This window comes from Peromyscus leucopus, chromosome 3 (genome assembly GCF_004664715.2).
Source record: "Peromyscus leucopus breed LL Stock chromosome 3, UCI_PerLeu_2.1, whole genome shotgun sequence".
NCBI lineage: Eukaryota > Metazoa > Chordata > Mammalia > Rodentia > Cricetidae > Peromyscus > Peromyscus leucopus.
Window position 1 is genome coordinate 148,170,509 of NC_051065.1, and position 60,948 is coordinate 148,231,456.

The window sequence follows — 60,948 nt, forward strand, 5'->3', positions numbered from 1 at the left end:
CGCTTCCACTGTGGTCTGAAGTCCTGAAGTTCTGCTGTTCCCCAGTAGATGGCGATGCTGAACTCAAAGCTGCCATCAGCACTCTGGAGGGCCCACGCTATTTTGCGTCGCAAGTATTTTTTAAAAGTCATATAATTTCCCCCCTACACTACGAAAGTGAGTATTTAAGAAGAAAAACAGGTACTTGAAGGATCGTTTTGCTATCCACTGTCTTCAGTCGAGAAATTTCATCACATGTGACATTCCAGGAGGTTGCTATCAAAGTCCCAAAATACGAAATGCATCTCGTAAGTCATCGACTTCATACAAGGGCTGCAGAGAAAGAGATATAAAATGAGTGAATGGCTTCAAAATTGAGCTGGGGGAAGGGAAGGCGTCTAAACCAAGTGGGTGGCTTAAGAGGAAAGTAAATTGGGACCAGGACCAGGAAAAAGAAGGGGAAATTCTGGCCTGGAAGGAACCCCGTCTTAAGGGAGGTTAACAAAAGGAAGACTTGTGAAGAAGTCGGTGAAGAGAAGGCAAGAGGACGGAGTCTGAGTGGGGGCTCTGCCCTGGGGAAAGACAGAAAACTGGATTTAGGAGCCCTCAAGTAGTCACCATATGAAAAATGGGTGATACAAATGAATATCTAAGAGGCTCCTGCTGTGGATATCGCTCTATATAAATAAAAAACTGATGGCCAGTGACAAGACAGGAAATATAGGTGGGACAAGGAGAGAGGAGAATTGGGGAAACAGGAAGATGGAGGGAAAGACACTGCAGCCACTGCCAGGACAAGCAGCATGTAAAGACGCCGGTAAGCCACCAGCCACATGGCAAAGTATAGATTTATAAAAATGGGTTAATTTAAAATATAAGAACAGTTAGCAAGAAGCCTGCCACGGCCATGCAGTTTATAAGTGATATAAGCGTCTGAGTGATTATTTTATACGTGGATTGTGGGACTGCCGGGCTTGGTGGAACCTGGAGAGAAGCCCTCCAGCAACAGCTCCAGTCATGGGGCAGAGTGTGGGGTGTGGGTGGGAGGGGAGGTGAGAGCAGAGGAGAATACTCTTACCAAAAGGATGCGCCGGAGCTGTCTGGTTAGACGGACAGAATTTTCATGCAGTCCCTCCCAGGCTTTGAAAGATCTTTCATGATTTTCTACAAATGTATTCCAGCAGTAAAAATAGTCTTAGAAGAAGAAGAAAAAAAAAGTAAGTAAGAAGGAGGTGTGTTTGCACGCACGCGTGCACATAACCACAGTGCGTGGCTGAAGTCAGAAGGTCAGAAGGTCAGAGGACAGTGGTGTTTCAGGGATCGAACTTAAGTCATCAAGGCAAGTACCCCTCTGAGCTATCTATCTATCTGGCCCTCTTTATTATTACTGTTACTATTATTATCATTAATGTCATTATTATTTGTCTGAAAAGGGCGGGACGCAGGGATCTGTACATGCTGGACCAGAGTTCTGTCACCGAGCGCACCCGCAGCCCTCCCAACTTCTGTTCCTCAAGTTCTGATCCTTCTGAGACTGGTGCCTACTCGTAATTCTAGCTCTAAGAAGGCAGAGGCCAAGGAGTTGCAAGCGGAAGGCCAACCTGGGATAGTGAGGCCCTGCCTCAAAAAACAAAGTAGTGCTTTTGACATCGAAGAGGAATTGAGAGCCCTTACGGAGCCCCCCGGCCCTCCCCAGCCCCACCCCGCCGACAAGCCTCACTCCGAGCTTCAGTTCAGACCGCCTCCTCCGGTGCACAACGCTCACCTTTGAAGGTCATGATCCCGATCTGGACCCCGGCGCGGTGCAGTCTCCGCAGCCCCTCAGGTTCAGCCTTGCGGTCTTCGCAGAAGTAGAGGCGCGCGGTGAAAATCCTCAGGCTGAGGTTGGGGTTCCATCTCAGAAACTCAGCCACGTGCCGGGCACAGTCGTAGCAGGGGCTCCAGGAGGTGAACCAGGTGACGCGGTAACACCGGCCGGGGTCCAGGTCCCAGTCGGAGATGTAGCGTAGGAACAACAATTCCACGTGGCAGCCCAACTGGAGAGAGACAGAGAGCGCCGGTGACGTGACAGGCACGCCCTCCCACCCAGGGCCATTGGGGATGCTTGCGGGGGAATGTCGCAACTGGCTGGCCTGGAACTTGATTTGTAAACCAGGCTGGTTTTGAACTCAGAGATCCTCCTGCCTCTGCCTCCAGAGTGTTGTGCAAACTGTTAAGAGAGCTCTCACTGGAGCCAAATTTGTTTATAACTCTGGCCCTGCTGGGTAAAGGAAGGCTGAGGATGTATGGGACCAAGGACGATGAAATCAGTTGCGAGTGGGAGAAGAATCCTCATACACCTTGCGGGAATTGCATTTGTGTGTAAAACTGCACCTTGACCACTAGGTGGCGCCAGGACAATTTGTAAGGAGGGTTAGGACAGTGCCTGGAGGTAAAGTTATTTTGAGAGGTTAGAGTCTTACCTTGGCATACAAGTGGGGAGCAATTACATAATGTGTGCGTGTTATGTGGTCACCGTGACTGTGATCATTACAACCTTAGTAGGTCCACTTCCTGTTGCTGAAAATCGTTGGTCTAAGACTATGAAGAAAGCATTTTATTTTACCTAACTCTGTTGTTCTATTTCCTTAGCAGTAAATTGAGCTGGTGTCATAAGCACTGTATGTGAAATAAGAGAAAGGGCCCCTTGATAAAGCCGTCTATAAATAAGGTGTGTCATGGCTCCAAGTAGGGAAGAGATTGTGTGTAAAATGGTGGTGTTGAGGTAAGCTACCCCATGAAAAGGTAGGCAGAAGAAGCTGCATAATAAATCGCCAACCTCACGGGGCTCTTCCCTGGGAGTCCTGGAGATGCCCATGGGCATGTGGAAGCCAACCTGCAATTCAGCGAACTCTCGAGGAAACCCAGTTCTCTCAGGCAGCTGAAGGATTGACCCAATTACCCAACTGGCCGAGGCTTCTCTATGACTCATGAATGAAACTCACCAGGATAGATGTTTTCCTTGGCCTCTGGTCTTTGTGAATCGGAGGAAATGAGATTATTTGGAAAAACAAGAGTTGAGTTGATGTCATTTCTCCTATTTTTTTTCTCTTTGATTTTCAAAATAATTCTAAAGACATGGTGTATTTTTCTCACTCAAGAAAGTACTTGAGAAAGAACTCAGCACGGAGGGATTAAAGTGTTAAGGGGCTGGAGGTTGTTTTGTGTGGAGCTCAGGGTGGGGCGCTTGTCTGGCAAGGGCAGGTCCTTCATTTCATCCCTAGCACTGTGAAAATTAAAATTTTGAGCCGGGTAGTGGTGGCGCACGCCTTTAATCCCAGCACTCGGGAGGCAGAGCCAGGCACATCTCTGTGAGTTTGAGGCCAGCCTGGACTACCAAGTGAGTTCCAGGAAAAGGCACAAAGCTACACAGAGAAACCCTGTCTCGAAAAACCAATAAATAAATAAATAAATAAATAAATAAATAAATAAATAAATAAAATAAAAATAAAAAAATTTGTTTGTTTATTTTTTTTTCCAAGACAGGGTTTCTTTGTATAGCCCTGGCTGCCCTGGAACTCACTCTGTAGACCAGACTGGCCTTGAACTCAGAGATCTGCCTGCCTCTGCCTCCAGAGTGCTGGTATTAAAGGCATGAGCCACCACCACTGGGCTAAAAAATAAAGTAAAACATTCCCTAGTTCAAAATGCGCTTACTTTGTGTTTTTATTTATATACTTTGGATTTTGCTATTTTTCGACACAGGGTCTCACTATGTAGCCCAGGCTGGCTTGAATTTATGGTAGTTCTCCCGCCTCAGCCTCCCAAGGGCTGGAACTACAGGCATGAACCACCATGTCTGTCCTTTTAACCTTAATGTTTTTTAAAGGTTATTTTTATTTAACGTGTATGGGTGTTTTACCTGCATGTGCCTGGCACCCTCAGAGGCTAGGGGAGAGCATTGGGTCCCCTGGAACAGGAGTTAAAGTTGGTTGTGAGCTGCCATGTGGGTGCTGGGAATCAAGTCCAGGCCCTCCAGAGGAGCGGCAAGTGCTCTTAACCACCAAGCAGCCTTGCCAGCCCTTCTTCCTTCTCTAGACTTAAAGTAACTCAGAGGCTGGGGAAAGACAGAAGAGCGTGGAGACAATTCTTGTCATTCAAGGAAGGCGCGGCATCAGGGTGCCCCGCATGACTGGGGAGGGCACTAACACCCTTCAGACCATGTCTAATGTGGGTGAGTAGAATGTGAAAAGGGCCGGAGGAGGCGGCTGGAGACGTTAACCAAATAACCTGAAGAAGTTCAGTGGGGTGGCATACGCCTGTAATTACAGCGTGCAGAGGCAGGAGGATTGCCAGGGTGGGTCAGCTTGGGAGGATAGGTGTATAGGTGCTTGCTTTCTCTTCCCTCCCCCTCAAATGTTGATCGGCACCAGGGGCATCCACAGCTTGGTGTCGTGCCACACTTGGCCACCACCACCCCTGGTACCTTGTTGCGAAGGTAGCCAAAATCCAGCGAGAAGGAAGTGGCGCTGTCCCTCCTCTTCACCACGTAGCACAGGTAGGTCTCGTGCCGACCCTTAGCCCAGCGGACATTTTTGAAGTGGTAAAGAAACTTCTTTCGCTTCATCAGAAGGCTGTGTGAACGAGAGAAGAAATTCAGGGTACAGCTTCTCTGTCACTATGTTCTTCCTTCAGCTTTATTATTATTATTATTATTATTATTATTGCTGAAGATTGAACTAGAGCTGTGTGCGTGCTAGCTAGATAGCTCACCACTGAGCTGCACCCCCATACATACTACTGTCATTATTATTATTTTTTTAAATTAGGATTATTTGAGTTAAACCAGAAAAGACAGTCTTGCTTCCTTTCCAGATACCTGAGACATGCTCAGCTTAAAATTCATCCATCTTCCCAGCTTCAAATTGAGACCTATTGGGAGAGCCCTCACCCTATTTGGGTCCCCACGACAGCTGCCTTCTGCAACTGTCTTTAGCTGAGGATGACGTAAAATGATCTGGTCTTCGGTCTTATCATTGTATTTTCAGCTTTTCCTCCTGTCTCCACCTCCGTATTCCACGTGGATCTCAAACTCCATATGGTCAAGAAGCAGTCCTCACACACCCACGGCCTGCCCCCTCCCCTCCCCACAGTAGTCAAACTAGATAGTCGGTTGCCCATGATTAGTCTTTCCTCCGCTTCCATATTTAATTAATCGTGTAAATTTGTAATTTCTGCTGGGGGGGAGGGTAGTGGTGCATGCACTGGGAAGGCAGGGGCAGGTGGATCTCTCAGTTCCAGGCCAGGCTGGACTACACAGGGAGTTCCAAGATAGCCATGGCTACACAGAGAAGCACTGTCTCAAAAACTAACAACAAAATAAAAATGCACGTTCTATTGTGTCTCAGAAAAAAGTATGGGGCTTTGACATTCTGAAAACTTCTGCCCCGCTGTCTCCCAGCTACCCCAAGAGCATCACAGAACCAGAACCTTCCCAAAGCAAGTTATAAAGCCTGGCGAGGGCCAGGTAAGGTCGCTTCTGCCTGTAACCTCAGCACATGGGAGGATTGCTCGAAGTGTGAGCCCAGCCTGGGCTCTACAGCAAGAATACAGCACAGCAGTACAGCAGTTGCCTACCGTGTATGAGTCCCTGGATCCAATCCCCAGCACCACAAAACAAAAGGAAACCTAGAGAGGTCACTCTCAGCCAGGCATACGGGCAGACAAGTCCAATTCCAGAATTCGAGCGGGGAGGAAGGAAGAGCAGGAGTTCAAAGTCAGCCCGAGGAAAGAAGTCATTCTCTTCCTTGAAGACCCTCATTCTATGGGAGTCCTGTCCTCCATCCAGGGAAAGGAACGCTGTAGACAGGCCTTGCCTGATGGCCTCCGTCCCTCTCTAAGCACAGGGTCATATGAGGTCATGCCAACTTACAAGCGTATTTCTACACAGTAGCCATCCTTCATTGGACAGAAGCACAATAAAGCTCCCCTTGCGTCTTTAAAAAGTTACATCTAGTTACTATTGTTATGTGCATCTTATGTGCATATGGACACATGCATGCATGTGGAGGTCAGAGGGCAACTTGGAGAGGTCGGCTCTCTGCTTCCATCATGGGAGGTCCAGAGATCACACTGAAGTTGCCGGGTTTGGCAGCAAGCACCTTCACCTGGAAGCTGTCTGGACAGCCCTCCCTTGGTCTTTGGGTCTTCATTTCTGGATTTCCTTTGGTCAGCTTTGCTGGTTTTACTTTATTGATTTACTTTTGTTGTTTGTTTGGAGACTAGATCTCACACAGCTTCGGCTGATAGGGAGCTTGATGGGGATGACTCCCCTGCCTCCACTCCCCAGGGCTGGGATGGCAGGTGTGTCCCACCCACTTGTGTTGACGCGGTGCTGGGCACTTAACTCAGAGCTCTGTGCATGCTAGCAAGTTCTCTACTAACAGAGCTACGTCTCCGGCCCTGGAGGTTTCTCTCTTTCTTTAAAAATAAAATCTTTGTGAGGACTAGAGAGGGGGCTCAGCAGTGAAGAGCATGTACTGCTCTTCCAGAAGACCTGAGTTCTAGACCCAGCACCCACATCAGGTGGCTCACAAACACCTGTCGCTCCAGTTGCAAGGGACCCAACACCTCTGGCTTCTGAGGGCACCTGCACTAACACACACACACACACACACACACACACACACACACACACACAGAAGGAGAGAGACAAAAATAATTTAAAAAATCTCTCTCTATATATATACATACATACATATACATACACACACACACACACACACACACACACACACACACACACACACACACAAACACACATATGCCATAGCACGTGTGTGGGGATCAGAGTACAACCTGGGGTGTTGGTCCTTGACTTCCATCTTATCTGAGGCAGGGTCACTTGTTCACTGCTGTGCACCCCAGGCTAACTGGCTCACAAGCTTCTCCTCTCTCTACCTCCCATCTTGCCTTAGAAGCACTGGGATTACAGTCGTCTGCTTTGCGAGGGCTAAACCCCGCGTCATGCTTTCATGGCGAGTACTGCTCCCACAGAGCCGTCTTCCCAGCCCACAAGTTTCTTTAAAGAATTTAAAGTCCCTGTTAACGCTGTGGGCATAGTAACAGGAGCCAGGAGATAACATTGAATAGTAAAAACCAGTGTCCCTCACTTGTAGGGACAGCACTGCCACACAGTGGTGCCGGGTGGAAGTGCAGAGAATTTGTTAAAAAAAAAAAAAAAAAAAAAAAAAAAAAAAGAGCTCGTTAGGAATTTGAATACGGTTTTGATGCCAGAGAATTGAAACCTTTTTTCACTTTTTTTGGTTGTTGTTGAGATGTAATTTACATATTAAGCTCCTCTCACTTAAAATCTACAGCTCAATGAAGGCTCACACGTCCGCACCCCAGACTGCCAGCGTGATGAGCGTGGACGGCACTTCTAGGCTTCTTAAGTTTCTTCATTTCTATTTGCTGGTATTTCTCCTCCTACCCAGGCACCGCTGACCCGCTTTCTGTAAATGTAAATTATTCTACTTTTCTGTAATTTTGTATAAATCCCATCCCCTCCTTCCTGTGTGACTTCGCTCACTGAACCTAGTGAATTTGATATTCATCCAAGTATTAGTAGTTGCTTCCTTTTTCCTGTTGAGTAATATTCTATTGTGTGGTATAGCATGGTTTCTTTCTTCATTCACGTGCTGATTGACATTGGGTACGGACCGCTTTGGTGCTGTGGTGGAAAGAACTGCTATGAATATTCACGTACCATCATTGATTGCATGTACTTGACAGCTCACATTTCAATAATGCAATACAAGTCCCTGACTTTTGGGGAAAATTTTTCTTTTGAGATTTGGTCTTGCTGTGTGACCCATGCTGACCAGGAGATCTCTATGTAGCTGCAGCTGGCCTCCAATTCCCGATCCTCCTGTCTTAGCCTCTAACAGTAGTAGCTTTATTCTGAAATAATAATTTACTATGATAGCTCCATGTCTACTGTTTATCACCAGCTATAAAACCCCTTAGCAGCCGGGCATGGTGGTCCCACACCTTTAATCCCAGAATTTGGGGAGGCAGAGGCAAGTGGATTTTTGTATATTGGAGGCTAGCCTGGTTTACATGGAGAATTCTAAGCCAGCCAGGCTTTGTAGCGAGACCCCGCCTCACAACAACAATAACACCAATAAACACGAGCGAGGCTAAGCTCAGTATATGACAAGGAGCATATGACAGGGAGAAATGACCTATCTCTCATATCCAGCCAGTTTTCAACATCGTGAGCATCGTCTCTTAGCAATCAATCCCCTTTATATTTCACTAAACTTTCTGTGCTATCTAGATGGGAAAACCTTTTCAGTGGATCGAACCTGGAACCTTGTACATGCCGGCGAGTGCCGTACCACGGAGCCATACTCACAGTCCTGAATTTTTTCCACATACTGTGCGTAGCCTGTGTATGTACATGTGTGTGTGTGTGTGTGTGTGTGTGTGTGTGTGTGTGTGTGTGTGTGTGTGTGTGTTTTGGGGGCTGCTATAATGAAAAAGGAGAGGTATCCTGGGAGTTTAGGAAAGAAGGATGTCACCCAAGTGAAAAAATTATGTCCGAACCACAGGAAGATATACTAGGCCAGTTCTGTTTTCGGATTCCAGCCACGGTGAGTGGAACTGCACAGTCCTGGCCTGCTGATGGCGAGCGTCGATCCACCACTTCCCTCAACCCCAGCTACAGCCTGTTTCCAGCTCCCTCTTCTCAGGGTGTCCCTGCCAGGGAGGGAGGACTTTGCCTGTAGATTGACAGCTGCTGAGACAGCTGTGCTCTGTGAGGCGGAACGCTAGCTGCTTCCCCAGCCAATGCAGACCAAAGACAAAGGGTTAAAAATAATCCCAGCAGAGTCACGGGCAGCCATCGCTAATGGCTCTGCAGATGCGCTCAATGGAAGAGACGCACGCTGCCCTGGGCGCCGGTCGGTGCCGTCTCTCCATGTTCTCATTTGTTTTCCCTGACTTTTGGTCTTGCCTTGTCTTTGCATTTTGCTGCGCATGTACATTTATTTCTCTCAGCCCCTTCCCCATCAGGGCCTAGACTTCAGATTTGTTTTCAAAACCTTCCTATAAACTCACGAAGTAGTACTGTCTGCCCCCTGGAAACGTTTCTTTGAGGGCTGGGGATGCAGTCCAGTGACAGAGTACTCGATCTAGCATGTGCAAGCAAGGCCCTCAATGTGGTCCTAATAAAGACAAGGGGGAGTGGGAAGAGGAGGAGGAGGGAGGGGAGAAAAGAAATAAAAAAGAAGAAAAGAAAGGGGAAAAACTGGAATCTGAAGAGCATCCACACTATCACTAAATATATTAATTAGCTCTCTATTCTAAATATTATGATCAAAATGGAACTGAGCTCGAGTGTATGGGTGGAGCATGGGTCTCTCACCCTGGCAGTAAATGTAGAAAAACAAGAGAGAAGATACTGATAACAGCTCCTCAGGAACTGCATGTAAGAGCCCCGAAAAGCTTCCAAGAAGTTAAGACTTCTCTGCACAGATTAATTAAGCAGTAAAAATGCCACTAAGTGCCTAACAGTTGAGCCTATAACACTAAATTGCCTGTTTTAATGAAATTCTCTCCTTACAATAGACATCATCGTAATGAGTTTCAAGCAATCATCTCAAATGTTTGGTATTTTTAAGAGGCATGAATTTCCTTACTATAGCTAAGTAATTCCAGTGAAGACTCCCCGTGTGAGTCTTAAAATGTTGACTGTTCGCCAATAATTATGAAAATAACCACTCCTGTTTTTAGTAAGACATTGCTACGACCTCTTCATTCTGTGAGTCCCTAAGAGTTCGCTGTTATTGCCGTGAGCCAGCTCCAGCGCTGTCCAAATCTCAGGGTGAGCCAGGACTTCCTATCCCCTTTACAACATGGAGAAGAGAGAGCCGGAGGGAAGTGAGGAGAGGTAGGTCCAGAACGCGAAAGACCTGAGCAGAGTTTGATGAGACAGAGCCAGGATAGAAAAAGCTCATACTGACAGGCAAAGCCTGCCAGACAGACAGACAGCAGAACAGGAGCACACACACACACACACACACACACACACACACACACACACACACACGAGACTGCCTTGTTACCTGTCCATATCGGTCTCCAGCGTGACTTTCTTGGCTCCCTCAAAGTCTTCAGCCAAAGGAAGCTTGCTTCAAGCAAGGCTGCTTCAATGCCCTTGTGTGACAGAGCACTGGCCCCTGGCATTCAAATCTGAGCTCACCCCTGTGGGCTCCTCCCCCAACAGCATCACCACCACCAGGTATCCAACATCTGCCTCTTGGGTTGGGTCCAGAAAAGATGGGCGGGGCTCTGGTAGGCAGAACCACATGGAAAATGATTCAGGGCCATTCTGCTTACTCCTCCTTTGAGGCTGTTCCTTTAAAAAGCCAGCTCAGGCACCACAGGTAAGAAAGATCAAGAGACAACAGCAGTGGACACTTTTCAAAAATGTCATCATGTTAATAAGAAGTATCTGTGTGTGTGTGTGTGTGTGTGTGTGTGTGTGTGTGTGTGTGTGTGTGTGTGATCCTGAGTATCAAACCTAAGGCCTTGTGCATGCTTCCCAGTTCTAAAACCATGATAACAATAGTAATGACAATAGTCATATTTACTTAAAGCGGCGTTCAATGGCATTTCGGTAGCATCTTGTGCTCCATAAACAGCTAGCTCCATGCAGCTTTGGGCCTCAGTAGAGATGGGTGCTGACAGCTTCCCTCCTGGTTGAGCAAGTCAACTCAGCCACACAGCATCCAAAGAATGGGCTTTGGCCTCCCCGCCCACTACTGGTTTTCTTTTTTAAAGTCACACTACAAGAAAGCTGGAGAGACTAGTTGCTTGCACCAAAGAGGGATTCCCCCCGCCCTCCCGAGATCCGCCTGCCTCTGCCGTCCCAGTGTTGAGATTAAAGGCGTGCGCCGCCACCGCCGCCGCCACCGCCACCGCCACCGCCGCCACCGCCACTGCCCGGTCAAAGAGGGATTTTGAAATGAACCATTTTTTTTCTCATTAAAAATATATTCCTGGGGTCATGATTAAGAGCACTTGCTTCTACTGCAGAGGACCCAGGTTCAGTTCCCAACGGGGGCTTGTGAGCCACCATGTGGATGCTAGGAAGTGAACCCCGTCATCTGGAAGAGCAGCCAATGTTCTCCTCCTCTCCTCTCCTCTCCTCTCCTCTCCTCTCCTCTCCTCTCCTCTCCTCTCCTCTCCTCTCCTCTCCTCTCCTCTCCTCTCTCTCCTCTCCTCTCCTCTCTCCTCTCCTCTCCTCTCCCCTTCCCTCCTTTCCCCTTCCTTCCCCCTTCCTCTCCCCTTCTTCCCTCCCTCCCTCTCTCCCTTCCTTCCTTCCTTCCTTCCTTCCTTCCTTCCTTCCTTCCTTCCTTCCTTCCTTCCTTCCTTCCCTCCTGTCTTTCTCTCTCTCTCTTCTTCTCTCTCTCTCTTCTCTCTTTCTTCTCTCTCTCTTTCTTTCTTTCAAGACAAGTTCTTACCATGTAGCTCTGACGGGTCTGGAACTTTCTGTCAGACCAGGCCAGCCTCGATCTCACAGAGACTGGATCCCATCGAGTGCACACAGCACACACCCCTCCCCTACACCTCTGGCTGTTGCCTCGGAAACCTCTCCCTGCATAGTCTCACAGCACGGTCCCTCCTCTGTTCCAGGTCTTTATCCAGACACTCCCCAGCAGCTGAGACTCTCCCGAATATCACATTTAAGATGTTAACGAGCCCCATCCTGCTTCTTCTCCTCCTCTGGTTCAGTTTTTCTCCTTATCATCTGTCACTTTAAGAGACAGTCTTCCACTCACTGACGCATTAATGAATTCCTGAGCAGCGCATTCCAGGGCACCCGCAGCAGACAGCATCACCTGTGACACTGCAGACTTGAGGGGACCCTGTGACAGGCGGGCGTTTGAGATCCAGTTCCCCTAACTTGTCCCCTCAGACGAGGCGTGCCTGGGCCTTTGACCTGCTTTCAGTCAACCGTCCAGGGAACGACACCCCGAGAAACCACGATGCACCCCCACCCCTCAGAGGCCTCCTTAACTGTCCTTTCTGGTGTCATTTCTTTACATTAAAAATAATCAATTTGTGTATTTTTGTCGAGTTTGGTGCTGGAGGGGCGTGTGGGGCACAGGGGTCATAGATGTGTGGAGAAGCCAGAGGCAATTTACAAGAGTTCGCCCTCCCCTTCCACCAGGTGGGGCCTGGGGGTCCAACTCAAGTCGTCAGGCTTGGCAGCAAGTCCCTTCGTCCACTGAGCCAGCGTGTCTGTCCAGATGACATCATTTCTTAAAAAAAAAAAAAAAAAAAAAAAAAGGCATTCCAGGGCAGCCAAGGGCTGCAGGGTGAAACTCTGTCTCAAAACAGCAAATGGACAGGCGACCCCGCCCCCATGACAACATCAGAAGGTCAGGTAGTTCAAGCCCAGGACCCTAGCGCTCTGAAGGTTAAAGCAGGGGGATTCCTGAAAGTTTGAGACCAGCCTGGGCTACATGGCTAACTCTAGGCCAACCTTGGAATTCTGCTAAAAATAAAAACAAATAAAAAGAGGAAATGTTTTCTTGTCTCCAAGGAGAGGCTCCACACCACTGCAGCTTGCTCTGCTTGCAGCTGTGCAGGGTGTAGGCAGTCCTTGGTATATTCTCTCTAGCCAAACTGGGCCCTTTTGGACCTGGGAGAAATAAGGAAAACAATCCATTACCCAGCCACCTGCTTATCATTTGTTTGCCTTTTTTTTTAAAAAAAAAAAATGGAGCCACCATATATACACATATATAATTTATTTGTATTTTATGTGCATTGGTGTTTTGCCTGCATGTACGTCTGTGTGAGGGTGTCAGATCTTGGAATTACAGACAGTTGTTAACTTCCATGTGGGTGCTGGGAATTGAACCCGGGTCCTCTGGAGGAGCAGTCAATGCTCCTCACCACTGAGCCATCTCTCCAGCCCTTGCCTGTTTTTGTTTTGTTTTCCCTCAAGTATGTGATTCATAGGCAACGGTTATATTCTCAGTGGTCATCCATGTCCAAAACTTTCTTTTTCTTTTTGTAGAGGACAGACGTGACAGGAGGCTGACCTCCTGATCCTCCTGCCTCAGCCTCCGGAGTAATCAGATTTCTGGCTTGTGCAGCCACCCCTAGTTGTTTCTAAAAGGTGAAATAATTTTTTTGTTTGTTTTTTGAGACAGGGTTTCTCTGTGTAGTCCTGGCTGCCCTAGAACTCACTCTGTAGACCAGGCTGGCTTCAAACTCACAGAGATCCACCTGCCTCTGCCTCCCAAGTGCTGGGATTAAAGGTGAGCACCACCACCACCCGGCACACTTTTTAATTTATTTTTATTTAGTACGTATGTGTGTGCACCATAGTGCTCATGTGGAGGTCAGAGGACAACTTTCAGGACTCAGTTTCACCTTCCACTACGTGGATTCCAGGATGGTGGCATCCTTACTTACTGAACCGTCTTGCTCACCCTAAAACCTTTATTTTTTAAATTTTATTTGTAGAGCCAAATGGCACCTTTAATTCGAGTATTTGGGAGGCAGAGGCAGGTGGATCTCTGTGAGTTGGAGGCCAACCTGGTCTACAGAGTGAGTTCCAGAATGTAGCGAGACACAGTCTCAAAAACAAAACAACAAAAAGACAAAGCAAAGCAAAGCAAAGCAAAACAAAACAGACCAGAGTTATTATGTGTGTGTACATGTGTGTGTGTGTGTGTGTGCCTGAAGACAGAGGTGTTATGTTCTCTGTGGTATAGACAGTAACGAGCTGCCTGATGTGGGTGCTGGGAACTGAAACGGGTCTTCTGCAAGAGTAATACGTGCTTTTAGAGTAGAAACATATACACAGTGTGACAAAAATAACCTTAAATTTGTATCAATATACAAAAACAAGAGTAGAAACATATATAGAGTATGTTCTAACAAAAAAAACATTAAGTTTGTTTCAATATACAAAAATCCATACCAATGTAAAATATTTGAGATTACTAGTTGCTTTTTAGTTTAAAGTAGATTCAATAATCTATCCTTTATCCCACCCTTTCCATATCCCTCTTTTATTTTCAGAAAGAGATCCTTGAATCCAATCTCCTTGACTATGACCAGTAACAATTTGCAACCAACCCCCCTTCCAAATGATGACAAACATTCATAACTCACTGAATGATCAAAACTACCTACCCCACCTCTTGGGAATGTGAGTGTCATATTATCTAGATGGCTTCCTGTTGTCTGGGGGTGACAGCATCTTTGAGAGACCCTGAGAAAATTGGGATAATGGTGAAGTCCTGAGAGAGCTATCTGTATTAGTTTTTGTTTAGTATCTGTGTGATGGAGAAGGGTAGAGCTTATCTGAAGTCTTGGCTGGATAGTCTGTGAGGCTGGACCATCTCAACTAGCAGCTTTGAAGTTGTTGGGGATGCAGAATTTTGAGGAAATTACAACAGAGGCTGGATCATCTGGGCTACTTGTCTTTATTGGTGTCTGGTCCTTTTTTTTTTTCCCTGAAAACATATACTTTTAAAGGTAACATATATTTCTATTAATACAAATATGGAATGTGTGGTATGTATAAATCAGTTAAAGATGCTTTTTTGTTTTATGTTTCAGCAGGTAAAAGGCATCTGCTAACTTTATGTTTGTTTTGACTGTTTAACCAAACATCTATCCATGCCATTATGAAAGGATGATGTGTAATAATAAGTTATGAGGACTCTGTAGCCAACAAGATTTATCATGTTTCATCTAGTCTCAGAGCTGTTCCCATAGTAGAGGGATCAGCATGTACCTCACTTGTCCTATAGTCTTTCTTGGTTTCTTTTTTCATGTTTTTAGTCAAGATTTTCAGGAGGTTTTCCCCAGTCATATCTGATATTCATGTGGAAACAAAAACAAAACCTCTCCCCCAATGCAACATATTTTTTGACTTCCATTCTGAAGTGAAGACATTCTTAAAATATATAGGTTGGCTTAATTTAGCAGATTCCAAAATCCAATATCACTCAGCAGCTATTGTTTTTTGTACATTAGCATTTAAAAAATTCAAAGTCAACAAAACACCTTTCAGGATCCAGACACCCTATGTATTTCCCATCTTTATGTGGCTTATTCTTTTTATATTACTTTATTCTTTCTTTAAAGACTATTATTTTTAAACTATTTTTTCTATGACTATAACCAAGAAAGCCGAAGAAAGAAACATTTTAAAACATACTGTGCCTTTTTAGAGGTTTTCTGTGTCTGGACCTGGCTTTACTAAGCACCCAAAGCATTCTCTGACCGTGTGAGACAAATCTTAAACTGTTAGGCTAACGCTGTGGCTCCGCTTAGTGCATGGCATGCTGGCTCCATTCCCCTTGGTTCTGTGACAGCCTAGTCTCACATCAGTGGGTAACAACCCCTGAGCCACAGTTACCCGCCCTAGCCCTGGGAAGTCGCTGTATCTGCCTGAAGCAGGCGTTTGTACCCAGTGCCAGCTGCTCAAGCGCTTGGCTGTACAGCAGGGCCTGTCTTTGCCTATTGTGGTGAGTGCATAGAAGCATCTGTTGGTCCCCGCTGCCAGTTCTTTGGATTCATACCTAGTCATCAATCACGCTTCTTTCATTTTCTTCTCTTCTCTTTCCTTTTGATGCTGGGGATTGAATTCAGATTCTTGTATGGGTTCATGTTGTGTTTTTATTTTCATGTTATTTTTTTCAGATGCAATTGTTTATGCCTCCTGACCTAGCTTTTTTTTTTTCCCTCAGTAACACCCCCCCCCCCCACCAACCCCTGGTAGATGCTATTATACTGTTTGCTTCTCTGTATTGGCTTTTAAGATTCCATGTAGAAGTGAGATTATGCATCGTGGTTTTTTTCTGTATCTTTCTTAGTTCCTTCAGCCAATTGCTCTTTAGATCATTATGCCACAAATGGCAGGATCTCCTTTATTTACTATTATTATTTAAAATTTTGCAATGCTGGGAAATCAATCCCCAGGCCTTTTTGTGCATGTCAGAAAAGTATTCTACCAATGAGCTGCACCCCTAACCCAAGATCTCACGTGACAAGACTGAATGACAATACCGTGCTGATGCCTTCAGGAGTGTGCATCAGTGATGTGCACTGTGCTCTTCTGGCAGTGGATAATGTTATTAGACGCTTTGAAACTTGATGTGATGTTTAGGTGGCTGCATAAAGGAATTAAATGACATTTGAAGACAAAACTAAGGACTTAAGCATTTCGAAGCTCAAGGTGCATGAGTTCACCTAGTCCTAAGCTTTCAGCATGGGGGTGGGGTGTGGCTGGAGGTTTGCCTCAGTCAGAGCCCGTGGGAACAGGCCAGTGAGCACAGGAAAGCTTGTGCCTTCCTACAGCTCAGGCCAGCAAGGAAGACATTAAAAAAAAAAAAAAAAAAAAAAAAAAAACTTATGTAGTAATTCATCCTTCTTTTCTCCCTCTCTCTTCTTTCTTTTTATTTATTCTTGTCTCACACAATACATCCAAAACTCCCCTCCCTCCACTCTTTCCAGTCCCCCCTACACTTCCCCTCTCCCCCAGGTTGTTTGGAGGCTGGAAATATGATTCCGTGGTAGAGCTTTTCTCTAGCAGATAGGAGACCCTGGATTCAACACACACACACACACACACACACTGATTTGAGGCTGCCAAGATGGATGAGCAGGTAAAAAGCACTTGGTGTGCAAGCGTGACAACCTGAATTCAAACCCCCAACATCCATGTAAAAACAAGGAACGTGGGGCATGCACCTGTCATGGCAGCACTCCATTCCCACACAGAGATGGGAGGTAAGAGACTTGCCACAAGCTCTCAGGCTAAGCCATCCTGGAGCACAAAGTGGAGCAGAAACAGGACAGACCCTGACTCAACAAGGTGGAAAGAGGCAATTCCTGAGACTCTCTCTCTCTCTCTCTCTCTCTCTCTCTCTCTCTCTCTCTCTCTCTCTCTCTCACACACACACACACACACACACACACACACACACTTACACATGCATGCATGCACTAAAATAAAATATTTTTAAGAGGACAATGTCAACACTTTGTTCTTGTATGCAGAGTAGGACCACTCTTGGAGTATGCACAGTAGGTCCACACTTGGAGCCTAGGAATATGGTCTCCAGCCGTGTTCTGCAGATTTTAAACATAAAGCATGGATTCCAGGAAAATTTCAGCATGACACCAATGGTCTGGGTCACACCCTCAGGGAGTCAAACGCTCTGTGTTGTTTTTATTTTTGTTTAATCCTGAGACAGGGCCTGTGTAGCCCAAGCTGGCCTCAAGTTCACTATGTAGATGAGGTTGACCATGGAATTAAAAGGATGTGCCACCATGCCAGCTCTTATTTTCCTCTTATTTATAACAGGTCGGCATGGGAAGGGCAGGTGTGATGTGGAGGAATCTTCATAGAAAGCAGGAATCCTAGCTCGGTGTGGCAGCAGTAATCATCCTACTTGGGAAGCTGAGGCAGGAGGATGGGGAGTTTGAGGCCAACCTGAGACGCCCTGTTGGTCGGAGGGTGGGGAGGTGGGAGGCAGAGCCTGGGGGAGAATATCACTTACAGTGCTCTCTTATCCTCTGGTTAAAAACCACAGCAGGACTCACACCATTCACCTAGTGAGAAGAGTTCAGAAGAGTAAGAAAATGGTTGCACTGTCAGTCATCATTGAAGGCTTCCTGACATAGTCCTTCAGGTAGACCTCAGTGAACGGATACATTTCTTATTGTTATTAATTATTATCAATAGTATTATTATTTTATGTGTACGAGTGTTTTGCCTGCATTTATGAATGTGTACCATATTTGTGTTTGGTGCCCTCCAAGGCCAGAAGCATCGGACCCCTGGCACTGGAGTTGCAGATGGTTGTGAGCCATGGGTGCTGGGAATTGAACCTGGGTCTTCTGGAAAAGCAGCCAGTGCTCCAACTGCTGAGCAATCTCTTCAGCAGTCATTTATTTATTTTTAAAGATTCACCTTTTTAAAAATTGTGTGTATATGCATGTGAGTGTAGGTGCTTGTGGAGGCCAGAAAAAGGTGTCAGATCTCTCGGAGTTGGCATTACAGGTGGTAAGGAGCCAGCCAGTGTGGAACCAAATTTGAGTCCCCTGAACAAGGAGTGCATGTTCTCAATCTCTCCAGCCCCAAGATTTTAATAAACACAAAGGACAGGCCAGAGAATTCCCAGAGCAGTGGCTCTCAACCTTCCTAATGCTATGTTCCTTTATTACAATTCCTCACATTGTGGAGATCCCCAACCATAAAATTATTTTGTTGCTACTTCGTAACATAATTTTGCTACTGTTATGAATCATAGTGTAAATATCTGATATGCGACCCCAAGAGGGCCACAGTGTCCTAGATGACGATGCAGAGAATTGAAACCAGCCAAGTGTTTGAATATGGAGTCTTGGGCCCTTGCTGTGGTTCACTCGCTTAGGAAACACACTACGGCGAGTGTGCCCTGAGTGGCTGTGTGTAAACCTGTGATTGAGCTTCCTTGAGCACGGAGAGTCGGACGAGCGAAGCTTCTCAGCATTGGGGGACAGAAGCAAATACACAGCCAGGTACGGTGGCTCATGCCTCTAAAGCCCCCTGCTTGGGAGTCACAAGCAGAACGATCAAGAGTTCAAAGCTAGCTCCAGCTACGAGGAGAATTCAAGAGCAGCCATATGCTACACGAGTCCCCGTCTTAACAAAGCAAGTAAATAAAATTAAATAGACAGGCACCACAGTTTAATGTGAAAAAGCACTGAATTTTGAATTTGAATAGACATGGATTACCACTCATAAAATAAAATTAGGAAATCTTAAAAAAAAAAAAAAAAAAGCCAAGGCAGGACTGGGAGGCTCTGCTTTCCATGTCTTAGAACGATTTAAACGGCGGGAGTGGTGGCAATAACAAGGCAGCGGTGACAGAAACACGAGGTGAGGTTTCACCTCTTCTTTCTTTTTGAGACAGACTCATGTTGCCCAGGCTAGCCCTGGGTTCAAAGGGACTGCTGGTCTCAGCTTCCAAAGCAGCTGGGAGTAGCGTTGTTTGACACCTCACCCAGCTTACAGAAAACTTCCCAAGGAAGTCAAGAGCTAAGTAACTTGTATATGGCTGCTAAAGCCTGTAGGTTAATACCTGTGCTTGTCCAGCATGGAAACATTGTTTGGGCCAGTGAGTGGACTTAACCAGTAAAAGCGCTTGTCATGCAAACCTGTCCCCTGAGTTCAGTCCCTGGAACCCAGGGTGGAAGGCGAGAACTGACTCCAGCATGCTGTCTTCTGACCGCCACACGTGTGCAGCAGCACATGCACACCCACTCTCTGTCATATATTTGCCATACACATGCAATAGGAACCACTAAGAAACCACTTGTTTATTTATTTATTTATTTATTTTGTTTTCCGAGACAGGGTTTTTCTGTGTAGCTTTGCACCTTTCCTGGATCTCACTCTGTAGACCAGGCTGGCCTAGAACTCACAGAGATCCGCCTGCCTCTGCTCCCGAGTGCTGGGACTAAAGGTGTGCGCCACCACCGCCCGGCCAGAAACCATTTATTTCTAAGAAAGCAGAATCTCTCGTTCACCTTCATCTAAAGGAAAGAAAGAAATCTTGCTTAGTTACAAAAGCGTTTCCAGTCCTGGGGATTTGAAACTGATACAGATGCAAAACGATTTGATGGGGTTTCATCCAACTTTTATTTTCTTCCTCAGCTTCCCTCTCCCCCTCATTAACTTCTGTTGAAAAACCGCAGTCCAACTCGGTCACATTGTTTTTAACGAAAATACCATGACTTGGAAATTGAGTGTCTCTCAGCTAAGCTAAGTTTTGGACATCTGGAGTTTAGCCGAACCTATGAGAAGCACAGGTGAGGTTTCGTTATGGCCAGCACGGGGGGCTGGCAGCCCCCGGGAAGTTTTCTAGGGCCCGCATTCCTGTGTCTCAGACCCGGCACACTCAGACATGACTCCCCAGGGCACTATTTTTGGACACCAGCTAGATTGCTCAATCTGATACTTGGTTGTTTTTTAAAGGGATCCAAAAAGGGCTTTGTGTGGGTGAAAGTGTGGTTTTTGGATTGCTTCAACTTCTGCATTCCCCGATTTTTGTTTTTCTCACTTTTCTGCCAGAGAGGTTACTGCATTCCTCTGGGGTATGAAAAGTTGAGGGACAGCTCTCTAAACATGTATCAGAATTACTCAGCTTCTACTGTTGGGTGCCCAGGACATTTCAAAGATGAGAAAACTGTAAACAGGTATTTATCCAAAGCTTGAGTCTACAGAGAGGTGGAGGCAGGAGGCAGGGTCATCTTATGCCACATCCGGAAGTCAGGCCAGCCAGGCTGTCTGAAAATAAAAATGGATCTTCAAGTGGAATGACAAGAAATTAAAAGGCTTCAAGCTGAATGTGGCGGCTAATTCCTGTAACCCTGTAGGCTGAGGGCAGAGGATCATCAGGAGTTTGAAGCCACCCTGGACTATATACTGAGTTTCAAGCCAGCCTGCTTCATAGTGTTAAGACCTCCCCCCCATTCAAAGCATTGAATATTTTAAATTAAAATAAGTAAAATAAACTCCTGCACAGCGAAGGAAATTATCAGTGTAGAAAAGAGACAGATCACGGAACAGAAGGAAACCTTCATCAGCTAGACATGTTATAAGATAAGACAACTCGGAAAGATCTAGGACATAAACATTAAAAAAAACAAAACAAAACAAAACAAAACACCCAAAGGCTGGGCAGTGGTGGCCCACGCCTATAATCCCAGCACTCAAGAGGCAGAGGCAGGTGGATCTCTGTGAGTTCAAGGCCAACCTGGTCTAAAGAATGAGTTCCAAGACAGCCAAGGCTACACAGAAACCCAGACTCAAAACAAACAAACAAACAACCCCCCCCAAATCTAACAAACAAATGAGCAAGTTGTAAACAGAGAGTTCTCCAAAGAAGTAACAGGGAAGCAGGACGGCTCAGAAGGGTAGATAAGCTTGCTACCAAGTGTGATGACCTGAGCTCCATCCAGGACCCACATGGTAGGAGGAGTGAACCACCCTTGTGCAAGGTTATCCGCTGACCTCCACACTCATGCAGTATCACATGCACATGCTCACATGCAGACATACACACATGGACACACACACACACACACACACACACACATACACACACACACACACACACAATGTAATACGTTTTAAAGAAGTACAAATGGCCGATAAATACATGAGAAAATAGAGTGGTTAAGGGCACTAGTTGCTCTTCCAGAGTGTCAGCTTTGGTTCCCCGCAACCACGTAGTGACTTGTAGCCTTCTGCAATCCCAGAACAGAAATGTATCATGTTATAAGATAAGACAACTCGGAAAGATAAATATTTTCTCTCATATGCAGAATCTACATTTAAAAAGGAAAAAAAAAACATATAAAACATGAAGGCCAGATGACATGTCAGCACACACGTTTAATTACAGCACCTGGGATTTAAAAAAAAATGCTGAAGAGATGCTCAGTGGTTAAGGATACTTTCTGTTTTTTTTTCACAGGACACAAGTCAGGTGGTTCACAACACCTATAACACCATATCTGGGGGATCAAACTCCCTTTTCTGGCCTCCACAGCAACAGCATATACCTAGCACACATGATCCAGCACACACACACACACACACAACACACACACACACACACACACACACACGTTTTAAAAGATAAATCTTTTTAAAAAGAAAGAAATAGTATAGAGTAATAGAAAAAGGTTTTGTAACCAGATACATCCAGATTTGAGTCCTGTCTCCTCCACTCACATTCTTTTTTACATTTTGGGGACAGGGTCTTGTTACTACACCCATGTCTGTTGTGAGCCATGAGGAAGGAGACAACACTATGGGTCAGGTGCAGGAAGCCGTATTGTTATGAGTTCATGAATGCAGCATGTCCTGTCCTGTCCAAGACACCAGCTTGCAGCAGTCATCCTGGTCCTTAGGCTCTTACAATCTTTCTAGAATGTTCCCTGAGTGTTAGGCGTAGGGGTTTGTTGCAAATGTCCCACCTGGGGCTGGACTGTATAACTTGGAGTAACTGTGGAGGCCAGTAAAGCAGAAAGGGACTGAGGAGGGGAAGGCGCTGTGTGTGTGTGGGGGGGGGGGAGCAGGTGCTATGAAGGGGAAAAGAGAAAATGGAGGAAAGTTTTAACTTGGGGGCCGGGGAGGGAGGGTGATATGGAGGAGGGGGGAGGGATAAATAACATTCAGGGTGTTTACAAAGGCCATAGAGACTATTATTTTAATAATTTTAAAATATACTATATATTATAAACCATAAAATTATAAAAATTTTAAAATGTACTGTATATATGGACACACATGTACATATGTGTATGGTGTATTTAAAATTATAATATGTATATGTATGCATAAATGTATATCTATGTATATACATTTGAAGTTATCCCACATAGTAACCTTAGGAGCCACAAATTATCTAACAAAAACCTCAGTGCCAGGCAAGGGAAGCCTTCCTTCAAGTTGTTGTTCTGGGAGAATTCAAAGACCCCTAAACAGTACAGGCTACTGCCATTGCTCTTGGTTGCCTTCCAGAATATGAAAGTGAGACCTCATGGCTGAAGACACCACACACTTCCGACACAAGACTTGAAGAAATCAAGCTGGCACTGACCTGGAAGCCTCCTCCCTGAGGCCTCGCTCTCTCAGTGTCAGGAGGTGCTATGCAGGCTCCCAAGGGGTAGAGGAAAGTTATCAACAGTCCTACACAGCTGTAAAGCCTGAGAATCACAACCATGAGCAGACCAGCGAGATAGCCCCAAAGGTGCATTGTGGTCCTGCTATCTTGGAGGTAACCAACAGCCGTCCGTCCGATTGAACACAAGCCCACTCAATTGGAAAGAGCTCATATCTGGCATTGTAAATCTGGCCTGAGAAGGTCAAAGGCCGCAGAGGAGAACCTACTACTCCTGTATTACTGAGACAGTGTAGTTTCAACTGCCAAACAAATGCTTATACCCACAGGTAAGTGCGGCTCTCACTGCACAAAAAAGAAGCTTTTTTTTTGCTGAAGACAGAGGCAGATAGGCTATATATCAATTAAAATTTGTTATTATTATTTTTAAACTTTGTGTATATGTCTGGGTTTGTGTATGTGAGTACAGTGTCATTTGAGGCCAGAACAGGGTATTGGATCCTCTAGAGCTGAAGTTGGAGGCAGCTGTGAACCATCCAATGTGGGAACTAGACTCAGGTCCTCTTCAAGAACAGTGTGTGCTCTTTACCACCCTCCATCCCCCAAATACTAACTTAATGGGTAATATATTTAGGAGACAATATATTCAAAAACAAAAAACCCAAATCTCACTAGCATACTGGCAACATGCCTGTAATCACTCAGAAGGCCCTCAGGAATTCTCAGATTTGAGGCCAGCTGGGGATCACACAGCAAGACCCTGTTTTGTTTTGTTGTTGGGGGGAAGGGGTTTCTCTGTGTAGCCCTACCTGTCACTGTGTAGACCAGGCCGTCCTCAAACTCAGAGATCTGTCTGCCTCTGCCCCCCAAGGGCTGGGATTAAAAGGGATGCATCACCACCGCCTGACTGATTCAGTGAGTCTTTAGTGTGTCCCAAACCCCACCTTTCTGGCAATGAGTTATTTCTACAGTGATCATGCTAGAACGGAAGTTTGGTATTTGCTGGTAAGACTCCAAAGTCTCTCTCTGCTCTACAAGTCCATGATTATCTGATTATATATTTATTTAGAAATCTTGGGGGCTGGAGATGCTCGAGGTTAAGAGCACTGACTGCTCTTCCAAGGTCCTGATTCATTCCAGCACCACATGTGCTCACACCATCCATATGAATCTGTGCCTCTTCTGGCTGCAGCTGAACTCACTGTATAATAATAAATAAATAAATAAATAAATAAATAAATAAATCTTAAAAAAAAAAAAAGAAATCCTTGCAGTTACTGGTGTATTCTTTTCCTTTCTTAAATTATAAGTCCTTGTATGTGTCCGTGTGGTATTCACATGAATGCAGGTTTCTTTCCTTGAAAACCAGGGCTTCGGATCCTTTGGAGCTAGGGTTACATGTATTTGTGAGCTGCTAAACACGGGCGCTGGGAATCCAGCTCAGGTCCTCTGGAAGAGCAGTACATGCTCTTCACTGCTCAGCCACCCCTCCAGCCCTGGGGAGCTTTTACATGGGCTGAGATGCCAGGGGAAACTAGAGATGCTCGCTATGTTCTGGGGTTTCCTCAGGCCTTTGCTCTCTGTGTGGGCAAGCGCAGGTCAACAGGCTCTCTCTGTGCAGTGGTGTAGTGTACGGGATAGTGGAATGACCGGCTGACATAGTTTGGACAAAAAAACCTCCAGTGGGGATAACAAGTGCTTCCTAAAGAAAGCATTGCATGGAAGAAATCTGTAGAGTTTCAGCCTGCACTCTAGGGATGTGTCGCTTAAATTGTCCCTAACTGTCATTGAAATCAGGCCACCATCTGCTCAGGGAAGCTCAAACTCCATTGCAAATTCTTTTTCTGTGATTCTCTTTTCTAGACTCTGTGATGACCTCTGCCGTTCTTTTATGATAATCCACTCAATCACTGCTCATTAAATCATCACTCTTATGTTTATTAATATCCAGTTTCCCTGGAGGGATTTGAGAAACAGCTGGTCGGTAACAGCAGTGTTAAATTCTCTTTGCACAAGCTTGACCCTGGTTTCTCCTCCCCATGAACTCTACCCTTGGCCTTTACCTCCCCTACAGCAGTCACTGAAAGCGCCAAGGGGTCTTTCAACATGTTACTGGAGCAGGAAGGAGCATCAGGTATCTCAGCTTAATTAAAAACAAAAACAAGACACCACTAGCCCTTTCGGCACATACCAGCATTTTGTTATTTCACTCAAATGGGCCCAACCGTTCATACATACAAGTTATTTTATGCTTAGAGGAAGTATAGCTGCATCATTAAAAAGAAATAAAAGCCAAATTCTCCTGCTTGAAAGACTTGCTCCATAATCATTGCTTTCGTCTCAAATGGATAATCCATGATTGAAGAGACACCAAAAAGCACATATATATGAAACACAGAATTGCACTGATATGATGTTTGCAGAATAGGTAAGTCCACAGAGCCAGGAAACAGGTTAGGTTTACCCAGGAGAGCGGGAAAGGCGAGGCTAGGGAGTAACTGCTTAATTGGCATGAGGTTTTCTTTTGGGTTAAAGAAACTGTTTTCTTTAGCTCAAGGTGGTGGCTACACATTAATGTGTATTTACTTGTAGTGGTTAGTTTGAGTCACTGTAACCAAGATGCTTGGTAGAAACAACTTAGGAAGGAAGCTGTTTTGGGTCATGATTTCAGAGATCAGTCTGTCCTGGCAATGAAGGCATGGTGGAGTGTTTCAGTTCATGGTGGCTGGATGGTGTGGAGGATGTAATGCTGTGACTAACCCTTCTGCGCACTGTGAATATGTATTACTCTCGTTGGTTAATAAAAAGCTGACAGGCCAGTAGCCAGGCAGGAAGTAGAGCGGGACAGCCAGACACAGAGGACTCTGGGAGGAGGAAGGGTGGAGTCAAGGAGATGCCAGCCAAAGAAGCAGAACATGTACAAAATGAGTTAACAAGCCATAGCACATTGATTAATAGAAATGGGTTAAGTTTTAAGAGCTAGCTAAAAAACAAGCCTGAGCTACTGGCCGAGCATTTATAAATAACATTAAGCCTCTCTGTCTATTATTTGGACAGGACAACTTTGCCTACAGCGTGTGGCCCAGAAGTTTCGCATCACAAATCAATGAGGATCAGAGAACCAGACAGGAAGTGGGCAGGGATAACACCCCCAAAGACCTACCCCTTTAATCCACTTCCTCTGGCTAAGCTCCACCTCCCAACATTCCAATACCTCCCCAAATAGCAGCATTGGCTGGAGACACGAGCTTGTCAGGGACATTCCAGGTTCAAGCCACTGCATTGTGAGTTTCAAAATGTTTCATTTTGCTAAGCATGTGGCATGCTCCTATAATCCTAACCTTCAGAAGTCTAAAGCGGGTCGACTGCAGATTTGAAGCCTGGGCTCTACCGTCAGACTCCACAACTCCCTCCCCGAAAAGAGATTTATTATAGAGCATATGAATTTCACCTCCATTAAAACAAAACAAAACAAAACAAAACAAATAACAACAGCAAAACAGTCTGGCAGTGGTAGTGCACTCCTTTAATCCCAGGATTTGGGAAATAGAGGCAAGTAAGATCTCTGTGAGTTCAAAGCCAGCTTGGTCTACAGAGCAAGTTCCAGGACAGCCAGGGATGTTAAATAGAGAAACCCTGTCTTGAAAAACCAAATAAAATTAAATATAAAATAAATCCTGAGGGCTGGAAAGACGGCTCAGCAGTTAAGAGCACTGACTGCTCTTACAAAGGAGCTGAGTTTGATTGCCAGCACCCAGGTCAGGTGGCTTACAGTATCTGCAGTCCCAGGGGATAGGACACAGCCGCTGTGGACACTTGCAGTCACATGCACACACCCACGCAGAGACATACAAACAGACACATAATTAAAAACAGTAAAATTAAAATTCAAAAGCCGGGCGGTGGTGGTGCATGCCTTTAATCCCAGCACTCGGGAGGCAGAGCCAGGTGGATCTCTGTGAGTTCGGGCCAGCCTGGGCTACCAAGTGAGTCCCAGGAAAGGCGCAAAGATACACAGAGAAACCCTGTCTGGAAACCCCCCCCAAAAAAAAAATTAAAATTCAAAAATATCTTAAATAACTCAAAAGACTCTCAGAAACTGAATAGCCAGGAAAAGGTTACAAGGATGAGTGGGTAGTTAATCATCATATATGTGCCCAGTTATCTTAGGCACAAGCAGAAGATAAAAAAAAAAAAAAAAAAACAAAAAACAGGGGGAGCAAAGGCATCAGGAACCCTGGTACAGAGGAGAAAAAAAGACAAGAACAAATGAAAGCAGGAAGAAAAAAAACAAAAAACAAACAAACAAACAAACAAAAACACGAGGTATCAGTGGGAAACTCACTCCATGAAAGCGGAGGAGCAGGCATTTATGGGGAATTAAAGGCCATAGCAGATAGGTTCCCAAAACACTAGCAGTCATTCTGCCCCTGAACAGAGGGAAAAAACATTAAAATTGAAAGCACACCTTTTTGAAAATTTATAAAAACTTGAAAAGAAAATTTAAAACAATATGTCCCCGTAAGAGACGGAATGTTTTATTCTAAGCTGAGGAGAAGCGAAGGTGGTGTGGAGAGGGGGTGAGCAGGCAGCCTGCACGCCTGGCTTCCGGACGGAAGCGGAAATTTGACGTCAGCCCTGCAACTGAATGAGGCTGCCTCCGATTTTTAACACCATTAGAAGGGAGGCCAGGCTCGGTGGCACACGCCTTTGATCTCAGCACTCGGGAGAGGGGCAGGCGGATCTCTGTGAGTTCCAGGTAGCCTGGTCTACATAGCCAGTTCCAAACCAGATAGAGCTACATAGTGAGACCTTGTTTAAAAAAAGAAAAGGAGTGAGGAATGCTGAAGAGGTGGAGAGATGGGTCAGCTGTCGAAAGCACATGCTGCTCTTGAGAGGACCCGGGTTCTGTTCCCAGCACTCACAACTATGTGGAAGACCACTTCCGGGAGAACAGCACTTTTTTCTGACCTCCGTAAGCACTGCACTCATGTGGTGCACAGCCACACATGCTGGCAAAACACCCATCCGCATTAAATAAATACATACATACATAAATAAATAAATAAATAAATAAATAAATAAATAAAACTTTTTTTTTTAATTAAAAGGGATGGGAACTCCGTGGTGGAGCACCTGCCTAGCGTTCACAAGGCTCGGAGTCTAGTCCTGGCACTGCGTTAGGCACACGGTATTCAAAGACTGTTGTTGTCAGGTGTAGGGGTACACACCTGTAATTTCAGTACTCATATGCTTCCTGAAGGGACCAGGCAGAGTAACTATTCAATACTGGGACTGAACTCAGGACTTCACATTCACTCACCAGGTACTACACTGACCAGACTGTCCCTTTAGCTTCTTTCTTTATGTAGGGTAGGCGGGCCTCAAAGTATCATCCCCCCCAGACTTCCAAGGGCTGGGCTTATATGCATGAGCTGCCGTGCACAGGTCATAACTTCTCAACCTCAGCTACAGCACACAGGGACATCACACACGAGCACTTGTTAGATTTTATCCACACAGAAGTTACCTTGTGACAAACTAATTGCTCTTTTTTTGAGGGGAGAGGGGAAGTAGTTAAGACTGGGTTTCTCTGCGTAGTCCTGGCTGTCCCAGAACTCGCTCTGTGGACCAGGCTGCCTTGAACTCAGAGATCTAGCTGCCTCTGCCTCCCAAGTGCTGGGATTTAAGGCATGCCAGTTGCTCTTTCTTAAAAAAACAAAACAAAACAAAACCCAAAGAAACAAAAACCTCTTTCCTCCATTTGTGATTTATTAATGTTTACATCTGTGGGTGTTTGGCCTGCACATACGTCTGTGGGTGTTTGGTCTGCATGTATGTCTATGCACCACATGTTTTCAGTGCCCACAGAGCTCAAAGAATGCACTGGATCCCCTGGAACTGGAGTTACAGTGAGTTAGTTGTAAGGCACTGTATGGGGTGGGTGCTAGGACTTGAACCAAGGTCCTCTGGAAGAGCAGTCAGTGTACCTAACCACAGTTATCTTTCCAGCACAAACTAGTTGCTCTTTAAGTTAAACTGCTGCCATTCATGATTTCATTTTTTTTAAAATTTTATTTATTCATTATGTATACAGGGTTCTGCCTGCATGTATGCCTGCAGGCCAGAAGAGGGCACCAGATCTCATTTCAGATGGTTGTGAGCCACCATGTGGCTGCTGGGAATTGAACTCAGGACCTCTGGAAGAACAGCCAGTGCTCTTAACTGCTGAGCCATCTCTCCAGCCCCCTATCTTGTGCATTTTTAAGAACAAATGAGCAGCTGGGAGACACTTAGTGAGGAAAGTGCCTTCTGCAGGCATGGGTTCCATCCCCAGCACTCATGTGAAAGCTGGCTGTGGTAACACACCTGGCCTAGTGCTGGCAGATCAGCACTAGGTGGGTCCCTGGAGCTCACTGACCAGCCAGTCTAGCTCACACAGTGAGCTCCAGGCTCAGAGAGAGACCCTGCCTCAAAAACTAATGTGAGAAAGACAGAGAATGACACCCAAAGTTGATCTTTGACCTCTACGCATGTACACACAGGCAAGTGTACTTACACACACCTGTGTACACATACACACAAAAGAATAGACAGATGTATGTGTATAACTTTATATAAATAGAGGAAACACATGTACACACAGGCAAGTGTACTTACACACACCTGTGTACACATACACACAAAAGAATAGGTGGATATGTGTGTGTATAACTTTATATAAATAGAGGAAACAATTTCCTGTGCTGTTCTCATACCTTTCACTGTAAGTCCTTATGTTTGTCCATTGAGACAGAAAAATAATATTAGGATATGGTATATAGTGATGCACTTGATACCTTAATACCCAACAATCTTTTAAGTTTAATTCATGTTAATTTTTTAATTTGGAGGGTGGTGTTAAGACAGGAGCTTATGTAGCCCAAGCTTGCCTCAAACTCAATATGTAGCCAAGGATAGCCTTGGACTTACACATGACCCTCCTATTCCACCTCCTAAACACTGGGGTTACAGGCCTGCACCTCCATGATCAGTTTAACTCAGGCTATTTAGCATGAAAGGTTGTTTAGGAACATCAGAGATATGGAAACTGCAGGACCTAGGCCTGAGGAGAAAAGCAAGACTCTAACTCAAAGCGATTGGCCAAATTGAAAAAAAGCACATACCATCAGGAGCCACTTATAAAAGAACGTGAGGGCCGGAGGTAAAGCGAGGCTCAATTTGTTAACAGGAAGCTATGGGGCCTGCTCGTCTATTTATATAAACAACATTTGCTTCTCCCTTCTTGCTTTCTGCCCAGAAGTTGTCGTCCGAGCGCCGCTTTGGCTATGCTTGACTGGTTTTTAAAAAGGAAGGGGGGGGGAAGCAAAAAGAGGGGGAAGAGACTCAAAACTACTGTGGCCACCTGTCACTCTCTCACAGAGAAACTTAACACGGCACTTTCCCTGATGTTTGCTTAGTGAAAATACAAGGTATCCGTTTTTTACTGAGATCTCTTTCTTTTTGTCTCTCCTCAGTTCTGGGGATCGAACCCAGGGCATTCCATTTGCTATGTCCCTTGGTCTCTTTTTACTTTTTGTTAAATATACATTTCGAGGCGGTTTGACTAAGTTGCCCAGACAAACCTTAAGCTGATGATCCTCCTGTCTCAGCCCCCTGAGGAGCTGGGATTACAGGCTGTGCCACCAGCCCTAGCTAAATGGCTGCACCTTCTGCCTGTGACCACACTGGGATCTGCCTGAACCACACAGACAGGCCTGCCTCCTCTCCTCTGTGCTTCTGATCTCTTCCCATTTCGCCCTCAGTTTCCCAGTCTCTCGGGGATGCTTTCTCTGCGGCTACCATCCCTCCGAAGTCAAGTGGGGAGGAGCTTGTGGTTAACAGCATGCACAGCTTGATGTCATTACAAGTTAAGTGGCATGGCAGAGAAACCAGCTGGCTTTGAACCAGCTTCCTCTGAGAAAAAAAAAAAAAAAAACCCACCAAGGGAAAGTGTGCACAGAGCTTCAGGGAACAGTTCTCGCCTGAGTTTCGAGACAGTGTCCGTTCGAGAGGAAAAGAGAATGTTCTTGAATCTTAGGCATGACATCGAGAAAGTTAGTTAGGTGCAGAGTAGGATCAATCTCAATTTAGGATGAGAAAGTCAGAGGGAACTGCATAGGGGCCAGAGGAGGCTGTCTCTATTCAGGACACCAGGAAGCATCCAACCTCTAAAGGACATTTTTAGCAATCCTTTTAATTCCAACATTAATGTCCCAGATGAAGGTAAGAGTTCAGGGTTGGAGATGTAGCTCAGAGGTAGAATTTTCTCCCAACATGCATAAGGCCACGGATTCCATCCTCGTGACCACCAAAATGTGTAGCGGGACCTGGAGAGGTGGCTCAGTGGGAAGAGCCCTTGCTGCACCAGCCTGAGGACCCGAGTGCAAATGCCCAGGACCCACTCACAACGATGGGTGCACGAATCTTAAAGAGTCTTATTAGTAAGAACAAACCTGGGGCCAGGTATTGGGGTGAATACTGGAAGGTCAGAGAGACAGAACAAGCCACAGCTAACCTCACCTGGCCAACTTCTCAGCTGATCCTGTTTCCTCAGACTGGAAGCCTCTGAGTCCTCATATCTGAATGGCTCTCAGCTGAACTGTGCTGCTAGAAGCTTGAAAGCTTAACCAGCCAAATGCTTAACCAGCCAAATGATTCTAGTTTCTGGTCCTCACACCTTATATATCTTTCTGCTGTCTGCCATCACTCCCTGGGATTAAAGGCATGAGTCACCATGCTTGGCTGTATCCTTGAACAGATGGATTTCTGCCTCTGGAATGCTAGGATTAAAGGTGTGTGCCACCACAGCCTAACTTCTATGTTTAATATTGTACCTGTTCTGTCTCTGACCCTAGATAAGTTTATTAGGGTGCACAATATTTTGGGGAACACAATACTACCACAGTCACCCTTACACTTCAACCCCAGTCCTGTTAGGGTTCAGAGTCAGGATGGCCGAGCCTGGCTCCAGGTGCAGGATAAGGTGATAGAGAAGGACATCTCATGTTTTCTTCTGGCCTTGGTATGAGCCCACAGGTACATCCCTTCACAAATGTGTATGCACAAACCATACACAGACATCACATGTCCAATGCACACACACTCACAGAAAGCATAGAGAACACAAGAACACTAAGAAGTGACAAAAACACAGGCATTTGGTCATGCAAAAGGAAAATGAGAGGAAAGTGTGGAACTTTACAGACTGTTGGACCCCAAGGCTGCCAAAGAGAAGAGGGGCCTATCTGGAGGCAAGCTAGCGGATTCAGAGTGTTGAAGGTGTGGAATTAAGGGTAGAGCAGAGGGGCAGAATGGAGACATTTGGTCAGTACTGAATCTGTGTCTTCCTCCTCCTCCTCCTCCTCCTCCTCTTCCTCCTCTTCCTCCTCTTCCTCTTCCTCCTCTTCCTCCTCTTCTTCCTCCTCCTCCTCTTCTTCTTTTCTCCCCGAGACAGAGTTTCTCTGTGTAGCCCTGGCTATCCTGGAACTCACTCTATAGACCAGGCTGGCCTCACAGAGATCCTCCTGCCTCTGCCTCCAGAGTGCTGGGATTAAAGTGCTACCTCCAACCAAACAGCTAGAGTCTGTTTTCAAAGTGTGACAAAAGAACTTCTTTTGTTGGTTTTGTTTGTTTGTTTGCTTTTTGTTTTGCAAACACAGGAGAAAAGATAAAAATCAATTGTGGGGGTGGGGGGGGGGGGTGGTGGGAGGGTGGAGGTGTAGCTCAGCTGGCAGAGCGCTTGTCTAACATGAAGGAACTCCTGGCTTTGATCTCTGGAGGAGCATAAAACAGGGCATGGGGACACATGAAGTAGTTCCAGATGGAAGCATCCATGAGAACTTGTCTCAAAAAAACATAAAGCAAAAAACAAAAACCCAAACAACAACAATATGTTCGAGGGTGGCCCAATCTTACACAGTGAGTCCCAGCCAACACTACACAGTGAGACACTGTATCAAATAAATAAGAAGAAATAAAGAAAAGTAAACAAAGCAATAACCAGATCAAAACCAAACCCACTTTATTCTGAGAAATTCGATAAAAATTATTTTTAAAATGCATAATTTGCAATAGACACAACATTGGGATGGAGGAGCTGATAGGTGGGGGAGGGCCCAGCTCTTGAAGAGACACCCCCTCCAAAATATTTCCAAAATCCCAGGAGCAAGATGAATTTTTGAATATCTTCTAAACTAAACACTAAATATTGACACTTTATATTCTTACTTATACGCATTTGTGGAGTATAACACGGTAATTGATTCAGAAATGCAGTATGAGTGATAGATACATCTAACAGCTGGCACAGCCCTGTCTTCAAACATGCTTCTAAAAGTTTCTGGCGCCGGGCGGTGGTGGCGCACTATCCAAGCACTCGGGAGGCAGAGGCAGGTGGATCTCAGTGAGTTCTAGGCCAGCCTGGTCTACAGAGCGAGATCCAGGACAGGCACCAAAACTACACAGAGAAACCCTGTCTCAAACAAAACAAAAAAGTTTCTGGCAAAAATATAGTAATTGTACACATTTATGAAGAACATGTGATATTTCCTTCTAAAAAACATTTGTTTATTTATTGTGTGTGTGCATGCACACACATGTACCCCAGTTGGAGGCCCGGGTAGGACTTGAGGGAGTCAGTTCTCTCTCTCCAGCATATGAGCTCTGGGGATTGAACTCGGGTCTTCAGGCTAGGCAGCAAACTCCTTTACTGGCTGAGCCATCTCAATGGCCCACATAGGATATTCCAGTACATGTACACAATATGCACTGATCAAACCAGTGCAACGGTAACCAGCCAGGCAGCGGTGGTGCACACCTTTAATCCTAGCACTCGGGAGGCAGATGCAGGTGGATCTCAGTGAGTTCGAGGCTAGCCTGGTCTATAGAGTGAGTTCTAGGATAGCCAAGGCTATACAGAGAAACCCTGTCTCAAAAAACCAAACCAACCAACCAAACAAACAAACAAAAAACCAAAACAGGATAATGTCTGTATCATAACTTTGTATTTAAAAGCCTTATGAAAAGGCTCTAATGTTTAAGAATTATTTTATTTATGTGTATATGTTTGTCTAAGAGTATGCCAAGTATGTCCAGGTGCCTGCAGTGGCCACAAGAGGGTGTCAGGAGCTGGGAACTGAACTCAGAGAGGAGGAAGTACCCTTAACCCTGCTCTTATTTCATTATTTTATGTGTGTAAATGTTCACCTGTACACCAGGTGAGTGGTTGGTGCCTGCAGAGGCCAGAGGAGGGCCTGAATCACCTGGAACTGGAGTTGCAAAAGGTTGTGAGCCCCCATGGTGAATGCTGGGAATTGAACTTGGAGCCTTGAGACGGGCAGACAGTACTCTTAACCACTGAGCCATGTCATGTCTCCAGTCCCAGGAAGAGATACTTCAGTTGCCCAGGTGAATCTCTGAGCCTGGGAGGTTTCCCTATTGTGGCTGCAATAGGCTTTTCAGCTATCTATCCATACACCAGTGTATTGAACTCTAGAGGAGGAGGAGGGAAGAACATGAATGCTTTGCCCCCCCCCCACCCGGCGCCCCCAGCTCTCTCTTGAATCAGTTTTGCAGATCCCATTGGCTTCTATTGTTTCCTAATAGCAAGCACCTGGTCCCACTTGGCTACTTCCTCAGCATCAATTGAGGAACCCACCCTCTGTGGGGATGGGTATTGTCTTTGCCCGACTCTCACCAGAACTCCCTTGCATTCTGCAGAAAGTAGTTGAGTTTTTCAGACAAAAGTGTTCACGATACACAATTAGTCACTTATTTAAGATGGAATGGGAGAGGATATGGTCCAGTGGTAGAGGCTGTGCCCGGCAAGCAGGGGGCTGTGCTCGCAGAAATCAAAGGGGAGAGGGGTGCGTTTTGTCCTGGTATGATTGTGGCCACGGTGTCACATTAGGTTGTGTAGTTAGCTTTGTGGAGATAGGCTGGCCCCCGTCCTGCCAGAGATGGGGGAGAAAATGAGGTTTACTTTCCAGCTCTACTTCCGGATTAGACAGCTTGCCCAAGAAATGATATAGGAAACTATGGGTCAAGTTCCTTACCTGATAGAGCTCTCTCATTTCTTCCCCAGACTCTGGGCTTAGCTGAAGGCAACATTTTACATATGTAAATGATGAGGCATTAATCTAGGAAACACCTAGAAGGCTACCGAGTGAAGTTCTGTGGCTAGCCAAAACTGAGGAGCCTGTTCCACGATCCTATCCCCGACATATTTGATAATTACAATTACTAACTAATTAGGGGATAGGAGTGTAACTGAATGGTAGAGCACTTGACTAGCATGTACAAGGCCCCGAGTTTGACCCATAGCACCATTAAAAAAAACAAAACCAAAGAATATTAACCTAAAGTTATCTTCTGAGATGAGGGTCTCACATAGCCCAGGCTACCCTCAAACTTGATATGTAGCCCAAGATGACCTTAAACTTCTGATCTTCCTGCACGACCGCGCTCAGCTTTATACCATCAGACCTAGGGCTGACCACATGCTAGGGGAATTCTCTGCCAACTGAGCTACGCTCCCCAGAACCCTTCCTTCTGTGAGGGCTGAATGCAGAATGTACCTAAGCTGTGTGGTCATCATGGGTCCACCTTTGTCTATGATACTGGAAATCAGCAAAACCACGCAACAATGTAGACACTGTATTGTCAGTACTGCAAAATGAGACAAAAGTTACCAGTGCCAGTGAAAATTAGACAGTAGGGTCAAAGCCTGGGCATGGCAAAGGGCTTAGTTTAAGAAGTACATGTCTATGGGACAGACGACGTTGGCTGGAGGAGGAGGACTGTCTGATTCCTCTCACCCACACTTTCTTCCTTGATGATCACAGACCGCTGGGTCTCTGCAAATTCATGTTTTCACAGGGAGGAAGTCGGAAGTAGTTGGAGCGGCGGAGTCGTCTTGGAGGCAGGCCTGCCATCTGCCGGCAAAGCTCATCTAGAGGAAAAACGGAGCATTACGGGAGGATGCCGGGCCGCAGCATGGGCTCTGGTTGTAAGGGAAAGAGAAAATGCTTCCGTGTGGGATAATAAAAACATGAAGGAGGAGACGATCCGGGTTAAGGCATTCAGCTTTGCCACTTCTGGATACTTTCAACTTACTAGAAAGTTTCTAACTTTAATATGAACCTCAGTCCCTTTCTGTAAATAAGCATTAATACCTGCCTCAACGGTGTGTTTGTGAGGACTGAATAGAAACCATGTGTGCAAAATTAGTTTCCTTTATCCTCCCAGCTCCCAGTTCTCACCATGGACCTACTAAATAGAAAAATGAAGTCCAGTCATTCAGCCCGCATTTAGGTGTTTACTAACTGCAGTAAATCCCCGAGGTACTTGAAAGCCTCGAGTTCCAAAAGCTCACAGTCAGTGTCAAGGTGTTTCCCTTGCAGGTGGCCTGCACAGAGCCAATGGGGACAAGCAGTGAGTTTCCTTCTGCGAAGTCAACTACAGCTCTTACTCACCAGCCCAGGGCAAAGCTGGCTGCTGAGTCAAAAGGGACCGTGTCTGGTGTTGACACCAACCACAGCCACTGTTCGGGACTGTCCATGGGGAAGGTGAGAAGTATGCTTGTTCCCATCATGCATGATCTACAGCCACATATTTTGGAGCCTCGAAAATTATTCTTTTAACATCTTCCCACCTTCCTCTACTTTGGCAATTTCATAATATAAAGCACAAATGTTTTCTTGAATTGGTGGAATGTTTATAATGCAGCCACCCTTGAAATATCGTACCTGTTTTTTATGGTTCCTATCTAAACCCTACTGTCTCCAAATGTGTTCATGTGTCTGTGCTCTTTTTAGAGCTGTGAACATGGCTGATGATCAGCCTGGCCTTTGAACCTATTATTTGTCATGATGACTTGGCTATTCCCCAGAACTTCTAAAAGATGACCTAGAACAGCCCAAGAAAGGCTGGAGCGACGGCTCAGCAGTTAAGAGCACTGGCTGCTCTTGCAGAGAACCAGGTTCAGTTCCCAGCATCTACATGGTGGCTTCCAGCCATCTGGAACTTCAGTTTCAGGGTCCCTAATGCCTTCCTCTGACTCCCACAAGCTGTGTGCATATGTGTACATACATACATATGAACAAAACACTCATACACTAAAGATTTCTTCTTTTATCTAAAAAATAAAGTTTAGAAACAGCTTCAGAAAATTCTCACTGTGGGAGACATGGGGGTTGCAGACTAGCTGGGAAGGGACCTGGGGTACTTGGTTGGGACACAGACAGTTTGTTTATTTAGTGCAGCTTCCAATAGGGCCTGATGGAAAGCAAAAGAGTAGATCCTCTTACCTTTCATAGCTTCATGTTCTTTACAGACAAGTCGGGAACAGATCTCATTGTTGATGATATACATGCGCCTTAAGCTGCCCCGATGCCAAAGTCACGGTCAAGGGAGGAGACAGAGAAGGCATGAGAGGGGCTAGCCAGGGTCCCTCTTAATCCCTTATTCCCCACTGGCTTCACTCTGTCTAGATTTTCTTAAGTACATAATTTTTAAAAATCTTTCCCTCAGCAGAATGCAGGGGATGGAAACGGTTTTCATGATAAAAAACAAAACAAAAAGAAATGGCGTTAACTACTGTTCTCAGTGGCACTTTGCATCTCTCACTAATGCTCCTGTCCATTGTTTTCCACTTCAGAGCTTGGTCTTTGGCTTCAGCTTGCAGTCAGCTGATGCAACACACCAGTGTCTCTCGCCATCTTCCTTCTTATGTGGCCCTCAACTCCACTGGAATCTATCAGACTGTTTTGTGGATAAACCCAGATGCCCAGTTCTAGGCAGCACCTTCATAACTGGCTGGATAGGTCATGCTAACCACCTCTGTCCCATCAAAGACTGGGGCTCTGCAGTGAGGTTCATTAAACAGTTACCGGCACAAGCATCCCCGTCACTGAAGGTACTCTCGGCCGTTCTAGGGTCTCTTACCTGGTGAAACAGACCTGATGAACGCACTGCTTTACTGGCCGATGGACAGAGTACAGTCTCGTGCAAGCAAATTTCTCATCCCGGCACTCTGCCCAACACATGAAAAAATAGGGACGTCCAAATAAAAACAGTTAATAAGCAAAGAGTTAAAGGGGTGGCAGGAGGGAGACAGAATGGAGGGAGATGGAGCAGTCTGCACAAAAATCATTTTTTTTTTTTTGTATTTTATTTCTGTATTTGGGGGCATGTTCTTCTTGCTTATCAAAAACAGAGCAAGAGGAAATTGACTCAGATGAAATTTAGGTGCTTCCCTGCCTGGAAGCAGAAGTAAGTAAAATAACTCATCTAGGAAAAAAAATGGTCTTTCTAGGACTATTCAGGTAGCTATGTGAACTGTGACACTGCAATCTGATGGCCTCTTTCTGAAGAATGAGAATTCTCAGGCACAGGGCCCTTGCTTTGTTCTCCTGGTCTCAGCTGTAGGTGCAGATCAGAATTACCAGGACATTACAGGAACCGATGTCAGCCATCTTGTCCACGGTAACATGGAATCTGCAGTCAGGCTGATTTACATCCTACTTCATTAACTACCAAATAAAGTCCAAAGGTAGTCTAGGGAGAAGATGGTTTGAGGACCAGTCAAAGGGAGTCATGTCTTTCCCCGTGGCTTTTAGGATAGAAGATCATTTTGAAAAGAAGGAAAATAAACTTGGGAAGATGAAGAATCCCGAAATTACTCTCTGATGGAAAAATGGAAAGAAACTAGGAATGAGCCTAATACTCTTCAAAGAATGAGGGGTAAATTATCTATAGGGAGAAAAGCTTAAGAAAAGACGTACAAAAATAATCATAGCACTGGCTGCTCTTCCAGAGGTCCTGAAGACCATTCCCAGCACCCACAGAGTGGCTTACAACCATCTATAATGAGATCTGATGCCCTCTTCTGGTGTGCAGATATAAATGTAAACAATGCACACAAAACCCATATGCATAGAGTACATGAATAAATAAATCTTAGAAAGGAAGGAAGGAAGGAAGGAAGAGAGAGAGAGAGAGAGAGAGAGAGAGAGAGAGAGAGAGAGAAAGAAAGAAAGAAAGAAAGAAAGAAAGAAAGAAAGAAAGAAAGAAAGAAAGAAAGAAAAGACAGCTGCTGGTGGTGGCATACGCCTTTAATCCTAGTCCTCAGGAGGCAGAGGCAGGCAGAACTCTGAGTTCAAGGCCAGCCTGGTCTACAGAGCAAGTTCCAGGACAGCCAGGGCTACACAGAGAAACCCTGTCTCAAAAACCCCCAAACCAACCAGCCAAACAAACAAAACAAAGCTCCCCCCAAAAAAATTAATTAATTCGAGAAGTCCAAAGCCATGGGTAGAGCAAATATCCACTACAAAGAAAAGATATGTAATAATAATAATAATAATAATCAGAAGGCCCTGCGTATGTTCACGGCACCCACACCATCTATAACTACAGTTCCAGGGGATCTGATGTCCATTGCATGCATGTGGTGCACAGACCAACACGCAGGCAAAACACCCACATAGATAAAACAACAACAACAACAACCATACCTGCGGTAGCATTCCTGTCACCGGCTGAGGCTGGAAGGCAGAAATTTTATTCCATTATTAACAATTTTAGAAGTCACCACCTCTGTAACTACCATGTGGTTCCCTCAGACCCAGTCAGGATGAGAACCAATGAACTGATGTCTCTTGGTAACTCTGTAAGGGAAACCCTCACAGAATGATTTCAGCCACACAGGCAGAGAGACTTAGGAATGAAGAGACAATCCTGGCTTTCTCCTTTTTCTCACATAGAGTTGAGGAATTTGTTGAATTAAAGGTATTGTTATCTTCACTGATGAAAAGAAATCATGGTGGTGCATGTCTACACCATGCACCCAGATGCAGAGGCAGGCAGATTACTGTGTGTTCAAGACCAGTTTGGTCTGTATAGAGTTCCAGGGCAGTCAGGGCTACATAGTAAGACCCTGTCTCGCCAGGGCAGTGGTGGCGCACGCCTTTAATCCCAGCACTCGGGAGGCAGAGGCAGGTGGATCTCTGAGAGTTCGAGGCCAGCCTGGTCTACAGAGTGAGTTCCAGGAAAGGTACAAAGCTACACAGAGAAACCCTGTCTCAGAAAGAAAAAAAAAAAACTGTCTCAACAACAAAAACAAAATTTTTCTAAAGAGTTGGGAGGTCTCCCTATGTGGCCCAGGTTGGTTTCAAACCTCTGAGCTTAAGTGATTCTCCTGCCTCAGCCTCTTGGGTGGCTAGGATTGCAAGCATATACCACCATTCTTAGCAGTAACTAGCAAATTATTGGAAGTATAGACAAAGGGCCCTGTTACTCAGACGACCTGCACCACTGCCCTGTAGGAGCCTCTCCCCAGACAAGGTCTCTTCAATAGAGGAGGTTCCCAACCATAGCCTCTTTGATGAGAGGTTTGGGGTAAAGAACAGGAGGGGCCAGGCTCATAGCCCACACTGACCTAGGTGTAAGTTTAATGTGCACCCAGCTTCCAGTTAGGAGCTAGAGGGGTGAGAACCAGATGGTCAGGAGAGTTATCTGGGATGACGCCACTGGAGGAGTTCTTGATAGAAAGAAGAGCAGGGAGAGACTAGATAACCTCGTCTACTACATGCTTTCTCTCTTTCTTTGAAAAAAATTAAACTTTGTTTTTATTTTATGTGTATAGTTGTCTGCCTGCATGTATATCCCAAGTGTGCAGTGCCCGAGGAGGCCAGAAGAGGGCACTGTGTTCCCTAGGATTGGAGTTAGAGATGGTTGGGAGCCAACACGCGTGTGTCAGGTCCACCCCTGTGCTGACTAATTCCCAGTCCTGTTTCTCATTCAGGTCTCATTCCTGAAGCTGTGAATACACAGGTCTAACCGGTGTCTTATACAGGTCTTTTTTTTTTTTTTTTTTTTTTTTTTTTTTTTTTTATTCATATTCAGCAAGCCACTACCAGTTTGGGTTGTTCTTCAGGTGAATGGCGTCACCAGCCACTCAGCATGGCTGGAGACTGGCCGTTGTCTCTCTGCCCTGCAGCTGACATTCCATTCCCATTTACTTAACCTTTGTCCAGGCCATCCTTCAGTGGGATGACTGTTCCAGGCTGCTTGGGGTTAAACCCCTTCTCTTTCTGGGTTCACAAACTGGGGAGCAGCCGTGGGCTGGGGTAGTGAAAGTGAGGGTGATTTTCCCAGCGCACAAACCTGACTAACACCTTCCCTCACCTAAGGCTTTCTTCAGGCTTTCCTTCGCACCCTAAGCCTCTCACACTCATAGTCCTCCCCTGGAAGGGAGCCCCTCCTGCTGACTTGACTCACTCGCCCACTCGCCTTTCAAGAAAAGCATCCAGTCAGTGGAACCCCGCGGAACACCCTTCCCTGATCCCCACACTGAGGAGCACAGTCAGGAACACCTCTATCTAGTCTCTCACAGCAGCCTTTTGATTACCTCACTGAGAGCATTTTGTGGAACCCGATAACAACACACGACCTATTGTCTACCGGACAAAAGATATCTGATAGAAGAAATTCACTTTTGTTCACTTTTACATGTACGGCACAGAGCAGCTGGCTTTCCAAACTATTTGTTAAAAAAAAAAAAAATAACCTAGGCATCTGGGTATGGAGGCACACACCTTCAACCTCAGCCTTCAGGAGGCAGCGGCAGACAGATCTCTGAGCATCTGCAGTCAGCCTGGTCTATGGATTGAGATCCAGGCCAGCCAGGCTACAGAGAAAGATCCTGTCTCAAAACAAAACAAAAAAGCAAAAACCACACAAAAATAACCACATAGGATGGGGTGCGGTTCAGCGTTGAAGCACTCCCCAGCACGTGTGAGGGTCAGCACCCTGGAACACAGCAGAAAGGAACCCATCTCTTTTCCTACTTCGTGTTCTCTAAAAAGCCCCATTTCCCCGCATGCCACCCTCTGCTTGCCCTTTCACATTGGCTTGCAGATTTATCTCGCCTTTACCCACCAAGTCTTGGAAACATTGAAAGACCTCGTCTCTGTATTTTGTATATTAAACTGCACAATTCCTGCTTGCCAGGGCTCAAAACTACCATTAATTTAAAAAAAAAAAATGGCTGGAAGGATGTATTACACCAACTGTAGTTCTGTTTAGGAGACTTCGGCAGCTGCCTTGCCTTCTGTATGGACTCTGGGGAAAGCCCAGGATGGCCCTGGTGGCCTTGGGATCCCAGATCTGAACTCACCCAGGTCATCTGTGGAAGGTGTGATATCAGCCAGAACTGAAAAGGCACAAAATAGTAGGTGTGAGCAGGGCCTTGAATTGCGAGGGGAAGGAGGAGCAGGACAAGGGAGTGTGGTGAGATCAACAAGGTATACGTCCAGGGAGAAGAATGATTTCAAGTAACTGGGGATGGTTTGGGATGCATATTGGTGCTCTCAACATATTTGTCTTTGGATATATTTAGTATACAGGCCTTTTATATATATATATATATATATATATATATATATATACACATATATATGTATATATTTATATATACATATATACACATATATATGTATATATTTATATATACATATATATTTACATATATATATAAACACACACACACATATATATATGTGTGTGTGTTTTGGTGTTTTGCCTGCACGTATGTCTGTGGGAGGGTGTCAGAACCCCTGGAACTAGAGTTACAGACAGTTGTGAGCTGCCATGCAGGTGCTGGGAATTGAACCTGAGTCCTCTGGAAGAGCAGCCAGTGTTCCTAACTGCTGAACCATGTTAGCATTTAGGGTCCTGACAGGATACATCCTCAGCTGCAGCCACTAAGAGCACCCCTGTGTGCATTTGCCAGGATCCCTTATAAAAGACAGGCCCTGCCTGGCTCTTGTCTCTTTCTCTTCCTTTGCTCTCATCCCCAGGGACCGGTCTCTGTTCCTGTCCCTTTCTCTCCTCTCTCCCCAATAAAACTCCCATGGGGGCCCTGTTGTATGGTGTGACTCCTTCTTGCCATTTTAAAAACGCAACAAACCATCTCTCCAGCCCCATACAGGTCTTTTGTTTTGTTTTGGTGTTTGTTTTTCAAGACAGAGTCTCTCTGTATAGCCTTGGTTGCCCTGAATCTCGATCTGTAGACCAGGCTGGCCTCGAACTCATAGAGATCTGCTTGCCTCTGCCTCCTGAGTGCTGGGATTAAAGGCGTGCGCCATATAGGTCTTATTTTTAGCTATTGATCTACACTGTTCCCTCTTTTTTTTCCACATTTGTTCGTTTAATTTGTGTATGTATGTGCCCACATGTGCACAGATGTGTATGTACATGTTACAGCACATGTGTATGGAGGTCAGAGGACAATTTTGGGGAGTCTGTTCTCTCCTTTTACCTTTTACTTTACAGGTCAGCCCTGTTCCATCCTTTTAGAGGACTACTAGCAAGCTTCTCTCTCCTTTTATAACTGTCAGTCACTGAATGACACGCCCACAACCCCCAATGACACGCCCACAAACCCCCTTTTCCAGAGCTAAAAATAGGAGATTAACTCTCCAGGCGCTGGAGTGAATATTGGGAACGTCAGCGAACGTCACCTGTTTCGTCTGTAGCAGGGTCGTTCACCAGATCTGCAGAGACACAAAACGGACGGACAGACGGAAAGTGAGAGGAGGAACAGGGCTTGGGGACATGGGGAAGCCACGTGGGCCAGACGAGCCCGCTGCAGGGACATCCCCGAGAGAAAGGGAGGGATACTAAGGCTGGGCGACTCTGGAGTGATGGCGGCCACGAAGAAAGACAAAAGGGTGCTGTGCGAGCGAGCGAGCTCCGGTGGTACCTCTTCTCTGGACGGACCTCACTCTCAGCCCTTCCCCTCCCCGGTAGTAGTGGGTAAACACTCCCAATCCGGGCTGACTTACTAGGATCTTCTGTGAAGGTTTCGATCACATCATCTGAAAAAACAAACAGAACAGACCTTTTTTTTTTTTTTTTTTTTTTTTTTTCTGAGCATCCGGCACTATAAAGACCCTGTGGCCGCTCTTCTTCGCCTGCCTATAATAATTTAAAAGGGCTTTTAGCCCTGACCAGCCAGGGAGATTTGCCTTGCCAAGCTCTAGTGCGTTAAATCCTGTTGACCTCGTCAACCTTTTCTTCAAACCCAGCGCACTTCAAATTTCTGAATAGAATGGTTTGTTCACAAACAAACAAGTAGACAAAATAGAGTAAAATGTAAAAATAAGTTAAATAACTAAAACTAACACTAAATGACCAAATAACGGATACCCTCTTTGTGTGTGTGTGTGTGTGTGTGTGTGTGTGTGTGTGTGTGTGTGTTTTAGGCAGAGTCTCGGGTAGTCCAGGCTGGTGTGCGACTCACTATGTAACTGAGATGAGAGTGATCTTGAACTCCTAATCCTCAGGTCTCTGACTCCTAAGTGCTGGGATAATAAGCATGAGTGGCCATACCTGGTTATATGGAGTTGGGGTCAAACCCAGGGCTTTATGAATTTGGTGACCACATTACCAACTGAGCTACATCTCCAGCCCTGAAGGATCTATTTAAAGCAAAAATATTAATGGCGAATTTGTCTCTTTTATTTTGAGATATGGTCTTGCTTGGTGTCCCCGGCTCACCTGCAATTGGGAATCCTCCTGTTTCAGACTCTCAAATGCTGGGATTGTAGGTGTGAATTCACTCGGGCTTGGCTAACATGCATGTATGTGTGTACGTACTTATGTACATCATACTTGGGAGTGACCCAGAGCCTTACACATGCCAAGCACAGCTCCTCCAGTGCTAATGTGTATATTCTAATGTGTCTGACTCAAAAAGTGTATTTAAAAAAAAATTTTTTTTTTAAGACAGGGTTTCTTTGTGTAGCCCTGGCTATCCCAGAACTCACTCTGTAGACCAGGCTGGCCTTTGACTCACAGAGATCTATCTGCCTCTGCCTCGGAGTGCTGGGATAAAAGGCGTGTACCACCACCGCCTGGCAAAAAGTGTATATTTTTATTATACATGTTTTAAGGCGCAAACATGATGTTTTGATACCTGCATGGAAAGTGAAATGATTACTGCAGCCAAGTAGTCGCATTAATATAATATCTCCTCACATAGTCACCTTTTGTGTGTACAGGTAATAACGTTTATACACTATAGTCAGCACTATAGTCCACTGTGGCCTATGGTCAAAATCCACGCTTGCCCACTAGAGGTCAGCAAATTCACATAGTTTGCCTGCGCTTCCCCCCACACCCTTTCATTTTTCTCAAGCTTCAGATTGTAAATCAGATTTAAACTTCTAAGAACAGATCTCCCCAGGAGCCAGGCATAGTGACACACACACAAGAACTGTGCAGTGAAAACTTGTCATCCTGAGCCAGAAGTGGTGGCCCACACCTTTAATCCCAGCACTAAGGAGGCAGAGGAAGGCAGGCAGATCTCTGAGTTGGAGGCCAGCCTGGTCTACAAAGCAAACCAAAAAGCAAACAAACAAAACAAAACCAGCCAAACAAACAAACAAAAACCACCACCAACAAGAAAACCCTGTCTCTCATCTTCTAGAAGGTTTTTTGTCAGGATCTCAGTATGTATGTAGCTCTAGGTATCCTGGAACTCACTATATAGATTAGGCAGCCTGGTCTTGAACCGAGATCCTCCTGCCTCTGCCTCCTGGATGCTGGTATCAAAAGTGTGTGCCACCAAGTCTGGTCTCAGAATATTTTCGAAAAGCAAAAGGTTACAAACTCCTAAAAAGTAAAAACACGATAAAAATAGCCATGCTACCCTAGTCAGATCCCATCTCAGAACCAGAGTCCTTTTCAGAGGTGATTTTTTTTTTGGCTATGGCAAAGCCTGCTGAAGCCTCAGGACATTCCCTGGTTCTTCTTGGGAGGCAGCACTGGACCCTGGGAGTATCTGCATTTCCACCCGGCCTTGCTGTGTGGCTCATGTCTATAATCTCAGCACTTGGGTAGTGAAGGCAGGAATATCCAATGTTCAAAGTCAGTTTACATGAGACATTGTGTAAAAGAAAAAAAGAGAGGAGCCGGGTATAGTGGAGCATACCTTTAATGCCAGCACTCAGGAGGAAGAGGAGGGCGGATCCCTGTGAGTTCGAGGCCAGACAGCCAGGACTGATACACAGAAAAACCCTGTTTCAGAAAAAAGAAAGGGAGGGAGGGAGGGGGGAGAATTCTGTGGGCCTGAGGCACACACGTGGTACATGAACACACATGCAGGCAAAACATACATACACATAAAATAAATAAATCTAAAAAACATTTAAGGAGAAAGGGTTTCTTTTATTTTAAATTACCTCATTTGTATGAGTGTTGTATTTGCATATATGACTGTGTGCCACATTGTGCCCCGTGCCCAAGAGAGGCCAGAAGAGCCGGGCGGTGGTGGCGCACACCTTTAATCCCAGCACTTGGGAGGCAGAGGCAGGTGGATCTCTGTGAGTTCAAGGCCAGCCTGGTCTCCAAAGCAAGTTCCAGGAAAGGCGCAAAGCTACACAGAGAAACCCTGTCTCGGAAAACCAAAAAGAGAGAAGAAAAGAGAGAGAGAGAGAGAGAGAGAGAGAGAGGCCAGAAGAAAGCTCTGGATTCCCTGGAACTCATGCATCCGAGGCTGGGTTTGAAATTCCCATTTATCCCTCAATGGCTGACCACCACATCCAGCTCAGAACAAGTTTTTTGTTGTTGTTGTTTGTTTGTTTGTTTTTTGTTTGTTTGTTTGTTTGGTTGGTTGTTTGGTTTGGTTTTGGTTTTTCTCTCTGTATCCCTGGCTGTTCTGGAACTCACTCTGTAGACCAGGCTGGCCTTGAACTCAGAGATCCACCTGCCTCTGCCTCCAGAGTGCTGGGTTTCAAGGTGTGCACCACCACTGCCCAGCCCAAGTTTTGATAAAAGGGAATCCATGCCTGTTCCATTTCCAGAGGATATTTGACAAATTACGGACTGAGATCATTGCAATGGTTGTGAAGGGGTGGTAGGACTTCCTCAGGGTGGACCTCAGTCCCTCCCTATCCAGCCTCTAGAGGCTAGCCCACATTCCAGTCTACCCACACAGAGAAGAGTGAGGTCACGGTGGAGCAGCTGGGAGTGTATGTTGTTTGGCTGTGGGACTGCAGGGCCAGTTCCTCAGTGTCCTGATCAATTTCAGTTTGAAGAAGTCTGTAAGAACAGCCACCATCTAAATGCTTCCTTTAGGGCTGGAAAGTCATGGAAAGGAAATCTCAGGACAGTTACAGCAGAATGGCTGCTGGAAAACCAGAGCACGGACAGGTCCTTAACCAGCTTGAAGGATCCAGCTCAGGCGGTAAATTAGCTCTTACTATTGCTAAAATCTGTAGGTTCAGACACTTGGATCTTTTTTTCTTTTCTTTTTAGACAAGGTCTCACTACATAGTCCTGGTCTGGCTTGGAACTCGCTATGTAGACCAAGCTGGCCTGAAACTCAAAAATCCACCTCCTGAATGCTGGGAATTAAAGGAACCACCACAACTCAGCCGACAGCTGGCATCCTTTAAAATGAATTAAGATTAAATATATCAGAAGGCACTGTGCTTTACAAGCATAAAGCATTATTTTATAATTTTGTTTGTTTTACATATGTCCCTAATATATATTTATTGCTGTAGGTACTGGTACAGAAGATTAAAATATAGAAATAAGATAGCTATAATTGTGCGTGCCTTTAATCCCAGCACTGGGGAGGCCGAGGTAGGAGGATTTATGAGTTCAAGACCAGCCTGGTCTGTAGATGGAGTTCCAGGCCAACTGAGGCTACACAGTCAGACCATGTCTCAAAAAAGAAAGAAAGGAAAAAAGAAAGAAAAGAAAAGGACTCAGAAGGGGCTGGAGATATAGCTCAGTGGGTCGAGTCCTTGCCTAGGACACATAAAACATGGTTCAATTCTCAGCACCACATTAACCAAGTTTGTGTGTGTGTAGAAAAAGCCTGACAAAACTTCCTACCATGACTTTGCATTTCAGTTTTCTGCTGTTCATGTGCATAGATCGGTGCTTTCTGGAGGCTGAGTGTGTAGACCAGAGGTCAGCATTATCTTAGCTTTGTGTGGCCTTGGGTTTAATCCACAGCATCACAAAAAGTAATAAAGAAATAAAGCAGAATTCCCTGGTCAGTAAGGAAAGAAAAAGTAGGAATGAAGCTCACTTGTAAGGCACTTGCCTAATGCGTAAAGACCTGGGTTCGGTTTTCAAGACTGCCAAGCGTGGTAGCGCACACCTTTAACCCCAGCACTCGGGAGGCAGAGGCAGGTGGATCTTTGTGAGTTTGAGGCCAGACTGGTCTACAGAGGGAGTTCCAAGACAGGCAGGGCTACACAGAGAAACCCTGTCTCAAAAAACAAAACAAAAAAACAAACAAGATTACAGATAATAATATAATAGTAATGCTTCCTATAAGGATTGACTGGTGTTTTCTTGAATGAGGAAAAAGATGTGTAGAGAGTGAAAGGAAGAGGTTGGCATAGAGAGCATCTATGAACAGATGTTTCCGTGAGAATGAAGAAGGAGAAGAGGTTTTATGAATGGGATGACGGGATTGTGGGTGCCGGTGGTCCTACTTTTCACACCTTGGCACCGTAGCTCTCCGTCCCAGGACAGATTCTGGTCTGAGAGTCTCTATGTATCCCTGGCTGGCCTTGAACTCAATCCACTTGCCTCCTCCCCCTGAGAGCTGGGATGTGCCACCTTGCCTGGCCCTAGCTCTCTCTCCTCTCTCTCACCCTGACGAGGACCCCATCGAACCCAGAAGACACACTTCACCTACCTCCTCGTTGACCACGGACCCCTAGGGGTAGCCAGCCTGTCACAAAGAAAGAAAAGGGGTGTGAGCGACCCCGGCTCTCTCCACCACAACACTTTCATGAGATGAACCAGAATACAACGGAAAAATTGTGTATTATCTTTGTGATTTGTCCCTTTATATTTTGACACAAGACCACTAGGCTATGCACAAAACTAATCAATCATTTAAAACAAAAAAACAAAAACAAAAAAACAACACCACACTCCAGAAAGACAAGTTCTTGAGAACAAAGCCCACTCTTGTTCTGCCCTGACTCAGTTTCCCCTCTTGTCCTCCAATTCCAACCAGGCAGGGCCATGCGGTCTTTGCAGCGTGTCTTGCCCGGGCGCAGGGCTCCTCAGCCAGCTGCACCCCTGGGCAAGGCAGAAGAATTGCTTTGTCAGCCTGCATCTGGCAGAAAGAGGGGGAAATACAGCAGCATTTCTTCAAAGTCCAGGGTTGCTTTCCCGGGCCGATCCTTGAGCTGGATTCCACGGCGCTCGAGAACACTGCTTTTCTTTTGTGTGGAGGTGCAGCCAGCGCTTCCCTCTCGTGTGTAAATACACTTGTGTGTCTGCCCAAGCAAGCGTGAGGCATTAGTGTGCAGGTGTTTGCTGCTTTCCCTCGAGGATTTTTAAGGTGGTCCAATTTCCTAACAGGTGGTCTCTCCCTGTTTGAGTAACTTCTGGTCCCTTTGGTTTTGGTTGAGTTATGTATCTATATGCAACTCTCTTTCAGTGATGAGTAAGCACCTGCATTTTAACCTCACGTTAGTTTCTTAGGTACCCCACATCTAAGGTCACCCTCTCGTCACACCTTTGTCTTCGACGCAGCGTTATCTCCTCCCAGGCCCCGTCAGCCTCGGTCCCCTACCATCTAACCCACAGCCCCGGCACATGCAGAGCTGAGGAGCTGCTGTGTTGAAGAATCAAAGCAGGGACTCACCGGAGGGCATAATGAGTGCCATGACAAGCAGCAGCGCCTTGGGCCCGAAGAACGGCATATCTAAGAGAAGCAGGGGGAGAGTAAGACCACGATGCTGAGGAATGGCAGTGTCTTGCTCTGGGGAAAGATGCCCTGTATCCCCTCTCCCTGCGTCACCCCCGAAACCTTCTTCTTTTCTCTTTTCAGCTCAGACCTTATCTTTCATCCACCATTCATTCCCCTCAAACCTATCCTTTGACCCCCTCTTACCCTTCTACAGAGAATGTTTTTCAATGTGAGTCTCCTTACATCGTCCAGGCTGGTCTTGAACTCTTGGGTCAAGCCAACCCCCTTTCTCAACCCACTGGGTAGCTGGGGATACAGGCATGTGACCAGGAGGATCTTTGTGCTCCCATTAAACCATACTTGGCCCAGTCCTGTAGCCTCTTTCACTCTTAATACCTAACCCTCCTTTTGTGTGTCTGTGTCTTTTTAAGTATCATCCGGTCATCTTAGTGCACCCTCTCTTTTGAATTCCATGCATAATTGGGAGAGGGCTCCACTCTAAGTCAGGGACATTCTTTACCCTTACGTGCACACACGCACACGCACACGCAGGCACACACAGACATTCCTCCTATGTAGTTTTGTAAACAAACTCACTGTCTACAAGTGCTCCGCTCTGTCCACCGTGTCCTCTGGCTGCTGAATGTGTCTGTCCTTCTCACGCTTTTCCGCTGTTCCACTTGGGCTGGGAAATGAGATGAACAGAGCCACACCCTTGGAAGGACTTCAGATTTGGCCTATTCTGAAACAATGAGATGAGGGAGAGAAAAGGGGGAGAGAGAGAGAGAGAAAGAGAGAGAGAACGGGCCAGGCCAGAGGCTTAGAAAGCAGTGTTACAATAAGGTTGGAATGAGAAGGGAGATGGGAATTGGCAGTCCCTCACACCCTCATTCCAAAGGTTATGACCACACTGGAGAGGGAGCGAAGGGCTGGCCCAAGCCCACATCTGCCCTCCTTCCGTCAGCCCACTTTGCCTCTCGCTGTTTGGCCCAGCTTGCCTTTCTTCCTTGGGTTCCTGTTTATCGCTCGCCCTTGGCATGTTTTCCTGAATCTCACCAGACTGTTTCTATCTCTCTGGCTTCCTTCTGTGCTTAGATCATCACTCCTTTCTCTCTTCTCCTCCTCTCTTTCCTTCTCGCCCCTCTTCTCCCTTCCTCCCCTCTCCCCTTCTCTCCACTCTCTTGTCTGAGTCGGGGTTGCTCAGGTTGACCAGGCTGATGGCGAACTACTCCCCATGCTCCCTGTGGAAGGCAAGATGTGCTGAAATGTCTGTTCCTCCAGCCTCCACCTCCCAGGTGTGTGCCACTGTGATGTGCTGGGGTTCCAACCCAAGGCTTCACGAACACTAGACAAGCCTTCCACTGAGTTACATTCCCAGCCCCTGTCTTCCTGGCTGACCTGGAACTTATTATGTAGACCAAGTCAGCCTCCAATTTGGGGTTATTCTCCTACTGAAGCCTTCCAAGTGCTGGGATTACAGGCTTGCACTCCCATGTCTGGTCTTTGATTTTTTTTTTTTGGGGGGGTGGTTCAAGACAGGGTTTCTCTGTGTAGCTTTGCGTCTTTCCTGGAACTCACTTGGTAGCCCAGGCTGGCCTCTAACTCACAGAGATCCGCCTGCCTCTGCCTCCCGAGTGCTGGGATTAAAGGCAGGCGCCACCACCGCCCAGCCGATGTTTTTATATAATATATATCTTGCAAATTTCTACTAATACAGCCATGTGTTACAAAGATTAAGAGTAGGGCTGGAGAGATGGCTCAGAGGTTAAGAGCACTGGTTGTTCTTCCAGAGGTCCTGAGTTCAATTCCCAGCACCCACAGGATGGTTTATAACCATCTGTAATGAAGTCTGGTGTCCTCTTCTGGCCTGCAGGGATGCAGGCAGAACTTGTATGCATAATAACTAAATAAATATTAAAAAAAGATTAAGAGTAAGAACCTTCCTTTTCATATTTGAGTCATCTGAACACTCTACATCTTTTGAGAAAAAAAAAAAAAAAAACCTTTTATTTGGAAAACAACAAAAAGAAAACTAAATAACCAAAACAAAACTTCCTTTATACAGGTGAAGTGGAGGACGCAATTCGCTTTTCTTCTTAAACACCTCTGAAGAAGCTGGGCATGGTAGCAGCACCAGGGAGGCAGAGGCAGGAGGATCTCTGTGAGTTCCAGGTCAGCTTGGTCTATCTAGGGAGCTCCAGGACAGCTAGGGCTACATAGAGAGACCTTGTCTCAAAAAATAAATAAGTAAATAAATAAAATAATGAACTCTGCTGATGGAGGGGGAAAAGCAGCTTACAATCTACCTAAGATGAACAAAAGTGTCGCTTACTAAGCTAGTGTTTCTGGCTCCATTCTCTGTCTCTTGCTCTTTTCCTCGGCCCCCACCGCGGTCAGCAACACCACAGCTTGCTCACCTTCCCTGGAGCAAGGCCTCTTCCTTCAGCCCCAGCATGGCACGTCTGTTTCCTTGAACTCGTGGACCGTTTGGCTTCCCTTGGTCCGGAGCTTCTTGCTGCTCCTCGTTGTTATTTTTTTTTTTTTAATTGCTTCTTTCCCACACATCCTTCTAGCACTTTCCATGTCCCTTTTCTGTCCCTTAGTTGTAGGTTACCTGGTTACCCGTTCTCACTTCTGGCTTTGCCTAGTGTGCTTCTTCTTCTTCTTCTTCTTCTTCTTCTTCTTCTTCTTCTTCTTCTTCTTCTTCTTCTTCTTCTTCTTCTTCTACATTTTATAGAATCTTTATTGACAAATCACTCACATAGTATGCAACTTGCCTGTTTGCACAGTTTGATAGACTTTAGTCCAGCATCCTCATAGGCCCATGACACCATCACCACTTTCTATTTTAGAACATCACTGTCTTCAATGTCATACACACATATAATGTATGGTGATTACATTCCACCTTAGTTTTTTAAATGAACATAATATTTTCAGTTGTAACCATTTTTAAGTTCACAATTCAGTGACATGAATTACATTCAAGATATTAATTATACTCATGATATTCATTAATTACACTCATGATATTAATTACATTTGTGATATTCATTGATTATATTTGCAGTATTCATTCAATAACTATATTTATGATATGATTTATTACATTCATGATATTATGTCCTGATACTACTGTCTGTTTGTGGGGTTTTTCCATCACACAAAACAGAAACTCTGTACTCAGGAAATCATTGCTCTATATTCCTTTCTTCTCCATCTTGAGATAATGTCTAATCTTTCTGTCTCTAGGAATTTGTATATTCTATATATTTCATGTAATACAATTCTATAGTATTTTTCTTTTTTTAATGTAAAAACATTTTATGTATAACTACAGGAGAAATAATACACAGATAGCTTGAACATAAAAACAGGTTATAATCCAAAAGTCCAGGGTTATCTGAAACTGGAAAATACTTTCTCTGTGGAAAATAGTAAAAATGATAACATTTGTAGAAAATAGTAAAAATGATAACATTTCCCAATAAGCCCTTTTAAGCCAAATAATAGCTGAATTATACGTATAAATATTATTTAGATTCTGGGATACAGAAGAAACCTCTCTTCGCTGTTCAGAGAGCTATGTTTTACTTAAGTTGTGTAAGTGAGATTCCTATGCATCTTCCCCTTCACTGTTGGATTTACGGCAGACATTTTTCTATAGACTAATCCATAATCTACAAAGATTTTAGCCTCCATTCCTGAAAGTACAGCCAGCATATTCTTTCATCAGCTTGATACGGTACAAATTCTTATCCTAAGAGTGAAATGTTTCACTAAATCTTGCCCAGTGATTTGGCAAACCCAAAACTTATTATAAGCCACAGTCGCCCTAGGGGTCCCCCCTGCTATATAGCCTCCCTGGTTCTGTGGGTTGCAGTCTGATTGTTCTTTGCTTTATATCTAGTATCCACTTATGAGTGAGTACATATGTTTGTCCTTCTGGGTTTGGGTTACCTCACTCAGGATGATATTTCCTAGTTCCATCCATTTGCCTGCAAATTTCATGTCCTTGTTTTTCTCTGCTGAGTAGTACTCCATTGTGTATATGTACCACATTTTCTTAATCCAGTCTTCAGTTGAGGGGCATCTAGGTTGTTTCCAGGTTCTGGCTATTACGAATAATGCTGCTATGAACATAGTTGATGCCTAGTGCGTCTTAAACATTTTCTTTAAAAAGGCTTGTTTCCTCTGCTCCTCTGGGAACGCCAGCCCTTTTCATTTCACTGTGATTTGAGGGGAGTATGTAAATTCTAGGTGTCACATGAAACCTTTAGGAAGCGTCCCATCTTTCCTTTAGGAGATCTGGCCTTGTTTAGCTTAACTCAGCTTCCACTTCCCTTTCTTTCCTCAAGGAGCACTATCAGGTTGTGTGTGCTTCTGGCCAGGGACTCTACAGACTTCTTTGCAGACTGGATGCTATCAGACACAGAAATTTATTTTATTTTATTTTTGAGACAGGGTCTCTCTATGTAGCCCTGGCTGTCCTGGAACGCTCTATGTCAGATGTTCTCAACATGTGGGTCACAAACCGTGACCCCTCTGGGAGTCTAATGACACAGGGGTCGCCTAAGACTATCAGAAAACACATTACGATTCATAACAGCAAAACTACAGTTATGAAGCAGCAATGAAAATAATTGCATGGTCGGGGGCCACCACAGCATGAGGAACTATATTAAAGGGTCGCAGCATTAGGACAATTGAGAACCACTGCTCTATGTAGACCCGACTCTCTTTGAACTCACAGAGATCCTCCTGCCTCTGCTTCCCAAGTGCTGGAACCAATGGTGTTCCCCCCAGTGACAGCACAGCAAATACTGACCTCTTACATGCTCTCTGCAAAGTCACTCTCAGCTGAATATTGATGTTTGCCTTCATCATCTAGCTGCTCTTTTATGTCATCAGGGCTGCAGCAGCTGGGAAGCCTTTAATACAAACACGTCTTTTATACACCACTTTCGTACCCAGCTGTCTCCTCAGGGAGGGAGCTGCGTGGAGATCTTCTGATTTTAGTTGTTTGCACTGACTTCCATGAGTTTTGCCTTTGATTTGCTCAGTGCTTGTGTGAGAGTCAAAGTTACATTTTAAGTTTTAATCATCATGCCTTAGAGATCCATGAAACAAAAATAACTCTGATCCGCACACCTCTTGCTCAAGGACAGATAGTTCCTGAAATGCTGGAGGCTGTTGTTGTTTATGGGAGATAACAAGTCACAAGTTTTCACTCCCCTAAACAAGTTTGTTTGCCCCATCTGCACCAGATGTGCTTGGTCACATGTGGGCAGGAAATACATCAGGATGTATGCTGGCCTCTGATTGGATGTAGGCTGAAGGTACATCAGGATGTATGCTTGCCCCTGATTGGACCTCATGGGAAATGCAATGAACTATGGGTTTCCCTTCTTAAACTCTACAAACCATGACTTGGGGCCATTTCCCAGGAACCTGGGTGTGGATCTGGCCAGAGCCCATCCACCTGGATAGTGTTTAATTAAAGCTTGCTTCAAATTTGACTTTAAACTGTGGTGGTAGTCTTATTCTCAATTGGCAGGATTAATACTTGCACGATTAAAGTCTTTGTCCGGCCAGATGGTCTCACCTGTGAATTTTGGCATTATTTCCAAAGGTGTCCATCCCTTCCTCCAATTTGATCTGTCCTTTTAAAAATTTATCCCCTGACAAATTGAAGTCTCCAAAATAATACTCAGTTTGATGATGGATTTTGGCCTCTAGAGCAGCCATTTTTTATTATCTCTATTTTTAGATATTGTGGCTGTCTGTAAAATTTCTCACACTCAAAAGATCCTGATTCCCCAGATGCCACAACTTCATGCACGTGTACTTCCAAGTGCCTGCCTTAGGACCAGCTAATGTTTGTTTTTCTTTTCTTTGTTTATTTGTTTTTGTCTTTTTTTTTTTTTCCAGACAGGATTTCTCTGTATAGCCCTCGATGTTCTGGACCTCACTCTGTAGACCAGGTTGGCCTTGAACTCAGAGATCCACCTGCCTCTGCCTCCAGAGTGCTAGGCTCAAAGGTGTGGTGCTATCACTGGCTGTTGTTTGTTTCTTTAAGACAGGACAGCAGCTAGGCGGTGGTGACGCACGCCTTTAATCCCAGCACTCAGGAGACAGAAGCAGGCAGATCTCTTGTGAGTTTGAGGCCAGCCTGGTCTACAAAGTGAGTTCCAGGACAGGCTCCAAAAAACCAAAAAAAAAAAAAAAAATAGGATACCACTACGGAGACTTGGCTGGCAAGAACTCTGTAGTATTCCCCTGCCTCAGTTCCCAAATGCTGGGGACGACAGGTGTGCACCACCATACACCATACCCAAGTCCCACGGGCAGTTTTGTCACTTGGTCACTTTCTGGACTTTTCCCCATTGGAATATCTTAGTCTCACATCCAAGGATAAAGATATCCCTTGAGGTCTGCCTGGGAGAGAGGGAGAGGGGCTGGGTGCTTTGGGTTATAAAAAGTTGAGGCATTTACAAGTTTCCAGATCCTTTTCAAATATGGAGGGGCTCCACGAGAGAAGGTAACAGCCAGCCCTGTCTTTGGCTTTGTAGGTTTTTTTGTTTGTTTTTGGAGACAGGGTCTCACTTATTGTAACTCTGCTAGCCTGAAACTTGGTTTTTTTGGGACAGGGTTTCTCTGTGTAACCCTTGCTGTCCTGGAATTTGTTCTATAGACCAGGCTGGCCTGGAACTCACAGAGATCTGCGACCTGTTTTTGGTTTTGCTTATGCTCATGTTATGAATCTTGAGTTTTGGAATATCAATGACAAAATGTTGTAGGAAGCCCTCCAAAACCGAGGGGAGCCCACTCTTCCTGGTTTAGCGTCTGCCCACGCTTTCCCTCAGATCATATAATAATGCAGGCAGCGCTTCCTCTGATCCAGGCATTTGGACGGCTTTAGATCTGCACTCTGTGCTGGTTAGTGTCCTGTCAGCTGGACACAAGCTAGGGTGGTTTGGGGAAGGGGACTCTCAACTGAGAAAACACCCCACCACACACACCCCACCCATCCCCACACCCCCCAAGATCCGCCCATAGGCAAGCCTGTGGTGCCTTTTTTTTTTTTTTTTTTTTTTTTTTTTTTGGGTGAAAGCATTTTGGTTTTATTTCTAAGATGGCTCATTTTGGTCTCACATTTCCCCCTTCTCATGTGCCTAATGGAACCCAATCATGGGTTTTGGACAGTTAGTTCCTAAGTATCCCTCTCTAATAATGGTCATGTATAGTTAGCCATCTTGTCTCTATGCCAGGGAGTTTCATTTTGATCCAGCATTTCAGCCTTTTCTGAACAGGGAATATGGGTGATGTATTCTCTTCTGGAACTGCTTCAAGCTGCATTGGGGCGCCGATGTCAGGGGGCCCCAAAAGGCTGAAAAGCTAGTCAAAGACTGGGCAAGGGGGCATTTGTCAGAAGCATGTAGCTGCCTGACCCCATAGGGACAGGGAAGAACCATGTTAGCTGGGCTGGTCCACATCAGCTTTTAGCAAGTCTGGAGCTCACAGTCGTCTGGAGCAGTGGAGTCAGCGACTGAAACCTGGAGGTGACTGCCAGCTGAGTAGAAATCTGTTGAGACAAATTTAAACTAGGAACAGAAGTTAAAATTTATGAACTTATTTGGAACCCTTAGGTCCATACCCTTAGTAATGGGAAAAGCAGTAGTCCCAAGACCAGGAGAGAGGAAAAATACCATCTTTAGGAATACTTATCTGGGGTCCTTTCAACCTCTGTGAGATGGGTCTAGGTTTTTATGACTCTTTTGATCCTTTGAGGCCTACTTACAAAATGACATAAAAGTTTTAGACCAATCTGCACTGAAATCCATATTGTAGACAAAGCATGTAATGGGTATCTTGTAAAACACAGAAGTAGACTCATACCTTTGAGTCCCAACAAGTTACATTTCTAAAACAAATCCAAAATATTGAGCTTGTGAATGAACAGTAAGTAGTCATTGCTCTACCAGCTCATCAGGACTCCTAAATGTTAAGCTCTGAACCATAGAACAGGAGAGTAATCTGAAACTTATCTCATTTTGGACTCATATCTGAACCTTTATGACTTACTTAAACTTTTATATCTTAGAACATTTTCCTAAAAGTGAGCTAACAAGAAAGCTATAGCCTTGCATGAGGATCTGGTTGATGCTGCCATGCTGACAAAGTTAGAGCTAGCCTGGCCATCAGTACTGTCAGAGATCTGAGAAGGATAAAGTATATCTGAGTGCAGACCAAGAAGCTTCCAATCCTATAAATTACAGGGACCAAACCCTACCCAGGTCTCCACAGCGTTGGAGGCACCAGTCAGAACAGCATCAATCTTCTTCCGCCATCAGGTCCATAAGGCAGAGTATTTTTCCTGTGGAATAGGGACATGGAAGACTGACCTTGATCACGCAAAAGGGTGCAATCAATTCCAGTGTCCTACAGCTTGTCCACAGTCTGGGCTGGGTCCTGGTGGCAGGCGTTGTACTGGGGCATCTTGCCCTGTGGTCAGCGTTGTCATATTTCAGGCAGAGACGTTGTGGTGCCTCGTACATAATCTTCTTTGGAGACCTTGGGTCACTGCTAGGATCTGGAAGCCTGTCTGATATAGTAAGCTTTTAGATCAACATTTAAATGCCATATTCTGCAGATCTCTGAAGTATGAGGGCTCTCCAAGTATATCTGAATAGACAAACTTTGTTTCTAATTACTTGTTTCAAGCTCAACCCTGAAAATATAACAAACTTAGCAAATACAAGGAGGCTAGATAACATTCTTAAGCCTGAATGTACCTTGGGTAAGGAGAAACATTTTTTTTAAGCCATTGGTTTTTAACTATAAAAACTGTTCTTGAAAGACTGAGATCTCTCAAATGTCTTCCACCACTGCAACTAGACTCTTTTTGGAACTCTAGTCCTGCCATACATTTGCAAACCTCAGCTGTTTCCTATGATTCCTTTATGTTGCAAAGTTTGGCTACCAGAGCAAGGTATATTCCTGTGAATAAAAGCATTGATGTGCAGCTTTAATATTAATCAAATAAACATATGTTGCCATCTATTTAAATTCTCTAGAAACTTGCTGTTGAACACTTGGTAAAGACATGTAAGTATTAGGTGTTAACCCGAGTAGATCTTTATAACCTTAGTAAAAGATGGCTGCCAGCCACATGGCTGCTCATGAGGTCACCAGCCAAGATGGAGGGAGCCATGTGGTTGCTGTTTAAAGCTCATTTTTCTAAACAATAATTACTTGCACACATACACACAGTTGGATCCAAGTTACACACATACATACATACAGTTAAAGCTTGCTTACATTTTCAAGTCACATGCCTGTATACATACACACATAAGCAGTTTGCAGAATCATTAGCCATTTTTAAGATGAAAACCAATAAGAATTAACTTTCAAATTCAGTATTTGCAGGTATAAGAAACCATAACAAACAGTTTACATCACATCCCCTCTGACCTTCTACAACCTTCCATGTACCTTCAGTCCGTGCCTTTTCTTAAGTCGTGATTGATGTGGGGGGGGCAAGTGTCCAGGATAGTGCCACACCTGGGCTGGTGGTCCTGGGCGCCACAAGAGAGCAGGCTGAGTGGTCCAGCAAGCTGCATTCCTCTATGGCTTCTGCATCAGCTCCCGCCTCCAGGTTCCTGTTTTGCTTGAGTGCCTGTCCCGACTTCCCTCAGTGAGGGGCTGTTTATCACCTGAAGTGTAACCGGAAGAAGCCCTTTTCTCTCCTTGTTGCTTTTGACCATTGTGTTTTGTCAGGACAATAGAAGCCCTGGCCAAGACGCGCCCTGTCATAAAGGAACTGCTTACAGGACTCAAGCACACCAACTCTGAAGAGATAAACTGGACTTCCAGAAAGCCCAGTCTAAGAAAGACGCACATTGACAGCTTATCTTTGCACACCTCATGTTTAGGTTGAGGACTTCCCTGGTAAGCTAAGTTAGAGATGCGTGCACGGAGCAGAGACGAGGAGGAGGAAGGAAGAAATGACGGAAGGGAGGGAAGGAGACTGGGTGGGTCAGCCTGGTTGGGAGAAAGGGAAACAACGGGAACCAGAAGAGAATGTTGATGGCACTTGTGAGCCCCTCATGCCTCCGAGGGCTCTCAAGCCCCACCAGTTCCTGACGGCTGTCTGGCCCGGAGCTCCCTCCACTGGGCTGTAGAAGGCAGATGCGAGACAACAGATGTGACCGATTCTGGTTTGGAGAAAGTCGGGGAAGGAAGAGGTGGGGGTGAGAAAGAAACCAGAGGAGACTCGAAGCGGAACTGAGGCAAGGCCCTGGGCAGAGCCTAATGCAGCAATCCTGTTTTCCCTCAGACAGATGAGAAAACTGAACCCAAGCCAATCATCTGGCAGAGACCGCAATGACCTCAATGTGCTGGCCTACCCAGAGGCTACGGCTGAGGAAAGCCTCCCCAGACAGTAGGAGGGGGTGCTGTCCCCAGGTCCCTGAAGGAAGTCTGAGGCTGGGGCAGTGAAAACAAGAACAGAATGTTCAGAGCAAGGCTGTGGGAGAGGGCTCACAGAGAGGATCACCTCAGGAAAGAGGAGAGGGGCCAAGGCAGAGACAGTGGGCAGAGATAGCCCTGGGCTAGCTGTTGGGCTGTAGAGAGATTCTGGAATCCAGTGTGTGGGCTGGCGAGAGGGCAAGGAACACAGGAACGTGTGTTGCCATGCCTGAAGACCCGAGTCAGATCCTAGGACCATACCGTGAAAGCACAGAACCGACTCCTGAAAGTTGTCCTCTCACTCTGTATATGCTCACACTTCTGTGCACTTATACACACACACACACACACACACACACACACACACACACACACACACACTTTAAAATATGTTTTTGGGAGCCAGGGTCTCATCACTATGCTGACCTGGGTGCCCTTGAACTACATTGTAGTCCAGGCTGGCCTCAAACCCACCAAGATCCACCTGCCTCTACCTGCAGAGTTCTGGGATCAAAGGCCTGGGCCACCACACCCAACTCTGAAGATTTTTTGAATCCATTTTGTTTGGGACCATGCCTTTGATCCCGCCACACAAAAAGCAGAGGCAGATGGATCTTGTGGCAGGGGGAGGTCTGAGGCCATTGAGGTGATCTACATAGAGAATTCCAGGCTAGGCTAGCCAGGACTACATAGTGAAAGACTCTATCTTAATAGTAAAACAAACAAAAGGGGCTGGAGAGATAGCTCAGTGGTTAAGAGCACTGACTGCTCTTCCAGAGGTCCTGAGTTCAATTCCCAGCAACCACATGGTGGCTCACAACCATCTGTAACAAGATCGGATGCTCTCTTCTGGCCTGCAGTCATACATGCTGTATACATAATAAATAAATAAATCTTAAAAAAACAAAACAAAACAATGCTTTAAAAAAAAAATCCACTTTGTGCCTGGACTCCATAGCAAGACCTTGTCTGAGTTAAAAAGCAAAAACAAACAAACGAACTAAGAATGTAAAAATCCAGTTT

The 60,948-nt window shown here is 45.4% G+C and overlaps 2 protein-coding genes across 4 annotated transcripts in view; both read right to left on the reverse strand.

Annotated features, from left to right (window-relative positions):
• The window catches only part of Aicda (activation induced cytidine deaminase), a 10,559-nt gene extending 463 nt beyond the window's left edge, over positions 1-10,096 (reverse strand). Inside the window, exons 1-5 of the mRNA XM_028857842.2 lie at positions 10,089-10,096; positions 4,445-4,592; positions 1,745-2,015; positions 1,058-1,173; positions 1-312 (exon numbers count right to left, since the gene is read on the reverse strand). The exon at positions 1-312 is cut by the window's left edge and continues 463 nt beyond it. Of these exons, the coding sequence (XP_028713675.1) occupies positions 259-312; positions 1,058-1,173; positions 1,745-2,015; positions 4,445-4,592; positions 10,089-10,096 (597 nt within the window). The 3' untranslated portion in view covers positions 1-258. The remainder of the gene's footprint in view (positions 313-1,057; positions 1,174-1,744; positions 2,016-4,444; positions 4,593-10,088) is intronic.
• Positions 10,097-35,360: 25,264 nt separating this feature from the next.
• On the reverse strand, positions 35,361-50,373 carry Mfap5 (microfibril associated protein 5). 3 transcript variants are annotated; one of them, XM_028857832.2, is made up of 10 exons: positions 50,050-50,372; positions 49,408-49,467; positions 48,445-48,480; positions 43,565-43,597; positions 43,241-43,273; positions 41,896-41,931; positions 39,233-39,262; positions 37,665-37,752; positions 37,028-37,101; positions 35,361-35,670 (listed from the first exon to the last, which is right to left on the reverse strand). In XM_028857832.2, exons 2-10 carry the CDS (start codon positions 49,463-49,465, stop codon positions 35,558-35,560), a joined length of 501 nt encoding a protein of 166 aa, XP_028713665.1. In that variant the 5' UTR covers positions 49,466-49,467; positions 50,050-50,372; the 3' UTR covers positions 35,361-35,557. The 3 variants fall into 3 exon arrangements, with proteins under 3 accessions (XP_028713665.1, XP_037060063.1, XP_028713666.1); XM_037204168.1 differs by lacking the exon at positions 50,050-50,372 and adding an exon at positions 49,657-49,690; XM_028857833.2 differs by lacking the exon at positions 41,896-41,931 and having other exon boundaries at positions 50,050-50,373.
• Between the last annotated feature and the right edge of the window lie 10,575 nt (positions 50,374-60,948).

Bases quoted from the DNA above. Each gene is read 5' to 3' on its own strand.
- Mfap5 (XM_028857832.2), bottom strand. From the start codon at position 49,465: ATGCCGTTCTTCGGGCCCAAGGCGCTGCTGCTTGTCATGGCACTCATT. The intron at 43,598-48,444 runs GTAGGTGAAGTG...TTGTTTTTTCAG, and splicing joins GGTCCGTGGTCAACGAGGAG to ATGATGTGATCGAAACCTTC. The intron at 39,263-41,895 runs GTGAGTTCAGAT...TCTGCCTTCCAG, and splicing joins ACCTTCCACAGATGACCTGG to CCTCAGCCGGTGACAGGAAT.